The 72089-nt window shown below is 39.8% G+C and overlaps 3 protein-coding genes across 5 annotated transcripts in view; all 3 read left to right on the top strand.

The window, feature by feature from the left end:
• The first annotated feature begins 1490 nt into the window (after positions 1-1490).
• LOC147140842 (unconventional myosin-IXb-like) lies at positions 1491-34623 on the top strand. 3 transcript variants are annotated; one of them, XM_086042813.1, is made up of 42 exons: positions 1491-1902; positions 1995-2037; positions 4096-4828; positions 9293-9387; positions 9449-9511; positions 9602-9701; positions 11570-11670; positions 12569-12692; positions 12805-12894; positions 12971-13087; positions 13712-13846; positions 13936-14048; positions 14146-14287; positions 15333-15522; positions 15601-15676; positions 15864-15956; positions 16109-16148; positions 16234-16344; positions 16427-16507; positions 17459-17569; positions 17639-17761; positions 17833-17982; positions 18165-18307; positions 18393-18734; positions 20511-20592; positions 20728-20925; positions 22141-22247; positions 22331-22413; positions 23463-23647; positions 23835-23942; positions 24032-24202; positions 24277-24318; positions 24427-24538; positions 24768-24841; positions 24936-25128; positions 26218-26346; positions 28703-28808; positions 30017-30148; positions 30232-30355; positions 31909-32003; positions 32085-32209; positions 33803-34623. In XM_086042813.1, the coding sequence occupies exons 3-42, from the start codon at positions 4097-4099 to the stop codon at positions 34003-34005; spliced, it is 5541 nt and encodes a 1846-aa protein (XP_085898939.1). In that variant the 5' UTR covers positions 1491-1902; positions 1995-2037; position 4096; the 3' UTR covers positions 34006-34623. The 3 variants fall into 3 exon arrangements, with proteins under 3 accessions (XP_085898939.1, XP_085898940.1, XP_085898941.1); XM_086042814.1 differs by lacking the exon at positions 1995-2037; XM_086042815.1 differs by lacking the exon at positions 20728-20925 and having other exon boundaries at positions 1492-2037.
• A 2621-nt stretch (positions 34624-37244) lies between these two features.
• On the top strand, positions 37245-57461 carry slc71a1-2 (solute carrier family 71 member 1-2). Its single transcript, XM_086043668.1, has 12 exons — positions 37245-37537; positions 43145-43240; positions 46181-46243; positions 47082-47209; positions 47295-47409; positions 47856-48074; positions 48416-48529; positions 50355-50426; positions 50533-50645; positions 52311-52408; positions 52502-52659; positions 54475-57461. The coding sequence occupies exons 1-12, from the start codon at positions 37454-37456 to the stop codon at positions 54685-54687; spliced, it is 1473 nt and encodes a 490-aa protein (XP_085899794.1). The 5' UTR covers positions 37245-37453; the 3' UTR covers positions 54688-57461.
• Positions 57462-65593: 8132 nt separating this feature from the next.
• Positions 65594-72089, top strand: part of insra (insulin receptor a) — a 65390-nt gene continuing 58894 nt past the window's right edge. The window contains exon 1 of the mRNA XM_086042353.1: positions 65594-66686. Within this exon, the coding sequence (XP_085898479.1) occupies positions 66599-66686 (88 nt within the window). The 5' untranslated portion in view covers positions 65594-66598. The remainder of the gene's footprint in view (positions 66687-72089) is intronic.

Genomic DNA, 72089 nt, shown 5'->3' on the forward strand with positions numbered 1-72089 from the left:
TATATATATATATATATATATATATATATATATATATATATATATATATATATATATATATATATATATATATATATATATATATATATATATATATATATATATATATATATATATATATATATATATATATATATATATATGGCGGCACGGTGGTCGACTGGTTAGCACGTCCGCCTCACAGTTCAGAGGTCGTGGGTTCCATCCCGGCTCTGGCCTCCCTGTGTGGAGTTTGCATGTTCTCCCCGTGCCTGCGTGGGTTTTCTCCGGGCACTCCGGTTTCCTCCCACATTCCAAAAACATGCATGGTAAGTTGATTGGACACTCCAAATTGGCCCTAGGTGTGATTGTGAGTGCGGATGTTTGTCTCTGTGTGCCCTGCGATTGGCTGGCAACCAGTTCAGGGTGTCCCCCGCCTACAGCCCAAAGACAGCTGGGATAGGCTCCAGCACGCCCCGCGACCCTTGTGAGGAGAAGCGGTACAGATAATGGATGGATGGAGATATATATATATATATATATATATATATATATATATATATATATATATATATATATATATATATATATATATATATATATATATATATATATATATATATATATATATATATATATATATATATATATATATATATATATATATATATATATATATATATATATATATATATATACATATATATATATATATATATATATATATGTGCTCACAACACATACTATACATACTATAATTTAAGGCCAATAATGAATGCAGTCGTCAGTAACATTTCAAAATACGACTAAAAGAGTGGCTGTTTCTGTTTCAGGATTGTAGGCCTTTGTATATACAACCAGTGCAGCAGGACAAAAAAATAGCTAAATTAAATTTTTTTTGTTTATTACTTTACCGTTACTGATCAAATTACAGCATACTGTGTGAAAATGATTGTAATTGACTGTGTGACTGAATGTCCGACGATTAGTCCATTGTCCAGCGAGGATAGCATAGCATCTAAAGAGAACCAGTGCTATAAAACATCCATGGGAGGTTTTTGTTTTTTTTGTTTTTTTTTTTAATAAAACTTGGCTCTAGGTGAAAATGGGTGCAGGCGCGGCTCCAGGATTTTTTTCTCTCATGGTGATAAAGGCGGGCTTGACCAAAACATAGGGGTGGTGAGAAAATAATTTATAAACAGATTTTAAATTATCAATTAAAATGTTTGAGTGGCTAAACTGGCGCTACATCTATTTCTTACGGGACTATAGCACCCCCTAGGCCCGGATAACGCCATACCAGAATGGATGGTTTTACGCGGTTTACATCTTTGTTTAAATGGAACAATGTATGCTGGAAATACATACATTGTTATTTGGATTGTCTGTTGTTTGTGCAATAAAACAGTAGAAAGTCATATAATTAGATGTACAAGTTATGAATAAATCACCAGAGTGCGTCCCAGTCATTGTTTTTGTGGGGAAAAAACCCTGTAGTAACAATTACCTGCCTTTGGGGGGTGCCCGTGCCCGCAAGCTCACCTGTAACGCCAAAGTTACATTATCGGGCGCATGTCAGTAGGTGTTAAACTATCTCACGCTTAAAGCTCAAACGAAGAAACCTCTTGCTTTAACGTAACTTTTTAAGGGTACATATTTTAATTCAACTTAGGCGAAACCATCAAATGTTACATCGAGGAGACGAAGGGTGTCGGGGTGAAATTGTAGGAAGTATCTTTTCAGCTTTCCTCTGACAAGCAGCAGGAGAGAAGACGTCACAGAAATCCTTGAAACGTCTTCGACATACTTCCCATTTCGTTTAAAAAGGAACACTATCGCCGCCGAAGTGCTCCCAAGTTGGTTCTTCGCCATTCAAAAGCGGATTCGAGTGATTTCTTCGCCTACCTTCACCGGGAAACGCAGGTGAAGATAGTTGTATTCCCCCCCACCTGACGTCGTGTCATTGGGACTTTTTTTTTTTTAAATAAAAAGTATAACGAAAAACTCCTCAACAGAAGACGTGCTTTCTCAAGATGAAATGAGTGTTTTTTCTTAAAGGTAAGCTCATTTTTTTCATTGGACACTCTTACCTGAGTTAGTGTCGCTGAGTTGATCAGTAGGGTGTGTTTCGTTTGAAGGGAATTGTTGAGATTGGAAAAGATTCATTTCGAAAAGCAGCGTTTGGCACCAGAAAGCCATTTATTTTCTTTTTTTTACAGGAAACATTTCAACACAACTCGAGTCACAAAGTAGTTCAAGTCAGAATAAATACGCCTTACCAGTACTTCTCGCAATTGATGTGACAAATTTACGTTTTTACCCATTTTCTCACTGGTACTGTTCAAGGGGGGGGAAAGTAGTCCAGGTAAAACCTCAGTCGTCTGGATGAAAATGATTTACAATTAAACTATGTTAACATGTCAGACAATAAGGGCTATGGTTTTAAAATTGTCTTGATCGTTGCAACCCTATTTAGCTCTTGGAGAAGTAGTTGCTTTCAGTTTCTCTCACTGGTGCAACCGCAACAAAGAAAAAGTAAACTTTAGAACAGGAACGTAAACACTGGCAGAGATTAATAGAAATATTGTTGCTAACTTGATAAAGATATTTATCTGTTTATTTATTATTGTGAGAACTCTTTAAACTGTTCAATGTCACATAAATGATTATCATTATCATTATTAATAACATATAGCCAAATAACGTCAATACAGGTCATTTGAGCAAATGTGTTATTTCAGAAGTGTGAATCAAGCTGGTAGCCCTTCGCAATAATCTGTACCCAAAGAGTAGTTCTCAGTCTCAAAAAGGTTGGTGACTCCTGCTTCAAAACAAGATACAACAAAGAACAATAAAGGAGACGTCTGCAAGATTTGTTACAGCGATGAAACATCGCAGAGGCATCTAATATTATTTTTTGTGATGTTGTTGTGTTGACCTGAACACCTGTGATGTCATTTTCACTCTACACCAAGTGACAGAATTTTGCTACTTAACTCATATTCCACACACGCAAATGGGATCAAAATGCCGTATGTAGACTAGTGGAGGCTCATAGAGCATATTATTGTAAAGCAAATTTTGGGGTTGACTTTCTCCTTAAGTGTCGGAAATGGCTTGCTCTCTTTGATAAAGCGAGGTTAATGGTTGAACAAACGTTTTTGGGTTTGAGAGATGATTTTGGAGGCGCAAGGATTCCACCTGATGCCACCAATATTCATATTAAAGCCTGTTTGTTATTTTCCGTTTTCATTTTACTTTCTTTTTTTGCTTTATCTGGGTATATGCATATATTTTTGCCTGATATTTTTTTTGTGTAATTTTGTTTTTAATTATATAGTTTTTTTTGCAATTTTTTGTAATTGTGTATTTAATCTAATATCTTTGGCTAATGATTTTGTATTTTTAATGTAAAATTTGTGTTTTATTCCAATATTTGTGTATTTTTCAAATATTTAATGCAAAAATTAATGTGTGCTTTCCATCCAATGCTTTTGTCTTTTTGTTTGTTTGTAATATAACCGTTTGTAATATTTTAATGTTAATATGTAATATTATATTCAAAATTCAATTTTTGTTTTTTTACCTATTTAAAAAAGAAAAGAAAAATTTGTTTCTATTAATATTTTGAACATTGGTTTGGTTCTTATTAATGTGCATAATTTCACTACTTGTATCACTCCTGCAAGTACAGCACTTGATGCATTTACAGTATATTAGCAATATACTGTATTATGATAATATTGGTAAGTGGTAACAGTCATCATTTTCCTCACTGTTACTTCATTATACTAATAGTATACAGTATAGTATTGTCTAAATTGTTAATAGATTTCTGTTGCCTCAATTCACCATTTTCAGATTACCATGACCTTGATGACTGAGAATCTACAAAGAGTGTGTGGAGTATGTGAAGAGCCTTTTTTTTGTTTGTTTTTTTGTAGTTTTTTTGCAAGCACATAAAATTTATTTTTTTTAATTGTCACAGTAAGTTAAAAATAACTTGGGCAGTAATACTATGAGGCTAAAAAGATTTGATCATTAATTCAGTGAGTGATTGTTGCTGCTTACAAATATTCTCATATTGTATTCCACTTGGCTTCTTCCTTGTGTCAGGATGAGTACTTCAGATGGAGAGGCCCATGTTGTGCAAATCTACCAGAGGCTGTCCCAGGATGCGGCTGCACACTGCGCGCTGCGGGTGGGTGCTGGAGACACGGCAGCAGTGGTGGTCTCCAATGCCGTGGTCACTCTGGGGCTGGACGCCGGTCGCCAGTACAGCTTGATGGAGGTGAGGACGAGCAAAGACGAGGAACGGCGGCTGCATGTCGATGAGTTCCCCCTGGAGAGGGTCCTGTTGTGGCCCCTGGACGCCCAGAAGTGGCACCCGCAGAGCCTCGGGTACTACTTCATGCTGGAGGAGGCCGTTAAGCAACCCCCGGAGGTGTACGACGACCTTTGCAGCCTCCCCACCGTGACCGAGGATGCTGTTGTGGAGGCTTTACGCTGGCGTTTCCTCAAGCACAAAATTTACACGTATACCAACAACATCCTGGTCGCGCTTAACCCCAATAAGTTCCTACCAGTGTACTACAACCCAAAGTATGTGAAGTTGTACGAAAACCAGCCACTCGGCAAGCTCAGCCCGCACATCTTTGCCATGGCCGACTTGGCCTACAGGGCCATGCTAAACGGCAAGGTGGACCAGTGCATGGTGATGTCCGGCGAGAGTGGCTCAGGCAAGACTGAGAGCAGCAGCTATCTGGTCCACTGTCTGACGGCGATCAGCCAGCAGACGTACTGCAGCGGCATGGAGCGCGCCATCCTCGGGGCCAGCCCTGTGCTGCAGGTAGGGCATGTGATGCTCTCTTACCCACCTCCAACCCCTCCATTTTAACAATTTGGTTGAGATTAGGAATGGGAAACCTGCAGCCTGATGAGATGACACGCTATGTAAAGTTCACGTAGTGATTATAATGAGCAAAATGATGATAGTGTTTATTTTCACAAGCTCGCTAAAAGAAACACCATGGGATTGTTAATGGGAGACGTGTCAAAACATAAGGTAAACTTGCACAATCAAACAAGCGTCAATGTAATAATGCTCAATATATTGCAATTGCATTTGTAAAATCTAAAAATACAAAAGTATTAGATGACAATAACCAAATATTGAGGGGTTAATAACAGGTAGTAGATGCAAACATACATAGAAAAGTACAAAATATTACTCATATTTAATACCTAATTTGACAAAAATAGATAAAACATTCTATGAGACAAAATTCCACATTTATTAGGATAAAAAAACCTATGTTATGCAAATTTAAGAATTTGAAACTTTAGAAAGTGCAAAAATATTACAGCAAAATACTGGAACATACAAAATATTAGGATAAAAATACTAGATGAATCTTTAGAAATAATAGAAAAATAAAACAAAAATTCCAGAATAATCTTCATACAATAATCTAATTGCCAACTACCAAAGGAAAATAGAAGAAGAGGTAGTCTTGACAACTAATGTGTGACGTATTGCTAGTTTTACCATGCAGATTCCACCTTATTAAGGATTTACTATTTACAGCACCAAATAACCAACCTTATTAATTTGTTTTATTGTTGTTGTATGACTTACTTTTGTACAGCACTTTTACAGCGGTGGTTGTCTTAAAGACCTTTATAAATACAGTTGAGTTAAGTATACTCCGGAGTGAAGTATAGCCCGAAAAATATGATAATTTGTAAAAAAAAATTATAATAAATATTAGATTAATCAATCTGTCTATCTATCAAGACTTTCCAGTAGCATCTTTCATTCCTGATCAAATTTGTCAGTTATCCCAGGATTCCACTTGTCCGCACTACTATTGAGTATACTGTAGGTACAAGACAAACAATACAGAAATATTTGAAATTCCTGATTAATCAGCAACCAATCGCAAGTAGTGATTTTTACACATTTGTTAAGACTCTCTTTTTCAGATCCTCTTTTTTTTATTTTTAGGATGGATTCTTAATCACTTCTGCTCCAAAACAGACAGCAAGCAGTAAAACAACATGTACAGGAAACACTTTATTTTTGTATTTCCTGCATATGACTGTCACAAAAAGCCCTGAGTGATCATAAAGCTTGGAAACCCCAATGTGATGTTTAATCATAAGAGAAACTACCTTCAAATTCTTTAAAGGTTACTAAATTGTAGAAATTTGTGGGGGATTTTTTTTTGCCTTGGAATTTAAAGCAGAACTAAACAATTTACCTACAGTAGGACTTTGTCAAAGTACTGCCTCCTGTTATGATGAACATGTCCAACAAATTAAGTGTCAGTTATGAAACTGGTGTAACTGGGGCAAATATAAATTCACCTTTTTCACATCAAATCATGGTCAGCTGAATCCGACACCATGCTCCGCCCACATTATATGATCTGGAGGGAAAAAAACGATTTGCAATTTATAGTTGCCCATAATCTACAATGCCCGCTTCCAGTTGGGTTTAAGGTGGGCGAATTCTTTCGTCAGTGTCCGTTGATGTACAAGTCCTGGTGTATGCCCCAAAGTTGCTGCTTCAAACCAAAATGGCTGACTTCCTGTTTCAGGCCTAGATCCTTGAGACTTTTGTGTAGTAACCTCAGTAGTCATGTCCACCCAATTTAATTTGCATGGGTGAAACTTGTTGGCAGGGTGGGGGGTGTTACTTTTATTTTTCCAGAAGATGCAACTGAGTCCGTATGTTCAGGGCTCCTAAAGTACATTCATTTCACCTTGAGTCATGTGATAAACAAAGATATTCTGGCCAACTATCAATGAATGAAATGCTGCAATTTGATGTCCCGTTATGAGGATTTTAGTTGGGCTTCCTGTTTAAATACGCATTGGAAGGCAGAGGATGTAGTGGTGTGGCCTTTAGCCAAACCATTCATAGAACACAATTAGGTCACTGGAATACAAGCTGTGTTTGTTTTTTGTGTGTGAATGGATGTTGTTTATGATGGCATGGAATCGTTTTAGTGCATCTGCCCACACCCAGCCCCCCCCCCCCCCCCCCCCCCCCCCCCCCCCGCCCCCCTTAACTGTGAGGATTCCCCTTTGTCCCGATGACTCACGTTAGCTGTGCATTTAGTTGCGTCGGGAGTGAGGCGCTCCACGGTGGGAATGTGCAGGGCGTTGTCTTGGAGAGGTGTAACACCAGAGAGGGAAGGTGAAACATGTCAGAACAGGCTTGGCTAGGTTTACAGCTGAATACGCACACATGCGAACACACACGCACAGGCACACAGACACCTCGTCGCCCTCTTAAATGGCCTATGTCATATTTTGGGGGGAAATCATTTTGCCTTAAATATTTCTCAAGATCCTGGCGACTTATTTTGCAGATCCGATCAATGACGATGATCAATCAACAAATTATGACAATTAGAAAAGGATCACCAATTTTGCATAAAATGCTAAATAACTGTTGACCGATCGATATCGACCGACCGATCAGATCTGTGTAAATTCTAATAGTTTTTTGTTTTTTTCAGCCTGCCAAGGCCTATCCACTCACCTTTTTTGCTCAGTCATAGCCCTGAAGAAAGTAGTTTGCAGTAAAGCCACTTTAAGAAGTAGAGTTGATATTGGGGGAATTTGAAGTGTCTTAAGTTAAACTTTAATATTCTCAGAGATAATGTTTGTCATTGAATTGTTTTACATTAATGGCCTGCAAGTGGGGGTTTTTTCTGTATTTACTGTAATTATGACTTTACTACTACATTAGCATTGGTTCGTGATGAAGTATGGCACGTTCAAATTCGTGTTTCACCGCCAGAACTCCATCATAAACTGAAAACCCCCTCTTATGTGTTCATTAGAGGTGGTTAATTTTAAGTGGGCCTTGGTGGAGGTCTTTGCACCAGTCGGATAAAACTCAGGAACAATATCAATATGTAAATGTGAACTTGATTAGTTTAATGTTTGTATTACAAGACATAACATTAAATAATTCTATACCATTTTACTGATTAGAGAAGTGGTGTCTCTAAACAGTCTCTTGATACAAACAAACCTGTTACCATGGTGACAGCACTCCCCATGTAACAACTTCATCTTGCTCTATCTTTATTCCCGCGTATCCGCAAAAAGATGGAAGCGTCCAAGTGGAACATTCCAGAGATTCTGTGAACAGCAACTGCCAGTTTGTATTGTGAGCGCACTGTGCAGGTGGAGCGAAGAGCCATATTCGTTGGCCTGTTAAGACACGACCCTCAGCCGCACTGCCGTTGGAATGAGGAACAATCTATGCCTTCCTTCGCCGACTCGGGTCACAGATTCAATTTGACTTCCCTGTGCGAGAATGGCCTGTGTTTTTTCTTCCTCGGTGTGGTGGAACACAATTGTTTCCATGACACTGGTTGAAAAAATCGTGTTGTATTGTTTTGTTCTATGGCGAGTCATTAAACTTCACTGCCATTATGCACCCACACACATGGTGACAGCAAAACAAAAAATTGCAATTTGGTGTCAATTGCCAATTCTGTGAGCCTAATTGACGGATCATTTTTCCTAATTCTGCGCTGTGCTGCAAATTCTTTCTGAAAATATCCAAGACTTTGCTGCTGCTCAGTGCCGCCATCTCTGCTTCAAGAGATCCAGCGCATCCGGAAGCACCTTTTCCTTGTGGGTCGTGAAGTCCTTTTGGCTAACGTTAGTGTGTACGCTGTGGAAAGAAAACTACAAATGGCGGCGCATCTGTGGAAGGTTTTTTTTCTTCCTACTGCAAAATCCCATCAACTTTTTATCCTGTACCATCCAAGTCGCGTGATTAAAGTAAAATTGATTCCCGGGACCTGTGGTATTCCCGAATTAATGTCAGCCTCTAGTATACATACAGTAGCTAAAATTTGGTATCAATCTGACAAAATATGCAGGACAAGTTTGGTTTTTGAAGAATCCCTGGAAATTGACAACATATTTGTTCGGACTGCAATAGCGGATTTCCTGTGATTTGGGCGTGGGTTCTTGAGAATTTTTTGTGAGTTTTGTCATAATAGATATGTCTACCAAATTTCATGTTGCTAAACAAAACTGGCTTCGGAAACTGAATTTTCCAAAAATTCCAGGGGCTGCTTCGAAAAGGCTTCGTTTTCAACAAAACAACTTTGAAAAATCCAGGGCTTCGGGGCTGCTTCGAAAAGGCTTCGTTTTCAACAAAACAACTTTGAAAAATCCAGGGCTTCGGGGCTGCTTCCAAATGTACATTTTCACCAGAGTGCAGCATCTAAAATGTCTGCTTCATACCCAAGCGGCAGTCTTCCTCTGTCTCCAATAGGCTTTTGGCAACGCAAAGACTGTAGCAAACAACAACTCCAGTCGCTTCGGGAAGTTCATCCAGCTCAACTACCTGGAGAGCGGCGTCATTCGAGGGTAATTGGTTACTATGAGGTGGGAATCTTCTTGCAATGTGTTAACGCTCGTGTCTCATTAGGGCAGTTATCAAGAAGTACCTACTTGAAAAGTGCCGGCTGGTTCACAGAGATAAGAGGGAGAGGTAAATGTGAAATACACATTTTCAAGTGCCATCATCGTAAACATTTTTCACCAACGCAAAAGCTTTTATTGCTGTTGGGTTTACATGCAGGAACTACCACGTCTTCTATTACCTGCTGGCGGGAGCATCTAAAGATGAACGGGAGGAGTTTTGTCTGTTGGCGCCTCGTGATTATCTCTACCTCAACCAGGTACCTTTGCTCTTTGTCCGTGAAGGTAAGGTCTGAGCGTTGAATGATGTACTTACTAAAGACTTTCCCCATCAGAAGTCATTATTATAGAGAGCAATAGGTTGTATGATCACAACATGATGCTGGTGTGGTTACATCAGGTAAAATGATCATAATAATTTTTAAAAATGTATTTATTTATTTATTTATTTTTTTAACTTCGAACCGAGGTGACTGCTAGAATCTGACCTGACTTCTATTCATGTTTCTTTTGCGATGCCTTCAAAGAGCTTTCTTATCTAAAAGCATTAGACAACCTTGGATCGGCAATGCAATGTTTGGAACAGATAACAAAGGAGTCATTTTACTCAATCTGAAATCCAAAATGAGTGATTACAAACTCTCCTGTTGTATTGTAGGTCAAAATGCCTGATTTAAAGTTTAACACTCTAGAAAAGATATTTAATATATATACGAATGTTCTACAATAAATCAGTGGGACTGTTAACTCTAACTGGTAAGCTCTGCTGTTTTGGTTGGCAACAGTTTCATATCTGTGCGCAAACAATACCATTTGCATAGATGAAGTGGTAGGAAAACAATCGTTAAAATCACTAGGTCTAAGCCCCCGCCCCAATGCTTTAACATGCAGCAGGTTACTTTGACAGTATCAATTAAATTCATTTCAATGTCATATTTAAAGGCAATGTGGGCAGGATGGTGTACGGTATACTGTGTGAGGTTAAGAGGTTCTCGGTTCAAATCTGTGGCATTTGCATGTTCTCCCCTTGCTTGCGTGGGTTTTCTTCAGACCTTCAGGCTCCCTCCCACATTTTGAAATCATGCATGTTAGCTTCATTGAAGACTCAGAATTTTTCCAAATCTGTCAAATGTGACACCCAAGATCAGTACTAGTATATAGGGCTGCAACTCACAATCATTTTAATAATCTATTAATCTGTTGATATTTTTTTTTGATTAATCACTGAATGGGCTTTTCAAACAGCAATTTTATGTCCATCCCTATATCCAATAACAGGCTTTTGTTTCAAATTGACAGTGCAGAAAATTCACAAACAAACATTGATTATGATTCAGTTACTGGTTTGGTCTGTTTTCTGTCAGAAAATACGCTGCTTTTTTCCCCCACCGTTTGCTAAAGTCTTATTCTCATTAAATACTTGGGTTGGGTATTTTATATTTAATTTTATATTTTTTCAAAAAAATAATATTTAACAATATTGGCTCATATAAAATACTTTGTAGTACATTGTAATACATTTTTCAAAAGTACTATAGGAATTGGTTACTTGGTCGTCTGAAAAAATGTGGTATCAAGCATCCCTATTATAGATACAAAGGTCATGGAGGACTATGAAAATTCGAAAATACTGAACTGTTGAGAGACTGAATAGTTGTTGATTGATTTGATCAATTAATTGTCGCACCTCTCACCTCTAGTAGTATACCAGGTCTTCTGAGTGACACGTCAGCCAATGTCACACTTCTACCCAGCAGGAACCGCCTTGTGATGATAAACATACAATTCCTTAGTTACCTGGAACAAGGCATGCAAAATGAACTTGGCTAATGACCAAAATGCTTCACCAAGTCTAACGATATGAGAACTCATCCGGGGTGTTGTCGTTCACACACTTCTGTGCCCATTTGACCTCTGTTGCAAACTAAAATAGCAGCAACTACCGATGCACAAAAATAGAAGAAATAGATTAAGGGTGGAGAGTTCTGCACAGTACCTTACTGTATGTGAAGGCAACATCTTTAACTACGTTTAGCACGCCAGTAGACTGACGTGCATTCACTCCATAATGTTATGTGCGTGCATATTTGATTGCATTGTCATTGTATCCGATCTACTTGTTCCTCAGGAAGACCTCCACCTGGATGATGACGAGAAGCTAGTTCAGGAGTACAAGAGGCTCCATCAAGCCATGGAGATGGTCGGCTTCCTGCCCTCCACTAAGAAACAGTATGTACAGTATGATTTTAAAGGTTAGCGTATTTTAGCAATTACAATAAACTGCCGATATTTGCGGGGGAGATGACCATGTCCAAAAGGCGTGAACTTGATGACGTCTATGCGGAAACAATGCCAAATGCTTACTTATATGCCGGGTGTCATTTTCTCACAAAACTCGAAGAATTAAGCAAGACAAAACAAATGAGAAGGACCAAGCAGATGAGTGTGATTTGCAGTGATCATTTCAATGGTTATGTCTGGTAGATTAAGTGTTTTGGGCAGAGTTTGGAAGGAAATGGCTTACTTGAACAAGAATCCATGGCTGCCCCCACACTGGAGTGATGGCTTCTTTCCGGCTTTGATTGTGGTGCTGCTGTGCAGCTCTGGGGCCTTGCTCTTTTTGTTTGACACAAAAGCATCCCTGGCCTCCCACCATACCGCTCCCATTTTGGAGGTCTGCTACATTAAATAAACGAAACCAAAAAAAAGACAGTTTCTCGCCCCCTCTTCCTCATGAACTCCCCCACCCCTTTCTGCTCCCGTGAACGTTTTATCCTGTACCATCCCAATCCAAAGACTGATGGTAAAGTTGACTTCCATCCCACCCCCCGCGGGTACCAAGAATCCCGAATAATGTCAGCCTCTAGTACGCCGTGACTAATTTCACCCCATCCAGTTTCTGCCGTCTATTATGGTGTCGGTGACAAGTCAGAGCTTGCTGAGCCCTAGTTGGTGAAAAATGTGTCGTGCTTGCAAGCGAGTGCCCGACAGCCTCAGTTTCGATGCTGAATAAAGACGCACTGGCCACTACACATTGTCAAGTGTTTGTAAATCCGACAAATGTTTGAATTCATTAAAACAGTGTGTGTGTGGGTGTGTGTGTGTGTGTGTGTGTGTGTTTGTGCAGCATGTTTTCCACACTCTCAGCCATCTTGCTTTTGGGCAACGTGACCTTCACTCTGTTGGAGAACAATGAAGGTTTGGAGGTGGGGCCAGCTGACATTTTGTCCACCTTGTCAGACCTCCTCAAGGTATGTTGAGAAACGCGGCAATAGTAAGCGTAATGTTTTCCAGCAATGCTGTGTTTGAAATTAATCTGCACCCAAAACTGATGTCAATCAAATCTGATTTTGTTCTTTCCAGGTTAAAAAGGAGCTGCTGGTGAAGACTTTAACTGAAAGGAGACTCTTAACTGGCAATGACACTGTGTTTTCACAATACACGCTACAGGAGGTACACGCTGACTCGTTGGTTATCAGCATTGTGCATTACAGTTTGTAACTGGAATTTAATTTTAATTTTTTTTAAGGCCCTGGCGGCACGAGATTCCATGGCGAAGTCTTTGTATGCCTCTCTGTTTGACTGGATCATCCTTCACATCAACCATGCTATGCTCAACAAGCGCGACATGGAAGAGTCCATTTCTGTAAATCGACTTTTGCCTTTCCAAATAAATCAGTTTTTTTTTTTTTATCATTCTATTGTGTGTTAGATTAAAATATGCTATCTTATGTTACATTATAGTATGTAATGCAACGTTGACGTACGGTGTATTGGTAAATAGTATACTTTGTTACAGTATTTGAGATGTTACATTATGGTGTGCTACATTGTTATATAGTGGCTTACGTTATGGTAAGATGCAGTAGAGTATGTTATTTGACATTATGGTAAATTGACTCTTTCAACACCCCACACAAAAAGATAAATAAACATAAATCCGAGAATAATTACTGTTGAGAGGCTGAAATCAGAACATTTGGACAATTTAAGTTAAACAATGGCTCTAAACAATTACTCGATTAATGAAAAAGTTGGCAATTAATGTAATAATTGATTCATGTCAATCAACACTTCAAATGTTATGTTACTCTATGGTATCATATTTTGTTACTGTATGATATGTTGCAGTTCGTTATGCTTAAATTACATATCTTATGCTACAGTATCTAATGTAGTGCTACAGTATGTTCCGTTGCGTTTGTGCAATGTGATGTTTCTTAATGTTGCGTTATGTTTGATTATTTATTTATTTATTTATTTTTTTTAGTGTTTGTCCATTGGAGTCCTGGATCTGTTTGGCTTGGAAAACCTGCACACAAACAGTTTTGAGCAGCTGTGTATCAACTACAGCAACGAGAAGCTTCAATGTTACATTAACCAGCAAATCTTCACACTTCAGCAAGTAGGAAAAATATTTATTTGATATGTATCGTTCTTTGTCCTGTGTCTGTTTTGTTACTTGAAAATGTGATTATAACAACAATTTTCCAGGAAGATTATGAGGCCGAGGGCATCAGCTGGCAAGCCTTTGAGTACAGTGACAACAGCAAGTGTATTCATCTTATCAGTCAAGGCCTCTTCAGCATGCTGGATGAGGAGAGCAAGTGAGGCCATGCTCAATCAGATTTCATTTGTTTTGGAGAATAATATATGATACAATCCAACCCAATTGATTAAATGTCTTTTTTGTGTTTTTGTTAGCCTCCCTCAAGCGACAGATGAAGCACTACTGGACAAGTTAGCGCTGCAGCTCAAGGATAGCTCGCTCTTTGCAGCCTCCATTGATCGCGAGTCATCATTTGTTATTCAGCACTTTGCGTGCAGTGTTACATATTGCATCAAGGTGAACCCGTTTTTCCCAAGCTGCAGTGTTTAACAGCTTCACTTTTAGATAAGGCAGCTCGGAGTAGGGTTGGTGGGGTTAGGGTTAGTAAATGATTCATTTTATTCCCTTATTGGTGGTTCCACTGTGTTATTATTATGTATTTGTTTGTTGTATATGAATCAGGGATTCATATTCCAATTTTAATACACCGTCAAGTCAAGTCAACATGTTAACTTTGCAACTCTGGGGAAACCCCACTCAGTATATTGTATAGTGTCGTTATTAGGGGAGTGCATCTCACCACACACAAAAAAACACCCAAACGTTAAATAGAGGCAACAGAGAGACAAACAGAGGTGTAGTTTTGTCACACGTCTACAAACATACATGCACTTATCAAGCATAAGTTCCGTTCAAGAGCGATCAGTGTATTTGTGTTTGTATTTGCTAGTTTTTTCACTGCCTTAAATTGGCTAAAATTGCGTAAAAAATACAGACTGAGTAGGGACGGACCATTAGTATTGATTTGTGGGGAAAAAAAAGAATTTGACCATATTTGTCCATACAAGGTTTCCGCCGGACAGCGACAACTTGTAGGACACTATTTACACAACCGATCTCTCAAATTTTTGTTTTAAAAGGGTGTAAACCTTAAAATGCTAACTTTGGCAGTCTGGGAGTACTTCATTCCATTCATGGTAAACACACCTGATATTTTTACCATGAGTACACTGCACATTATATTAAAACAGGAATAAAAAAAACCTTCCCTCCAAAATCACTGTTGAAAGGATGCAGTCTTATTGCAGTGCCAACTTTGCAAGTCGCGGAACCCTCACTCCATTCATTTTCCTCGAGTCTGTTAGTGAATACAGTACTGCGGTATGACACCCTGAAAATGCAACTCTGTGATAGACCTGAATATGTTTTCGAGTGATTTTCACTCCTATTTAGTCAGCTAATTACAATACATATAATGTCCATCGTGTTTCTGTAACTACAAGACTCAACATAATCTCACTGAGACAAATGACTTGAATTATCATTTGTTGTGTTCTTGCAGGGCTTCTTAGAGAAAAACACAGAGCATGTGAAGCCTGAAGTGGTATCTCTTCTCCGTGGCAGCGAGCGGGCATTCCTGCATCACCTGGTGGCGTCCAGTCCTGAGGCGGTGTTCCGTTGGGGCATCCTCCGAGCCATCTTGCGCATCCTGGCAGTATTCAAGAGCTTGGGACAGAAGCATGCAGAGAAGAGTGTGTAGTCTTAGCGGATAATTGTTGGAAAGTGCGGCCGCTGTGTGTCATATGTGTGTTTTGTGTTTTTCACCCCAGTGGCCACTAGACGCACATCCCGAAAATCCCTCAAAGACATGAAACAGAGCAGTAGCCACATGGACAGACTTTCCAGGTACAAGTATTTCAGTGTCCCTACGAACCTATTTTTTTCACAGTTTTGGTGTAGAACTGCACTTTTTGTGGTGAGAGAGAGAGAGAGGGATGTAGTTTTTTTTCCCCCACAATAGACAACTATGTCTGTACCTCACCTGAAGTCACTACAAGTATAAAATATGAGCATTGTTTGTTGATATCTGTAGCAACAGCTATACACTGGACTTCTCCTTCGATCGCTCTGACGAACATCCCCTTGACGTCTTTGAGGACATATTTACCAACTTCGAAAAGAGGAAGTGAGTGGAAAAAATATGAAGCTGCAATCACCTCAATTCACTGATTCTGCTTAAACGTCAAACTCGTCGCTAATATGAATGGCAACACTTAGGTTGAGCCAATCAACATCACTATACGAGAAAATATGTTATTCACGATATATATTCTGCAGGAAAATTAGAGCCGGTCGACAGAAGCAACTTATTCCAAAGGTGAAGTGATCATCTTATTGTCCTTATTTCTTTAATGTGGACGTGAATGTTCTTTTGATGTTTTTTTCTGTCCCCCATCCATCAGAATCTTATGACTTTGCGCTCACTCCAGCGCATTGCGGGTCTTGTGGGGCACAATCACACCCGTAAATCCGCCTGTCAGCCTGCGACTGCAACAATTTGTACTCAGTTTCAGGTCCGTCTGCTCAGTTTTTAGCTACTGCCTAGTCATTAAATCAAACACAAAGATGTATTAACACTACTTGATCTCCTCACAGGCGTCACTCACAAAGCTGATGGACATCGTCGAAAAAGCAGACCCTTTCTTTATTTTCTGCTTGCGTTCCAATGCAGAGAAGGTACACCACCCATTCATTATAAAAAATGTAGTTTTGCTCTCTACATGAAAGAATTTGGGGTCAGAGCACCAGGCAATGCAGATGAATCATCTTGGGGGATTCTGCATGCAGTTTTTGCAAGTGCTTGTGTCCGACTGCAAAAAATATATATTTTAGGGGTCCCTAACACGAACCCCTCTAAAATCACACAATAGCGCCACCTGAAAAGTTCCAAATAAATAAATGCCACTACCACCAGTTTCACAGATCTAAACCAGATCTGGTGAACATGTTTATGATAACAGGACGCACCAAAAAGTCTTTAAGGGGAAGTCAAGTAAAACATTTTCTTTATGTTCTATGCGCCTCTACTAGTCTAAACACGGTATTCTGATTAATATTGTATTTTAGGAATATGAATTATGCAGCAAAATCCACCCATTTTAATACATCTCAGGAGGTGGCCATTTTGGCACTTGCTGTCTACTGAAAATGACATCACAGTTACTAAAAGCTCAACTTGTCACATGACCAAAACCAGAAAACAGGTGACTGTCGTTACCTGAGCCCTTAGGCGCTGTGATGTCATTCTCAGTCAACAGGAAGTTGCCGTCCCCAGAGATGGATAAAAATGGGTGAATTTTTTGAAAAAAATTTACCAAGACAATTTTGGACTTGACTTCTCCTGTAAGGACCCATGACCGAAATTGAACCGGAAGTTGTCCATTCTGAGGAAATTCCAGCTCATACTCCAGCTAGAGAATTTGCCCCAAATGAGCCTCAATCATAAGCAGGTATTCTACACAGATGGGTGATGGGTGAAATTCTGAAACTTGTTTGCCTATGCCACCTAATCTGGAGCAGGGCGTCAAGGTTTGATCATCATTTCAAGGATTCGACATGAACAACGTAGTGCAAGAGCCCATATATGGCTTCTCGCAGCTTTAATATAGTTTTTGTTTGTTTTTGCAGAAAGAATTTCACTTTGACGATGAGCTTGTGCGCCAGCAAATCCGCTACACAGGCCTCTTGCAAATGATTGAAGTGCAAAAGTCTGGCTACCATGCCAAATACACTTTTAAGGTGCTCATTCATTGGTATTATATCTGGTTTGCTGTACATTAGAGAGCTAATGTTTATGTTCAACGACAGGAATTTGTTGAAAAATTCCGAATTTTGCTTCCAAAAGAGGCCACAGAGTCTCCCGACCACATCACTAAGCTGTTCACCAGCATGGGCTTGGATCCGACCGCCTACCAAATAGGAAAAACCAAGGTAAGATGAGATATAATTAAAGGGCAGAACATCATTTGCGCTTACTATTCCTTACTATTATTGTACTGTAGGTGTTCCTTAAAGAAAAAGAGAGGCAGTTGCTGCAGGACACCCTTAACAAGGAAGTGATGCGTCGCATCGTTGTCCTGCAGCGCTGGTTCCGTGCATGTCTGATGAGGATGCACTTCCTGCAGAAGAGAGATGCCTCATTCATTATACAGGTAGGATTCACGCCCTACACGGGTATCACTTCACCTCAACTGAAGTCATTATAAGATATTAGGACACTCCTGACCTATAGGGACTGACTGCACCTGAAATGCACTGTTCTGCATCCTGATCAGCAGTTAAAAATCTCGTAATGATGTAAGAGAAGACTAAAGGTTTCATTGTATCATTCCAGAGGAATTGGCGTGAGTTTCAGGAGAACCGAAGTAAAGCCGCCTCCGTCATCCAGACGGCATGGCGGACTTCACTCAAGAGGTCGGAGAAAGAGCACAAAACAAGCAGTGAAGAGAATTCAACAGGTCGACCCGCCCGACCTAGGTAGGCGCTTTTTTTTATTCTGTATTATCAGAACAAAAAAAGGGATGAATGGGAGTAGCTCACCATGCCTTTTACTACCACACAGCTCATCAAGAAAAGGACTACGTCGGCAGCACAAAGTGGATGTGAGCCCAAACAGAAGTGAGCAGGCTGACACTGTCAATTGTCAGTCCACTGCGAGCAGGGAGAGGCAAGGGTGTCGCGGTTCCCCGCCACCCCTCAACAGGCCCCTGTCCTTGCCTTTGGACCCCAGAGTGGGTGGCAACGACACGACTGGTACCACTGACTCCCCTAAGAGCAGCTCCCTCCAGCGCTACAAAGACACAGGCGACTTTAAGGAGAAGGCCGAGAGGTGGCGAGAGAGAATGAGCGACGAGTCGAGTCCAGAGGTGAACAGGCGGCAAGACAAACAGAAAGATGACTTCCGGTAAGTGTGGACAAGTCGAGTACATAATGTACCCCTTTAAAGTCAGCATAAGAATGGCTCTTTGGAAATACAAATACAAATGGTAGACTTGAAGGGATGTTTTGTTAAAGCGATTTGTTGTTGCTTTTGCACAATATGGACGGGTATGGTTACACCTAACTTGAAGAGACTATAAGGGTTTAAGCAATATTATTAGTTGTCGCATTTGGAAAAGGGATCTAGTTATAGCTTATCCACCCTCTAGAGAATTGTTCCTCAACTGTTGGCAAACAGGGACCCGCATTTTCTTATTGTCACTTAGTTGCATCCCATTTTAATAGACATTAAAACATATTGTTCAAAAACAGCCATTAATAATTTATTAGGGCTGTACGGTATTGGAAAAACATGCAATATGGTGTTGTGTAGGTGTTGATTGAATATTACAATATTTAACATGTAGCAAAAGAAATTACATTATCTAATGAAAGATTTTTTTTTTCATGCGGCAAATACGCAACCTCACTGTATTTTTAGTTTTTGCAATTTTGATATACAGTGGTCCCTCGTTTATTGCGGGGGTTAGGTTCCAAATGTAACCCGCGATAGGTGAAATCCGCAAAGTAGAAAACTTATTTTTTTACAATTATCCTGGTTGTTTTGAGGCTGTAGACGTCACCGTTAACATTTTCTCACATTTCTCTCTTGTTTAAACACGCTCAAAATTCAAACCCTAGTAAGAAAAAGAAGTATACATGATGATGATTATTATTGTATTAATTATTAATTTTGTTAATATTTTAAAACAAAAACAAAGCTAAAACCTTTTTTAACCCTCCTGTTATGTTGTGGATAAAATATACCCGTGTAGAAAATCAAGAAAGGGGGGGGAAAAAAAGGATTTAACTTTGTCTGCTGGCGTTATGTCTTTTTATTTTTTATTTTTTTTATGATTAAACATTAGAGCAGGTTACACTGACCATGAACATTGTTAATAAATCAACAACATACTGTATGAGGTTGGAAATGATCAATTGTCATTCGTGCGTATCTGACGCTTCCTGATTGTCCCTCTGTCCTGAAGCTGGTCCACTTTAAGCACTTTTTTTTCCCTCTCCTTTCCGGAGAGAAAAACAGGTTTGAAGTTTTTTTTTTTTTTCCCAAACAGTTTTATTCCAGTAAAGAGCAAAAATTCTTACCTTGCTGACAGTTTGCAGCTGTCACTTCGGCCTTCATCAGAGCTGCCACACTTCCGTGTGACGTGTCTAAGAAAAAACAGCTGAACGTGGTCGGGAAACCTTCAAAATAAGGCTCCCTGACCCGATCAAAACTGCGCTTCACCTCCCTGCCACCGTTGAAGGATGGTGTCCCGGGTGTGTGGGAGTGTGTGGCAGTTGAGAATCACTGCACTAGAGGGTTATTGTTATTCATCTGAATTCACTTATAAGATTGGATTATCTACAGGAATGTTTTAGAAATGTTTCTGCTGTATCTTATTTGAAGTCACTATAACATTGGATGTTTGGACACCCCAGACCTACATTTGGGGTGGAAATAGACATAAAGAAGGGATGTAGATAGTGTTTGCACATTCCAGACGGGTGTGACCTTGCCTCATCTGTAGTCACTAGAAGGACTGATGACTTATACGGCATGTTTTAAGATTTTTATTTTATTTTTTTTACTGACGTGTTTAGAAGGAACGTTGTTGTAGTTTTTGCACACACTCGACAAGTATGGATGCACTTGACCTAAATTCAGACTTTTTCATTCCAATCATATTCCCGATCTCCACAGGCACAAGGGGAAGTCCATGTCTGCTGATGAACTGTCCAAGATCAGCTCATCTGGCTCCGATAGCTCACCGTCCGCTAGCGAGGTAACGTGACAAACATTTTAGAAACACCGTTTTGCATTTTTATTTATACTTAACACACGAATGGAGGCTCCTCAGATATGAAATCACACAAGTTCTTGGGGACGTGCTTCATGAATCTCCCTGGCCCCCTGTCAGGTCAGGGTGCGCTTGCGCAAAAATCCTAAGCGTAAGCGACGCTTAGCCTACGCCCGGAGCGGCTTGATGAGTAACTTTGCCGGCTCCAAGGAGAGCGAGTACTGGAGCTTTCCACTCCCCCCCGTCAGCCCCAGAGCGTCCATCCTGAAGACCTCTGCCAGTAGCGTGGATATCCGTGCCCTCAAATCTCAGGTCAAGGTACAGAGCAGAGGAGGCTGCTGCGCATTGCACGTCTTGCATGTGCATGTTCCCAAAAAGAGATGTATGGCTGCAATGTTGTGGGACCGATGTTGCTTATAGAAAGAAAAGGGAACGCTTCTCATTCATTGAGTTAGACCTCACCATTTTGATTTGCACATTAAGTTATTGAATTGGGCACATCATTTAGCAAGTAACCGATACATGAACCTACATGGTTCACGCAGGAGGGACTATGCCGAGATTCGACTGTAAGGCAGGAATGCAAACTACTTGGACTGCACCGCAATTCATCTTTTTTTTAAATTATTTTTTATGCGTTTTTTTAAAAACACTTTTTTAAAATCATGTCATCTATTGCTGATTCTCAACGGATTTTAATGGGTATGCTTTGTCGTCCTCAACATTTTAAAACACTATCCAGGTAGGTTTTATGGTTTGTACCAAGGCATGGATTCAAATAGAAGTAAAGATTTTTTTTCATTTATTTATAATTCAAATTATTAATTTCAAATTTTGGTTTACTAATTGCTGCTATTAAAAGTAAAATAGTAATAGTATAAACTGATCATGTGAGCCTTTCAATTCATTTGAATGGGTCATCATTTAAAAAAAAAAATCTATTAATAATTATCTATCCATCTATAATTTAAAATCTAGATCTACAACCGTAGCCAGGCTGTTGCTTCCCATAAATACAATGACAAACTGCATTTAAAAAAATATATATTTTTTATATAATTATATAATTACTTTGCATTTACATGTTTAAAATTATATTTTTTGTTGTAGTTTTATTTTTTATTGTTTTTATTTTTATTTATTTATTTTCTACTTAATTTTAATAATTTACACTTAATTTTAAAAGGTTGATGCAGTACATAAACTGGAGCCAGGAAGTTTCTTACAATCAAAAAATTTAACCAAAGACTAAAAATTAAAAAAGGTAAAATAAAAAAGCCATTTGTTGTGTGTGTGCAAGCATGAGGAAGCCAAAAAAAATGGTTGGTGACCATAACACACGGTGCAGTTTTGCATGACATGCGTTTCAAGGTGAAGGTCTTTAAATGCCATGCAAATGGTGTGGTGGTGGGAGAACTGCAGGAGATGGGCTGGGGTTACGAAAGACTTGGGTGGGTGGGACTTTTCTTTGTTGTTGTTGTTTTTTTTTTTTTTTTTTTTTGAACACCATTGACACTCTTGCCTACGTCATAGATTCCCACGGAGCCGGACGGGTCCAGGTACAGCCTTCCCGCCAGGAGCTCCAATGAGGACTCAGGACTACATCGATCCAACCAGTCACAGCTCACCACCCCTGAGAAGTACAACCCCAACCTCTGCATGATGCACCCAGTTGTGTATAATTTTAAACATGCTGCTGAATTTTTTTTTTTTTTTGCTATAGAATTTGGTTTCTTAGTAGATTCCTGCGCAAGCGAGCGCCTAAGTTACACACCAACAACGACACTCCCTTGCAAGATAAACCTGGTAAGCGTTTATACGCTAAAATTGAGATGGGTTGCTGAAGGCAGGGCAATCAGAAGTGTGGTGTTATAATCTGTCATCTAGTGGTCAGTCACTAAATACACGAATAACAGTGTTGTTGACAAAATATTGTAATTTACTGGATATTAATCAGTTGCTATACACTAGCATCAAATGTTGATATTCCTTTTATTGTACATGTACACTATCAATACATACGCATCAAATAATGATTTTTTGGATAATCCCGAATTGCACTAGCAGCAAATATTAATTCTGTGATAGGTTGTAATGCTACAATATCAGTAGACCAGCATGAACATTTGATGTAGTGATGTCTAATAATGATGCAATATTGATACACAAGCATTAGATATTGATATTTTTTCCTATTACGATTCAGTTTATACACCATCCAATATTGATATTGGGACATATCGTTTTTCTGTTGTGTTGCAGTATTGACACACCAGCAACATATACAGTATCAGTATATGTCATATATGCATCAGTAGTGATGCATCATTAGGGTGCAGGCTCAATTCAGTTATATTAAATATCCATATTTTGATATTTCATAATGATATGGTATCAATACACCCACATTAAATATCTATATTGTGATACAACTTGTTAACTGTTAGGACACTCTATTGATTGACCAGCATCAAATATCTAAATTGTAAAAGGTGACATATTACTGGGGTATAGTATCGATATACCAGCATTACTTGATTCTCGTCAATCAATACATAGGGATAATGACAGCAAACGTCACAATACGGATTTGTTGCTGCTGGTGTATTAATAGTCTATTGTAAAAGATAATGCACAATACTGATATTTGTTGACTGTGTTTACACACTGCATCATAACACGTTAACACGATATACATACACTATATCACAATATTGTATGTTGGTGTATTGGTATTTGCCCTTACAATATATGTCAGTAACAATATTTGATCTTGGTGTATAGATAAAATGGTAACATAAAAATTCAATATTCCTTTACATTTAGGGCAACTTAAATATGTTGTTTCCCCATAGTGACCTTGCCCAGCTACAAGCCTCATCCCTATAGGATGCCCGAACAGAACTCCGGGCGGGTGGCTCGCAACCCTACCATCAAAATTAGCCGGGCCACGCGAGCCCTGCAGTGGAACATCTCACTGGACCGTGAGATCCAAGACACCAAAGAGCTGCGCAACCTAGATGAATTTCTCGGCAACCAAGTGAGACAAAAAAAACACTTTTATTAGATAAAAATTAGAAAATAAAATAAACATAGTGGTCAATCAGTGGTTAACTTTGGAAAGGATTTTTTTTTTTCCAATCAGCTATTGGAATTGAATCCATTATAAGTCGCACAGTCAGTGTGTGTTGTTATGAATTTTCTATGCTTTACCTTTTATCCCTCAGGTGAATGACTTCAGAACACGAATTAAAGAGCTGTCACCAACAGAGAGCATCTTCCTCACGGCCACCATGCAGTTCAGAGACACCATTAAAGGCATGTTCTATTTGCAGGTCAGTGCACGTGTCCATACCCTACTTGTACTGTATACATGAAGAACCTGGATTTTTTCCTAACTTAATGCTCTATTTGCGCTCCACAGAAGCCTCAGATCGGCTACAAAGATCTAATGAAAGGCTACCAAAACAAAGTCAGCTCTCTGGCCGGCTCCAAGAATAAGAACGAGGTGTCGCTTGTGGTCAACTTGTTTCAGTCGATGCTGGACGGCTTCATCAGGGGCGAGATTAAAAGGATGGACCCAGAGCCAGTCAAGGTCACTTTTGCTGCCATATTAGTGAATTTAATTGTATTATGAATATGATAAGAAAACACTGTGTCTTCCTTTAGGCTACAAAGATGACAAAAAAGAGAAGGAAGAAGGACAAATGTGTAAGATGACTGTGTAAATTCTTATAGATTTACTGCAGGAATAAATTTTTTTTTTTAAAAAACGATGTGCATCTAAACTTCCAAACTATTTTGTTTTTGTTATGACAGCCTGATGGTCCACTTGATCACCGCTTCAGTACCTACCAAGTGAACATCATGCAGTCATGCGACCTGTGCGGCTCCTACATCTGGGGAATGGAGAAAGCCTACATGTGCAGCGGTACGTTTACACGTGTCGGAAAAACATGTAGCCATGTGCTTGCCGGCACTTCGGTAGGTACACAATGTCTAATGGAAAATGAAATGTTCTGAACATTTCATACCATGATTGTTATGAGCAAAATGGTGACAGTTATCATTATCGTCACCATTTTGCAAAAAGAAATATGAAATATATATATAAACATTTGATCAGTTATATGGTCGACTAACTCTTGTTTGCCTTGTAGCGTGCAAGTTAATATGTCACAAGAAATGCTTGAACAAAATCATCACTGACTGCTCAACACGCTGCGCCCGCCAGGTAACAAACAGAGGCCTTCAGAAAATGCTCAAAACAAAAAGATGCGTGCGCACACACCAGACACACACAACTAATGTCATATTTGTTGCGTCAGGATGACAGCGTACCTGGTGGACTTCACTTCGGGGTGCACGTTTGCGTCCTGACCAGCAAGGCCAACCCTGTGCCTAAGGTGGTGGAGCTGCTGCTGATGCACGTGGAGATGAACGGCCTCTACACCGAGGGCATCTATCGCAAATCGGGCTCCGCGTGCCGTGCCCGTGAACTCCATCAAATCATGGAGATGGGTAAGCTGCGACTGATCGACGCATGAATACACTAATAGTGTAATAACGTTTAGAAACGAGGCATTACAAATCCCAAATTCCCTCCTGGGTCAAAATGTCAATTAACTCATGGATTTGGTCGCTGTAGGGGCACATGGTTCACTTCAACACACTAACAAGAGCCAAAGCTATAAATGCTCAAAATATTACAGGAAATATTTTTCTTCAATTCTTCTATAGACAACAACGCAAAATATTCAATAGAAATACACATCTGCTGAAAATGCATCCAGATGTTATAGAAAATCCAAAAATATGATAGAAATAGAAAATGTAAAAAAGTAGAAAATATACAGATTTTAGACAAAATTAAAAATGCTGAAAATGAATTTGTGTATTTAAGTTGTTGTATTTCAGCCAATTTCCTGTGTAAACCAGTTACTTTTTCTCTTGTGATTATCATCACAATTTTCCTCAGCAGCTGGGTTTACAACATTCATTCATTATTCAACTGAAGATCTCGAAAAAACTGCTGACGTGTGACACGTGGGGAATCGATGTAAACAAGTGATTCATCACGATGGAGTTCATTGGTTTATTTAGCACACAGTACTATTTTTTTTCAACCCTTTTATTAAAGCAACAGCTTGATAACAGCAAGTTGCAAGTAGTTAAAAATAAGTTCTCCAGTCCCGAGTCCCATCACAGATGTGCGCTGGTAGGACGCTGCCATTTTCAAGTGCGTACACGACAATGCTGCTATGCAATTACCTCAAGACAGAACCAGTGCACACCAAACGCAGTCTGGCTATTCCGATTGAGCTGTTTACATGACATTTGTTACATAAGTTAAGAATATACCACACCTGTGAATAATATATATATATTTAAAATCTAATTAAGCTGTTTATATGGAGCATTTTCATCACGTTTGGTCATTCGGTTTTATTCTAATCTGAATACAAGGCTTCATGTAAACCCCGACTTATAGTTACCCCTCTTTTGTGGCATTCCGAAAAAAGCTAAATATCTTTGTGAAGAATGTACCTTTGGTGCCCCTTGAGATAAAGTCTCAACATTTGCTGATTTGCACTGTTTTTGTGGCGTTAGACCCCGAGGCGGCCAATCTGGAGAACTACCCCATCCACACCATCACAGGCCTTTTGAAACGTTGGCTCCGAGAACTGCCTGACCCACTCATGACGTTTTCTCTCTACAGTGACTTCCTGCATGCTGTGGGTGAGTCCGTATGAATGTACAATGGTACCTTGAGATAAGAGATTGATTCATTCCAAGACCATGCTTGTGATAAAATAGCACTCCCTAATATTGTCATATATTCACTGTAAAGACGGAAAAATAGCACTCCATAATATTGTCATTTATTTACAGTAAAGATGGAATTAAATACAATTTAAAATAATTGTAACACAGCAAGCAAGAAGAGAGATGGCTCAGCTCATGTGAAAGAGTGCCAAAGTGTACACAGTACACTTTTCACAGAAGTCTGGCTGGAACCGCGTTAAAATGAAGTGCAACCAGCTACTGTACAAACAGGTTCATTATTAAGTGTCTTGAGAGAGACTAATAGAAAAGTGAACAGCGACACAGTAAGCACACACATAAAGAACCAGAAATGAATCGGTTACATCAGCTAGGACGAACCATATGTTATACTAAAGTATGTTATAGAATATTGATTGTTTATATTATCAGATATGTTACGTTTGTTTGCACTATTTTGAACCATAAAATGAAGCCTCTTTAGTGTCTTTGCATTGTTAAAGTAATAGCTTATAACATTTGACTTTTATTTTCTGTTGTTTGTAAATGTTACTTTACAGCACAGTGGTACCTCTACTTACGAAATTCATCGATTCTGGGAGAAATTTCTTAAGTAGAAAATTTTGTAAATAGAGCTGCGTTTAACATGTAACTGCCCTAATCCGTTCCAAGCCCCCCAATATTCAGACATAAATGTTTTATAGAGCATAAAAATGCATCAAAACATGTAACAAATACATGTTAAAATTAGATTATTGCACAATAAATGAGAGTTGTGCATAGTTTACTTTTTAATTGCTGTCCTCATAGCTTTTTGCCCTCTTTGGTTCATGTTCTCTCTCAGGAGTGGTTTTTGCCTGGCATTTTGTAAAGAACTGATTTAATAATGTGGCAATTGTCGATACATCACGGTCATATTCTTTAGCGAGATCAACTAAACGCATCCCTTTTTCATACTTTTCTATTATCTCTTTCTTTGTTTGTTTGGACAAAAAAAATGATTCTCTCCTTTTTTTTCTTTTCCTCGTTTCAAATTCTCGTAAAACTATCGGAAAAACCTCATGGCCCGAGGGGCGACTGACGAGGACGCTGCATAGAGATATCTATCACATATATATCTATTAGGGATGGAAATTGCGACTAATTTGCCCGCCGACTAATCTCAAATTTTATTTGCGACTAGTCGACTAGTCTATAAGGAAGAAAACTTGAATTTTAATGCATATTGAATTCAAAGCCCAAGATGCGCTCCGTGTAGGCGGAGAGAAAATGCTGGCAGCAGGGGGATTGAATCTGCAAAGTTGTTTTGAGTAACACTATTTACTTTTTATTTTACTTTAACTTAATCCCACTTAACCCCACGTGAAGCATAAAGTGGACATTTGTGGCGATCGTAGTAATTCAGCCACGGCTCAGATAGATTGATTTTTTTTACGCACGGTTATGACGTGACGTCATCGTTAGTGATGTCTTCATGAAATGAGATAATAAAGCCTCGCCTCATAATTTCCCCCAAATGCTGTATTTATTTTTACCTGCTCTCTAATCACTTGAATGCCCCGACACGCTGGACGACATTTACTTCCGCAAACACAACGTCGGGTGTGACGTCGTCGCTTCCTCTGCGCAGGCGGGCCACTTTGACGATGCATGTGTTCATACAGCAGACAAGACAGAGGTCGCATATTTAATGAAATATGAACGCTTACACAAAAAAAATAGGATTTTTTTAGGGGGGGAGCAATTATCTCTCTCTCTTGTTCTGTGGAACAAGATGCGTGATACTTAATGTCGCGTTTAACCGACTAGAAAAATACAAAACGTTTAATAAATCGTAGACGGTTAAACGACTAGTCGCGCACATCCCTAATATCTATCTACCTGTCTATCTATACACATAGACACATACGGTAGAGCCCTTAGCCAATGGGATGCTAGGAAGATGCTAGGTAATAGCCAATGGCAGAGCAGCTATGAGTATGTTGCGTTCAGGAAACTATGGAGCTGCCAGTAGCAGACCATACTGTATTTTTACCTTTCGTATCCTGAAATTTCTTTCGTAACAAGAGGCAATATTTTCTTGTTTAGGCGTTTCGTAACTTGAAAATTTCGTATGAAGAGACGTTCGTAAGTAGAGGTACCACTGTACATAATGAATATTGTATTTAAGGTTGATTTGAAGACAATCGTGACTCAAATCGAAATCAAGGTATCTGCCTGAAATATTGCAGGACGGTCTTTTCCTGAACTCATTCGCCCCCATCTCTGATGTTCTGGAAGTTCATTGACCCAATCAGTTCTTTGTTTGCAGAGTTTCCAGAGAGAGCTGAGAGAATACGGGCAGTCTACCAAAAGGTGGATGAACTTCCCCTTGCCAATTACAACACGTTGGAGCGGCTCATCTTCCACCTTGTGCGGTAAAAAGACATATTATACATACTGTCATTACAAGCATCATTTTAAACCTTTTTGAAGGCATCTTAAGGACATTGGGCCTCATTCACAAGTAAATCTGCACAAGTTGAGCGTATATGCGAAATCACCGCCAGTTTAATGACATGCGTACCGGGCCTATTTTGATTGCACCACTGTGCGCATGTTGGTGAATCAGAATTCATTTTAAATGATAGTGTGTGCCCGAGGCACCCTAATTTGCATAACCCACGCCCATTTTTCCCACAAAAAGGGCATCTGTTATACGCATCTCAAACAATGCGCAGAGGTTCAAAAAAAAAAGAAACAATTGTGAGAGATGGCCCCTAAGCATCTATAACTTTATCCTATTTTCAGAAGGTTCGTATCATCGGAAATCTTGCTGAACACAGAACCTGACATATAATAATGAGGTCAATTGTTTTTAATGAATTCCAAACTTAAAGTAGAGAATGCTGTACACAAAAGATGCATCGCAAAAACAAATTATGAGCCGATCAAGAAACAAACACTGCACAAGTTGTTGAAATGGAGAGTAGGGAATAAATATAGCACAGAAAAAAGGCATTTGGAGTTGGATGAAATTCTCGACATTAGTGTTGGAAGCGACAGAAAATATTTAACACATGCTGGGCGACGTGTGTGCCTCCGATCTTTTTGACAGTCATTTGTTAACTGTGCATTTGTGAAAATGTTTGAGATTTGTACAGTAGTTTGCATGTCTACGCCTACTTGATCGATATGAAAACTCTGAAGCATTGGATTAGTGAGAGTGGTTCGATGGATTTCCGGGTGCGCAGTCTGCTCTTGAGTGACAGCCTCCAACAGACGGACAGCGTGGGAGATACACTCATACTGTTTTAGTGAAGAGCATACAAGCACTTGAACGGAACAAGGGTGAACGTGAGAAGTGACCTTTTCATGTGAATTTTATTAGTCAAGTCATTGGCAAATTTGATTTATTACTGTTAAACTTATTATTAGTGTTTACAGAAATGACTATAGTTTCAGTAACTTGTACATCTTGAGTAAATGTTGTCATTTTTTCAGAAGCTGATTCATCATTATTTGTGCGTTTGCATGGTATGAGGCTAACCCTAAATTTGGTTGCAGGTCATGCACAAATTCAAGTACAAAGATAGAAATTGGTGCATGAAGCCTATTGTGAGTGTGCTTATGTGTTTGGTTCCAGGGTAGCCAAAGAGGAAGACTACAATAAGATGACGCCAAGCTCCCTCGCCATCGTCTTCGCTCCATGCATCTTGCGCTCCCCCAACTTCGACGACCCCTTCCTCGGCATGAAGGACGTTGGCAAGACAACCACGTGAGTCACACTCAGCACTAGAGATACACTCTACAAGTGCTTGGGTTGCGCATTGCCGTACGTGTTTGCGTGTGTGTGTTCAGGTGCGTGGAAATCCTCATCTCGGAGCAGTTCAGGCGCTACAAGGAGAAGCTGCAGAACATCCAGGAGCTGGAGTACGCTGAGGCTTTGGCTGTCAATCAACTCAAGCTGAAGAGACAAAACACGGTAAGATGTGGGCGGGTTCTGATTCATTCTTTGATCCTCATATTAAACTGGGCAAATGACAACTCCACTCAGTGAAGCGTAGCCCTGAGCCAAGGCCAGGTCTACACCTTCACAGATGGGGATTTGCAGAGGCAAAACATGAAGGCCACACAGAGCCCAAGTAATTATGCTGCAAATATTTTTTTTAATAAATTAAAAAAAAACTAACTACACAAATATGATGCAAAAAATACACAAATATCATGACAAAAACATGAAAAAGAAACATGCAAAATAATATTCAAATATTAGGTAAAAATAACAAATGATGAAAAAAAAATAGAACTATGACAACTCTAAAAATGTGACCAAAATCCAAGGATATTAGGAAAAACTTTTTGAACAAAAATTAGACACGTGTATGCAATATTAAACGTAGATCAACTATATTATAGAAAAATTAAACATAAAAAAAAAATACAAAAAAGAAAAATAGCCGAAAGTACAAAAATATTTGAAAAAAAACTATACTGATGTGACAAGTCCACACATTTGCCAAAGCAATAATGCTTAAAATATTACAAATATATAAAATACCACAGTAACTACATCATACGGTGTGTGCCCAAAGAGCTTTCAGCCGCGTAGTCCCTTTGCAAATTTTATCTATTGAACTGGAAAGTATAGCGGCAGGCAGCCACCAGCGTTGAGTATCTTGGTGGCTGCCTGCCACTCTTTTTTAACTCCTAAAACGTGAAAAAAATTCAACTTTTTATTTTAACATGACTTACTTTAAGTAGGATCCCACTCCACATTGTGGCCTAAGATAGAATCCAGGTCAGTTGTTGTGGTACAAAATAAATCCTCCATATGAGCAGGATCCGGGGCATCCTAAAGCTAAGCTAACTAACTAGCTGTGGAGAAGTTCTCTCTGGGGAAAACACCTTTCATTTTTTCTCCATGCATGATGGCGTGAGAAAGAGAGAGAGGCTAACGGCCAAGGTTTGATACACTGCGGAGATTAGATTCATTGACTGTACTGCTTAACAGTTGGTTTAAAGTTCATTAGCTGGCTAACTAACCACAGTATTCACATACATTCGCGTCCACTTATAGGTGAAGGAACCGACTTACGGGTTAAAAGCTTGACGAAACCGTTTACCACCACATGACGCATGAGCACTCTCCACATAGCTACATCGTACACATTGAGCTCTTCGTTAAAGTAACAGTACACGCAACAGTATAAGAGTTAATTCTGATCAGAATGCAAAAATTGTGATGATACACACATCAAATAATACAACATTAGAAAAATATAATGTATTAGGAGAAAAATACACAGACACAGTCATACACAGACATTACCCTTTTGCCAACAAAAACAGCAGCACAATATCATTTTGTTGTCATCCGTTGAAGACAATTGAATGACTGCCTGATAGACCCCTCAGGAATGAAAGCAAATAAACTCAAAAGGTTAACTGAACTCATTTTAATTTTGTTGCTAACCAAAACAGCAGCACCAGTTGAGTTCCATAACATAATGAATGGCCTTCCTCTTCTCTGTGCAGATTGTGGAGAAACCATCTGAGCTGGAAATTCCTGACCAGACGGATTCGGATGAGCGCACTCTCATTGAAAGAATCAAGTCCATCAAGCAGGAAAAGTGAGAGCCGATGGCTTCATGAGCAATGTTTACTCTGTTTGTGGGTGTTTACAGTAAAGCCTCTGTGTAACACCTCGCTAGGTTGGACCTGGCCTGCAGGTTACCCGAGCTGGAGCAGGAGAACTCCGACAATGAGATCCTGGACTCGTCGTCGTCCATGAGCACGGAGAGTCTGGATGACCGCCTCGGCAGTCTGGACTCGGAAGGTCAGTAATAAGGGGCTAAGGTTGTCCAACCCAGTGATTCTCAACCAGTCTGCCGTGGCACATTAGTTAGTATGCCATGAGTGGTCACCAGTTGTGCCGTGGAAAATTATCCCAATTTTTTCTTTCAAATAGTTTTTCTCTTTCTGGAAAATTACTATTTATCAAATGTACAAATTTTCCCTGAAATTATTCTACTTTTTTACTCAAAATGTAACCTTTTCCCACCCTCCAAAAATTATACAGTAAACCCCTCTCCATCATGGGTTCCAGATTTGTGGTCCCGCTATTTCATGGTTTTTTGGTTTTTTTTTTTTTTTTTAACCCATTAAGGCCTAAAGCGCCTGGCTCAACAGCTCCCCAAAACCGTCGGTCGCCTTTGGAATTACCCTTGAAAACCTGAAGTTTTCCCAGAAATTCAACACTTACAAAATAATTAATATCACAGCCCCTGTAGCAGACAGAAACATAATTCTAAAAGAATTAGAGAGCTTAGACATGTGGCTTTCACACATGCAGAGTTTATTAGTATTTACTAGTAAATAATAATATATTATTATGTTTCAATCAAAGATGTAAAAATAATGTGTCAGTGCAAGTGAAGCACTATTTTAATAAAAAAAAATCGAGTGGTAATTACCATTCTCTATTCTGTTACAAAGAAAAATCTGCGACATCCTCTGCGGTCTCGCGACACCGTCACGTGTATATTCTGATGCATTATATTGGCTAAGAGACTGAGAATTGGATTTAAAAAAAAAGACACAGACGTATCTGCTCTCCCAGCTCTAAAGGTAGAAAGACGCAACAGTGCTCCAGGCTCTAGTGGTAGAAACGCGGTTATGCGCTCCCAGGCTTAATGTGATAAATAACCGTTTTTGGTCTAACTCTCCTGTGTATTGAGTGTGCTGTAATTCCACTTTTGACCACTAGATAGCAGCACGCTTATTTAGTTTGAGACGTGTGGGAAGTACTGTATTTCAGCACAGTCTAGTTTTTGTTGAAAATGATGAATTATTGAATGTTCAATAATTCAATTATTGAATGAGTCCTGCCATTGCTTTTCAAGCTTACAGAAAAAGACGACTTTCAAGCTCAATTTATAATGTCCATCTTTGGGCATGATTATTTATATATTGTGAGGTGATACGTTTGGAAAATTTGGATTTGTTTAGCGTAAACACAGAGGAATCGGTACACTTTTTTTACAATATTTGTGTTATCCATTGCTCTTGCTTTTTCTGTCAATATATGTTTGTATTTTAAAAGTGTGTTTAAAGACTTTAAAAATGTAAGTGTCATAAAAGTTTTAAAAAAAACAAACATGCATATACAATGTTTTAATTGGGTATTTTCTATATCACTGATTTCACTTTTTGAGAGGGTGGTCTGGGACAAAGACCTCACGACAGAGCAGGGTCTACTGTACAACTGTTTTTTTTTTTTTTTTAAATCTCTCATTCATCTGAAAAACTGTTTAGGTTGTTGCGTAGCATTCCATTTGACTGGCGTGTAGTCGCTTCACAATGTTTTGTGCATCCACTTCACATGAACTGTAAGGTAGGGTTGTGTAACATCTTTGACTTGTGATTGCAGCACAGGCAAGCGCGCCGCTGGCAGTCGACACGACGAGCACAGTCATACACGTGCCGGAGGACATCATCAAGCCCGAATGCTTTGCTGCATCCAACTCGCCCACCATGGATGGCAAACAAGCGTTCAGTGGGGGCTTTGACAACGTGGCAATTCCTTACATTGATGAAGAGAGGGAAAAAGAGGAGGACGCGACAGTCAGTTAACACCACCCTTGTTGTGGTGTGCACTTTTGTCTGACAGTGCTGCCATGGAAACATTGATAAACAATACAGCATGTCACCATTATAAATTTTGCTATTAGAGTGGGGAACCTATTGCCCGGTGGCCATATGCAGCACCGTGAACATTTGATGCAATCTGCCATACCATTCTGAAAAGACATAAAACCTCACTGAAACATGTCACCCACAAATTGATAATAAACATTTGCAATGTATTTTTTCATCAAATTTTGCATGGCTGTCGGAGGACATCATCACTTGTTTGAGAGCAACCCTCTATATTGTCATCTTACTGTTTTATCAAGGCACTAAATATGAAACACTTCTGCAAGGATGAGATATGGACTATATGAACAAAAAAAGTTTTACTGTACAAAAATAACAGTTCTAGTATTGTACATAGTATTTCCAGCTGCTGTTTTGTTGTATTACATTGACTGATCTAATTTCCCTATTGTTGCCTTTTAGACTGACATATTTCCTCATGTTTTGATTTTTTTCCTTCCATATATGCATACCTGTATATCTTCTATAGGTAGCGTCTATGGCAAGCTAACTACTTTTGACCTGTTCCTTGAAATAAACTGACCATTTTTTTCATTTGCCTCCTAGAAGAGTAAAAATGTAACTAAACACATAATTTACAAACAAAGAAATCAATATATCAATTAGTGGCTAAAATAAGTTGGCTGTAAATCCTGCAAAAATCGCAGGGGTTGAAAAAGACTCCTAGAAATTCCAGTTACACAGGTTAAAATAAGACCAATGTAAATCACATTTTTAAAAATTGAAAAGTTTAAAGACCGCTGTAATTTTCATAAAAGTTGCAGGTGTTAAAATTATTATAAATCTGAAAGTTGTATGGTTAAAAATAAAACGTAAATCCCATAAAACTTGCGCAGGTAAAAATAAAAATGAAAGAAATCCCATTAAAATTTGCTTATGTCACAAAAAAATGTCTGTAAGTCCAACAAAGGTTGTGCTGGTTAAATAGAAACTGTGATAAATCCTCTTGAAGTTGCTCAGGTAACAAAAAGATTACGGTAAATCCAATAAAATTTATATTAAAACCGTAAATCCCATACAGATTGTAAAAATAAAGCAACAAGAAGTCCCATAAAAGTTGCCCATGTCACAATAAAACTACCGTATTATATCCTATGCAAACTACACAGGTTAATAGATGGCATACAAGATGCGCAGGGAAAAAAAGACTATTATGTGATGAGGAAAACTGAGAAAATAATTAGGAATATATTTTAGAATATCAAATAAAGGCGGCCGGTGGTCGACTGGTTAGCACGTCCGCCTCACAGTTCAGAGGTCGTGGGTTCGATCCCGGCTCCGGCCTCCCTGTGTGGAGTTTGCATGTTCTCCCCGTGCCTGCGTGGGTTTTCTCCGGGCACTCCGGTTTCCTCCCACATTCCAAAAACATGCATGGTAAGTTGATTGGATACTCTAAATTGCCCCTAGGTGTGATTGTGAGTGCGGATGTTTGTCTCTGTGTGCCCTGCGATTGGCTGGCAACCAGTTCAGGGTGTCCCCCGCCTACTGCCCAAAGACAGCTGGGATAGGCTCCAGCACGCCCCGCGACCCTTGTGAGGAGAAGCGGTACAGATAATGGATGGATGGATATCAAATAAAATGCTGTAGGGGTTACAAAGATTTCTTTCTGACGGGGTTATAGCCCCCCTAACACCGGTGTAGTGTAATCCCTGAGTGGTGGGCAGTGGGCACGGTAATCAGTCGGCATGGTTCAGTGGTAGAGTGGTCATTTCCCAACCCGGAGGTTGTGGGTTCGATCCCCGGCCATGGTGATCATGTTGAAGTATCCTTGAGCAAGATGCTGAACCCCCAGTTGCTCCTGATGCTGCGTCATCAGTAGGTAGATGAGGTACAGTGTAAAGCGCTTTGAGTACCCAAGGTAGAAAAGCGCATGTAAGTGACACCCCAGCCCACTCAAAACTACTATACTTGAGATATTAACGAATATACGAATACATATTTATTATTAAATATTTCCACAACTGTTGTGAACATTACAACAAAGGAAAGGCAAAGCTGTTTTGGTGTCATATTACCAGATCTCAAACTGTATTGTGAGAGCAGTATTCCGCACCCCAGCGAAAGCTGTGCTTGTAAACCCGAAAAAGGGTGTGAAGGATATACAAACGGCTTTATATTCGTCAATAGGTTAACCAAAAAACAATATGATAATTACACATTTACAGACATCGCATAATCAGTTAAAAGTGTTAGAGTCGGCATGCCCTGATCTGACCATGGGACCAGCTGGAGAGGATCGGCCCCACAGAGAGGGCCAGCCAGGGAGGATACCAGCCCACATTATGTTTAGATTTTAAAGACAGTATAAATGTGAGGGCCGCACGTTAGACCGTGCCCCTTTTCTGCCCTCGCCCGTCTGAGAGCATTCGCGAGGATGGAAAAGCTGCCGAGATCTGATCATTGTATGATTCCTGAACTTCAGAGATGGAAAAGAAAACAGACGAGAAAATTAAATCGACTTGTGTGAGTATTTATTTACATTGGATACCTTCTTGAAAGGTAAAAGGAACACGCATTGACTAAGTAGTTGAATTGCTGATTGGGCTTATGCCCTCGAGAAGTGCACGACTGCATTTGCCAATTAAAATCTATATGGGATCATTATATAATTGGCTGTTCATTATATAATCATAATTCATTAGAAAACGTAATGAATAATGAACACCCATTAATTTGAAGTAACAACTTCAATGCTTCATGTTAATATTTTCAATTTTGTTTAATGTAACATTTAGCGTGCCACAGTAAAAGGGGTCTGGCGATGTCAGTGGGCAGGAAGACTGGCAAATTGACGTGTACACGATAATACAGTAAGATAAGACTGCTGTAAATCCCCTTGAACTTTCGCAGGGTAAACTAAGAGATTGTGGTGAGCCACAAGGAAACTACCTTAAAGGCCTTAATCTCCTCTTCGCATCTCCACGTTACCGTAAATCTTTCTGTTTACCTTTAGGTGAACAAACATGAATCTTAATTCATTTCGAGGGAAAATAAACATACTTACCATATATGGCCATTTCCGCTGCGTCACTGGGCCAAAAGAACCCGCCATGAACTGGCCCAACTGAACCGACTGATTTCTGCTCGGCCAATCGGAAGCCGGCTCGCCGTACTGACCAATGGTCGGCCTCGACTGAATAGGCCAGGGGGCGGGGCCATGTTTGGTTCCGGAAGAGGGCTCGAAGCGAGGTGGTGTCGCTATGGTGGAGATGAGGAATCATCTCGTTAGTTAGCTCGCTGCTATCTGTCTTGCACTCGGTGTAATGAGCTTAGCCATCGACATCAGCGGATCATTCGACTTGTTTTGTTATTGAGGCGCCACCACGATGACCCGCTAACTATCGAGGATGGACATGAGCGAACAATGACGGGGGAGAAAAAGAAGAAGAAGCGGCTCAACCGCAGCATTCTTCTGGCCAAGAAAATTATCATAAAAGATGGAGGAAGTGTGAGTGAAATATATATATATATAAATAAATATATATATATATATATATATATATTCGGGAAATTGACGTCGCTTGCAAAAAAACGGTTTAGCTTGTATTTGTTTAAATAACGTCTGTGGGTGTAACCACGTTTGAATGAGGAATTTGTGTGAAGGGGGTTAATGTTAACCGTTAGCACGGCTAGGCGGCTAATGGCTAGCTCGGGGGCCTAGCGATGTATGTTGGCCGTTGGTTTAACACGTCAACTCGGCTACGGTTGGGGATTTCCCCACTTTTTAACTGATGCAACCCTTCCGCGGCCTCACGCTATCTCTCTGTGCTTGATTTTCGGAAGCGAGCAACCCCCCATTTGTTACTATTTAGCTTGACCAAATTTGCCCACCAGCGAGAGCGATGGGGGACGCTATAGAATACATGTATCTATACTAGGTAGCTGACGTCAAGTTCCGCGACACGTCGTAACCGACTTCTATCTACACTTTGAATATTTTGTGAAACTTGTAATCTGACAACCACTTAATAAAAGATCAAAGAGCCGTCGCGTTTATGGCACAGCAAGCGCACCGTCCCTACCAGTTCGCTTAGTAAGCATCGGCTGTCAAAACCCATGCGATCGTCCATTTTGGATGGCCACGCCTCCTTTTCCTTGGGGACACGTATGGTGGTCACTTGAACTCTTTTACGCGACTACGTGTTTTTATTGCATTTAGACCGCCTGTTGCGATGGAGAAATACAAAGAAACTTTTGAGCGGGCTGGCGAGTGTGTAGTAGGCCGACAAGTTGCGTTTGATCGGCGATTTGGACCCACATAAACTTAAAGAGGCTGGATTGCTGACCGACAAAGCACTGCCCATCGTGACGTACATTGATCTTATCCACCCAAGCCCATTCTGTGAATTGAAAGACTTACAGAATTATAAAAGTACTTGGGGTTTAAATTGGACGGGGATCTTAAATTGGACCAGTAAAATGGTGCTGTTGTTAGGTCCAGCGCCTTTGGTCTTAGACAGCTGGCAAAGGTAAAGCCCCTCCTTTCTCATCAGCACAGTAATCCATGCCTTTGTTACATCTAGGCTAGATTACTGTCTATAATGCACTTTATTTTGGAGTTGGCCAGTCCTCGCTCAAGCGTCTCCAATTGGTCCAAAATCCTGCTGCTCGCCTCCTAAATGGAGCTCGAAAGACGGAGCACACAACACCAATTCTGGCCTCCCTTCCCTGGCACCCGGTGCATTTTAGGGTTAATTTTAGAATGCTTCTATTTGTTTGCGAATCTTTAAATGGCCTTGCCCTGGCGTAGCTCTCTGAGCTCCTCCACTGCTATACACCTTCCCGGTGCCTCAGGTCTGCGGACCAGGCGCTGCTTGAGGTGCTGAGGACCAAGCGGTGCCTCAGAGGGGATCAGGCTTTTTCTGTTGCTAGTGTTTCCCTTTGGAAGGACGTTCCAGTAAATGTTAGGCACACCTAAAACCCGTTAGAAGACACATTTCTATTCTTTGTCTTTTGATCTGACGATCTGTAAGACTGACGGTTTTCGGTTGTTTTCCCGTGTCTAACGTATGTAATAATTTGTGTTATAATGTATTGCTTTCACTTGTATATTATTGCTATTTTGTTATTGTCATGTAAAGTGCTTTGTTACAGCCGTAGCTGTTACGAAATGCGCTATATAAATAAAGTTGCGTTGTATTGTTTGAAGCAATTGTAATCGGCTCAATAAGTCTGAAAGGAAGACACGCAATTTGTCCGTCTGATCGTTCATCGATCGTTCATAATCACACGGGAGAGCACATGGACTAGTCGACATGGGCAACATCACTTTAGCAACTTGTTAATCATGTTAAGTTGCTTCCCAGAAGCCAGTTGACAGGCATCAGAATAGGGGTGGGCGATGTGACCCAAAAAAATGTCGATATTTAAAAAAAGAAAACTCGATAACGATAATTTGACGATATTCTACAAAAAATATTTTAAATCTGCACTTGCTTCACAGACCAATTGTGGATAGACAGCATTTGTGAGCAACATCTCTTTTAAATTGCTAATAAAGCTTCTGCAAAACATAATAATATTCTACGACAATATTTAACAAAAAAAACAAAAGATTATATATAGACTTACATTGATTTTTGGGAATATTTATGTCATTTAAATGTCTGTGCTGTTATTGACATTTTGAGCTGCAGTAGGTATTGGTGTACCACTGCCAACTACTAGAGGAATCAGAATGAGAAAAAGGTGTTACTACAGCAATCAGAATGAGAAAAAGGTGTTAACTACAGCAATCAGATTGAGAAAAAAAAATGTTTTTCATATGTAGTCTATATGTAGACTTGTGACTTTATTCATGTTTGGGTGTATGCTGGCGTCACACTAAGAAACCGTCGTAGTTTGTGCAACATGCCTCGGGAATACAGGCTAGTTATCAATGATGCGGACTAAAAGCGCGTAAGCTGAATGTTAACCGATCATCCACGACGTCACGTTTGCCTTGCTCGCTTAAGTGCTGAGTGTGTGTGTGCGTGAGTGGGTGCGTGCATTTATATTTGTTTGTTCAACTCGGCGACTGTTTTCTGTGTGTGCGTGTTTAACCTTTTGTTTAGCGTGCTTGCGCGGTCGCCATGTTTTCCTCGTAATCCATATGACTCGTGGTGCAACAGAATTGCTCTTCACGGTGACCGTTTTGGCACATCTAACAATGTTATTCCCACCGACGTCAAGTCTTGTCAACTCCAAACCATTTACAGACTACGGACGACGTGAACTCGCGCCTCGCTATAAATCCCCGCTCGACACTCCTCCATGAAATGAGGAAACAGCTCCGCTGTAGTGCGGACTGAGTCACGTGACCGGGTCCTGCCCGCTGATTCTGCGAATGATTATCACTTTCTCCTCCTCTGCCGTCAATGCACACTGATTTTTCAGCAATTCCTCATACTTTGCGGCCGTCGGCTGGGTCGCTTTTCGAGGCAGTATTAATACCGGATAATGTAAAATTACACATCGTGTAGGCAAGATTGACGATGATCGATAACAATATATATCGCCCACCTATACATCAGAACTTACAACAACTTTTTGAGCGACCAGCTCTAACTTCTGCAGCACTACATCTCGTAGAGAAAAGAAAGGAGTGGTACCTTTTCATCATGCAGTTCGAGTAACGCTGTCACCTATGTCGCTCTTGTTTGATTTGATTATTACTTTTTTGTAATAGTTACAACTTCCTTGCAGTTCGAGAGTGGAAAGCGAGCACTTTGTGTTGTCTTATTGACAACCCGGACACTTAACCGCCCCCAAACGGAACATACATGAGCAGTGACGCCCTGACAGTTTCAATCTTCGCAAAATGGTTAATAAAAATACAAATGTTGCTGAAGTGATGTTGCCCCAGGCTCCAGCATGGCCGCGACCCTTGTGAGGAAAAGCGGTTTGGATAATGGATGGATGGATGGATGAAAACAATGCGATCGGACAAACAAACAGCAGTTATGCGCGTCTTCCTTTTCGTACTTACTGAGCGTGGAGCCGATTACAATATTGCTTCATACACGTTAATGCTTCTTTTTGACCTCACTTCTTTTTACATCTATACATACCTGCACTTGTAATCATTGACTTCGGTGCAGTGTAATGTACGAAGTTTAATTAAGATGAAAACAACACGATCGTGACCGTGTCAAGTTGCTTCCCAGAAGCCAGTTGACATGGACGTTGAGCACCAGATTAACTTGTGCCCTCGCCGGATAATTTATTTAGACCTGCAAGTACAAATTCTGTGCCAGCGGAAGAGCCTTCCCTCTGAAGGCGCTGCTGCATTTTTTTTTCCTCAAGTTCAAATACCGCTTTCTACTTTTATATTTGTAGTTTTTACTATGTTTACAATTTCTTGCAACCACTCAGGTGTTGTAAACGAGACGTTTTGTTTCAAGTGTTTATTGAAGAATCGAACAACAATGCAGTTGAACAATTTTGATGTAGCCCGTGACGACAGACTGCAGACAGGAAACCCAAAATGACTGCGCTGACATTGCCCTAATGGCACATCTGGAATCGGGAGCCAGTTAATATTGAAACCAGTTGAACCGTAACACTGGAAGGTTGTAGGAGCAAAGGTGCTTCGTTCACAGAGACTCTCGGAGCGGGGCGACTACCAAAATGAGCACACACACGATACGTGCTCGACATTAAATCTCTTTTCTGGTTGGATCATTTTGAAATCCGCCTACCCAGTTTAAAAACTAGTATAGACGGTATGGTTTTGTTTTGTTTCCGGGCCGGTCTCATCAACTACTAGCAGGGCAACTAGCAAGACCAATACGAACACACGGTAGGTTGGCTCTGTTTATTGCAGCCAGCCACAGTCGTCTTCGTCTTTCACTTTTTTTCTGGACGTGAAATCCCCGATTGGTGATCACTTTCGGGAGTGTGTAGAATCATTTTCCCACTTTCCCCTCTCAATTTGCAAAGCCAACAACACCACACGTAGTAGGCATGGCAAACGTCCTTCCTCCTTCGCTGAATAATGACAAATGAAGCGGTAGCGGAGCAAGACATCCAAAATGTACGCGGGACAGTGCATTCTGGGTATTCCTGAGAAGTTGAAACGGTCTCTAGATGACGTAGGGTAATTGATAGTGTCTATATAATGTGATTTAAATGTTCAAGGCAAGACAAGGCAGCTTTACCTGAAGGATAGATATTAAGCGGTTAGGCCTTTTTTTGCATCTCCTTCAACGGATTGCCGACGGACTCAATAACTAAGTGTAATTTGCCATTCGTCGAGCCTTGTACGCGTGTCATTGTTAGCTTCAATAGTCAGGCAGAAAAAGTTTATTTAGACTCCCGAAGATCATTACAAACCAAGGATTTGACGCCCACCCAAAAGAAAAGCTATCAATCACCAGGAGCTAAGCTGTTGCTATGGTTGCGTGCCACAAAAATATCACCGTCGGTTAGCAGTCCGAAGAGAGCATCACATAAATATGGATGTACATGTACATGGATATACATTTAACATTTATTGTATACAATGTATGGCTAATTATCATTTAATCAAATTTAAAAAATGATCATTAGTTATTTAAACACATTTTTGATTACAATGTATTCATTTTTATTTTATTCAATTTTAACACACAGAATGTATTGATTCATTGTAAATACTGAATCAAGTATTAGTAAAATAAACAATTTTACATACGCACTGATTATGAATAATACACAAAAAAAATAAGCATTTCTTTTATTATATTAAAAAATTATTTTACGTAGCATTAACTCATTCACTGGCAGACATTTTCAGATCCTCTTTTACCCAAACGTTTGAAAAAAATTGGAAGAAAAAAAAAGTTCCTGGGGTTGAATTGATTGCACTGTGAAAAGACAAATTTGTCTTTGGCAGGGAATTAGTTAACAAATGTGTTTTTATTTACCTTTTTTTTTTTTTTTTTTAAATCCTTCTGGTATTTAGAGATCAAAGTCGCCCTCAAGGCAAACCCCCACCTGAACCCATGCACACACACGCACAAGCTAAATGGCATGAAATGTGACTAAATTGAGTGAAATACTTATTTTCCCCCTGTCTTTCCATGTGTCCGTGCAGCCTCAGGGAATCGGCGAGCCCAGCGTCTACCACGCCGTGGTGGTCATCTTCCTGGAATTTTTCGCATGGGGTCTGCTCACTACCCCGATGCTCACGGTAAGCCCCACCACTGACGTCACTGGACGGCCGCGTGCACATGTCGTTTTGTGTGAATGCCTGCCACTAATTGAAAAATGGAAAAGACCTCATCCTGCTGTATTGTGAAGGCCATTGCTTTATTGAAATAGCTTATCTGATAGACATGGTGTGATTGGTTTTGATTGTAGCCCCCTGACCCCATCATTTGCATATACAGTAGAAGTGATGGTGGGTCAGGTATTTGAAGCAAGCAGGTGCTTTTTAAAATGGCGTCACAAAAATGTCCTGTATCGACTGCTTGCCAAAATTGACTTGGGTGTAAACTAAAGATTCTCAACAGCACGATCGCCTATTCAAGGTATCCATGGTAGCTAGTAGGGCAATGCGTGAACTGGTGGTGACTCAAGTTGCGAAATGGCCGTTAAAAACGAACGCCAAATGAGTATTTCCAGGTTTGATCACACACACGCACGTGCACGTTTCGCGTCTCTGTGTGATGTTATGTATGTAGGAGAAGCCCTTGCGCCGTGTGACTACCTGCGAATATTTAGCCGGATATCGAGCGTTTAGTCAAACCGTTAAGCGGTCAATAAAGCCCAGGTAGACAGTTTATCAACGCCTTTGTATTTTTTTGACTTCATTGCTTGCCTCATGTCATCACAGCGGCAGACGAAGGTGGTTTGGCCATTTTTTAACACCGATGTTTATAAAAAAGAAAAAGTGCACGGAGCTCACCAACTCTGTGTTAAAGGCAAGTATACATACGCTTAAGGTGTCTGTCTACTGATATGTGAGAAACACCTTAAGTGGCACGCCTCCTCCTGCGTGAGGAAGATGGCCTCAAGCATTGACGCTCCACTCCTCATTGAAAAGCATGACGCGCGAAGTGTCTTAATTATATAATTGTATGGAACTTTTTTTGCTTACGTAGCCGACAGCCATGGCAAGCACCTCGTAGCTAGTTTAATATAGACAACCTGTGCTCAGTAGAAAAGTATTGTAACAAATAATAAATGTAATAAAGGCCTCCTAAGCGCATTCATACACAAACTGCTACGTACGGAAGTGAGGAACTGCCATTGTGGAGTAAACATTTTTGCCTGAGTCATGTTGCTTGAACATACTGCAAAGTCGTTCAAACGTATTACGTATTACATTACGGAAACGGTAATGTCATTCGAACATATTGGTAAAACGTAGGCTAAATACTAAAATCATAGCATGTGCTTAAATGGCCACAATTGCGCATGCGGAAGTCCCCCTGTGGTGTTATGAGGGAAAAAATTCCATTTTTTTACCATTTAGCCTATGCTTTGTGACTGTGTATTTTTCTTGTGAGGAAAACCTGCAATTGTTGACAGTTAGGTACCGTATTTTCTGGACTATAAGTTGTGGGGTTTTTTTCATAGTTTGGCCGGGGGTGCGACTTATGTCTGAAATTATTAACACATTATTACCGGTATATCATTTCAACCTGTTATTTTCACACTGAACTGAGAGGGCGCTCTAGACTAAGCGTCCGGATGGCTTCTTTAGTGCAGTGGTCCCCAACCTTTTTTCTGCCACGGACGTGTTCATATAAGTCTATACCACTCGCGGCCCTGCCCTGTAACTTTTCACCGTCAGCGGGTGGTGGGGGGGTTGTTGGGAGTGGTGCCCAATATGTCTATTTGTTTTACTCATTTGCTAGCTCGTGCATTTAATATTAGCGTTACGTGACGGAGATGCTAGCTTGAGCATTTAATATTAGCGTTACGCGACTGAGACAACTTGGCTTCCCCTGTGTAATGTAACGTAAGCATACCGTTCAGCCTGTTGTTGCCTCTATTCTATTTTTATTTTAAAATGTTGGTCAGTCTGTTCATGATGTTGGATTTTATCAAAGGAATTTCCCCCCAACATTATACTCCAGTGTCCTCCTTTATTATGCATTTTATGGCTGGTGTGACTTGTGCTCCAGAGCGACTTATAGTCCGGAAAATACGGTAATTAATTAATTCCTTGCCAGGTATAAGAGAAGTCAGCAATTGAGGGAATGCAGTCAAACGAGATCTTCTGACGAGCATGGCAGGAGCTGTCTCACTTGTTGTAAATGTCACCCCGTGACTACAAACATGCAGTAGATGACAGTTACTTTGAGTGTATTCCATGCAAGTGGAGGGGAAATTGTACAGTGTAAACATAAAACAAGAGTCCGCAAGGTTTTTCTGAATAACACGGCAGGTGCTGTAATATTTGTACCAAACTTGACCCGTCTTGTGATTACGGTACATGCATATAATTTCTGTTAGTTTAACTTAGCTTAGTTGTTCAGGTTGGTCCTTTCATTGTCCCATGTCTGCTTCCAACAAGAGCTATATTTTGTTGCTGGGTTTTGGCACTTAGTGAGCCAATCAATTGGCGTGTAAGGGCAAGTGAGCCGTTTTTTGTCATTAGCATCCATCAGCAACAACAATCTTGTTTATTACATTTTCATGCATTTTCATTTCATTGATTTAATTTACTTTAACGCCTGAAGCAATGGTTGTCATCCTCATTTATTTTTGTTTAGTTATATTTATTGAAATTATATTTGTATTTTTTACCATGTCATTATTTTCATGTTTTTTGTTTTGAACTTATTTTACTTTTTCTTATTTGTATTTTATTCATTTTTACTTCATTTCACTTTTTGTTATTGTATTTTCCTTTTTTTTTATTGCTTTAAACCCGTTGTACTTGCACAGGCCTTGAGATTGACTTGTGCACCTAAAAGTCAGATGATAGTACAACAGCGATGAAGCAAACTATGTGCACACGTAACAACGTGTGGACTCTGAACTGTGCCACCATTGATTTGAACTCCGCTTTCCCCTCCACCTTTCCTCTTTGCTTCCTTCATATGTACCATTATTGTATTTGTGTCACACTACAATCTCCAGTTGCTTTACACCGTGTTAACTCTGTATTGTTTTGTAGGTATTGCACCAGACATTCCCCCACCACACATTCCTGATGAATGGCCTCATCCATGGCGTCAAGGTAGGAAACATGCACACAAAATAGCTCAAGTTTGTGTGAAAATTTCATATCACTACACTATAGTGAGCACAATAATCACCATTTTGCTTAAGGAAATGTATCAGGTATTTGCTACATTAGGGACACGAAGTCTAAAATACAAAAAATACTTAAATATTAGAAGAAAAGACAAAAATATAAATCCCCAAAGAATAGATGGAAACAAATATTTGGGGGGGGGGAAATAGCACAAGCAAATTCACAAATACTTGAAAAATACTGTATGGCTGTGTTTAAAAAAATGGCAAAAATATTGGTTGAAAAGTACACAAATATAAGACAAAATAAATACCCAAAGTATGAGCCAAACAATTTGGAAAATAATACACAAATATGAAACAAAAATATCAGAAAATAATATGAAAATAACTGACAAAAAATAGTAGTTGAACAATACAAACATATTAGTTACAAAAATACACAACTATTAGACGAAGAATATAATTTTCTGCAAAACTGTTTGGAAAAAATAAAACGAATATTTAAAAAATACATAGATGTAAGAAAAATGTATTTTTTTAAAAAAATGTTCAAATACATACAAATACAAATCTGACAAAACAATAGTAGTTGAAAAATACAAAGATGTTAGTAATTGTCACAAATATTCGATCGATAGTTGGACACTATTCATCTCGTTAGAGAAATTAATTAGAAGAAAATCAAGCCCATTAGACAAAAGATTTAATTTGTGAACTTTACAAATGTAATAAAATATACAAAAATCCATTGTCTCATCTCCACTTTAGTTTTTCATCCTTCGTCATCTCTTTATTATTCCATCTTTCCTCATTCATAGGGCCTGCTATCATTTCTCAGCGCTCCGCTCATCGGAGCCTTGTCGGACGTTTGGGGCCGCAAGTCCTTCCTGCTGCTCACCGTCTTCTTCACGTGCGCGCCCATCCCGCTGATGAAGATTAGCCCATGGTGAGTGAGTGAATGAGGATGTCAGGCGGCGCCGCACATACGTACGCCAATCTCGCTTTGACGCGGCCTTTCCCTCCTTCTCCAGGTGGTACTTTGCTGTCATCTCCATGTCAGGGGTCTTTGCAGTCACATTCTCTGTCATCTTTGCCTACGTGGCCGACATCACGCAGGAGCACGAGAGGAGCACGGCATACGGCTTGGTGAGGAAATCCAATGAGATCCTATTAGAACATTCTCCATTTGCAAAGTTGCAAAAGCCAGTTAACACCGAGTCCTCTGAAGGCGAAACAGAAACCTGCCAAACTGTTTGATTAAAATCTTGCTCAAAGTGTGTATGAGCAAATGTATGGAAAAATATTGTTCATTCACAATCGTGAAGTGGAACGAAATTCATACGATATTTTAAACGTTTTATTTTTTATTTTTTTTTATTTTTTTTAATAAAAGCGGAAAACGTCCCAATGCAAAGGTATCTGCTAGGTGTCGGCTAAGCTATTCAATATGTTATAAGTGGAATAAAAATCTAATAAATAGTTTTGAAACCGAGGGGCAAAACAAACAGGTTTCCACCCCCGCAATAAAGACTGCGGCTCTCAAACAATTCACTCCAACCTTTTTTTTTTTGCCACACCCTCTTCCTCGTCAGGTGTCGGCCACGTTTGCGGCCAGCCTGGTCACCAGCCCGGCCATCGGCGCCTACCTGTCAGTGGCCTACGGCGACACCCTGGTGGTGATCCTGGCCACGGCCATCGCACTGCTGGACATCTGCTTCATCCTGGTGGCCGTGCCCGAGTCACTTCCAGAGAAGATGAGGCCGGCATCATGGGGCGCGCCCATCTCTTGGGAACAGGCCGATCCCTTTGCGGTGAGTCAGCCCCACCGACTTGGCCTAGAATTTTTAATACACACACAAAATAAGATTGACGTATGTGTTTGTAAAGTAAATGCATGGCATATTTTCACTATATTCACTATAAGCTTTTTACATTACATGCCGCATTCTTAGCCTATTTGACTCATGTCATCCATTGTTGATATTGAGTATTTGTACGTATGATAAGATGACCAATCTCATATGGATGCATTGATGAATTATGGCTTAGTCCCAAGTGTTGGTCAGTGCTAGCTGCTAAGCCGACTAATTAGGCTTGTATGGTTAAGCACTGTCTTTATTGTTTATTCTTTATTGATGTTATCGCCTTGCAGTCTCTGCGCAAAGTGGGCCAGGACTCGACTGTGCTTCTCATCTGCATCACAGTGTTTCTCTCCTACCTCCCTGAGGCGGGCCAGTACTCCAGCTTCTTCCTCTATCTCAGACAGGTAACGGTTTGACAGCATCCAATTGACATCATCATTGGAGGTGATTCTTGAGCATCGCTTGTGAATGCAAATTAGAGATAGACCGATATGCTTTTTTCAGGGCCGATACCGATTATTAGTAGTCAAGGAGGCCGATAACTGATATTAAATAAATAAAATTTACTCGTAACTTTGTTGGAACATCTTTAATTAAGCATGTTTATTGAACAGTGTTTCAGGTTTGCATAATGGTGATTTTTAAAAAAAAAAAATTTTGGACAGTATACATCTGTTATAAAATTCTAACAAAAACTTCAGGGAGCACCCAGGATTGTCAACATATCTTAAAAAGGATAAAGAAAACTTAAACAATAGCTCCATTTAGTTTTCTACAGTAAATGAAAATTTCAAAATGACAGAAATGTTAAACTTTCACATATCTTTGTTTTGATTTCCACAGTTTTAAATTGATTTATCATCGGCCAACAGAGTTTTAAAAAAGGCCGATGCCCATATTCATCAAAAGGCCAAATATTGGTGCCGATAATCGGTCTAACCCTAATGCAAATACAGTACAACATATCAGATGACGCTTTTTGCCTTTCAGTTGTTCCAAATATCCATTTTTTCCCCACATTCGAAATAGAAATAGTTTGAGGTCACACTGTTGCTATCATGGAGCCTCCCTTTACTGTAAAGGCAAGGTTTTAAGTCCCGTTTTAACATTCTTAATAATCATACATACGATTTATTCAGTACAGTGGGAATAAGGGCCAATTTCATTTAGTTGTTACATTATTTAACACATCACATTCATCAATCTTAGAAATGGCATTATAGCCTAAATAATATGCAAGCACAGGCTTGACGTGGCATCTCAAAGTGTCCGTACAAGCACTTTACACAAAATGTATGATCGTAATTTCGAGAGGATTATGCACACTTAGAATATATCCTACGCTCCCCCCCACAAAATCGCCCTTCAAATGCAGTTGTTTCCTTGTACCCGTGTATTGTACGGTCGCCTGATTTGCTTGTATCCACGCTCAAAAATTGTATTATTGCATAGTACAGTGTTGTCTGCATAGTAATTTGATTTCTTCGTATTCTTTTTCTTTCTTTCTGTCATTCTTTCTTCCTATCTTTATCTTTCTTTTTCATTTTTTCTTCAGTGGCATCTCTTTTCTTCACATTCCTTTCCTCTCTTCGGGCATAGTAAAAACGTATAAACATTGGCAAAAATTCTTGAAAATCCTACTGTTGATGCTCAGTAAACAGTACACAATATGTACAGTAAGTAAACAAGTTATTTAAACAGACATATTGCTCCATCTTGTGATTGTATCGATGGTTGTTGAACGGTCCCAACAACCCTGATTGTGTAAAGCCTAATTTTGCTTTTATCTATATATAATCTATTTATCATCTGCTTGGAAAAATGTATTTGACATTTCTGTGTTTTATTCAATATTATGTTAAAAGAAAAAGCTAGAATCAGTTAACCAGCAGCCTTTTGTTGACTTTGGAGGTTCCATCGAGCTCATCCGAGTCACTTAGTTTATGTAGTGTCGGATAAACTGGTCAATCCAGTCTAAAATGCTTGTCATGAGTGCCTTGCGTGTCCTCTTTAAACTCATTCAGTACCTGACTTTTTCAGACCGTCTGTGAAATAACATATAAAATATGTAATTGGGATAGAATAAGTTAAGTGTGACGAACGGTAGTGTTTGTTGCCTAACTATTTGAATCAAATAGTTGACGCTTCTATTCTATTGTTGTTGTTGCTGAAGTCAAAAAGCATATTGACACAAAGCCTTCTAACCTCTTTTATCCAAACACTCATCAGGTCATCCGCTTCTCGTCGGAGACAGTGGCCGCCTTCATCGCAGTAGTGGGGATCCTATCCATATTAGCTCAGGTGCTGCCGTAATTTGTATTATTATTATTTTGTTGTTATTGTTAATGTGACTCAAGTTAGAAGTGTGCTCATGGCTTCCCTGTGTGTGTGTGTGTGAGACATATAGACGGTAGTGCTGGGCATCCTGATGCGATCCATCGGGAACAAGAATACCATCCTGCTGGGTCTCGGCTTCCAGATCCTCCAGCTGGCCTGGTACGGCTTTGGCTCGCAGCCCTGGTCAGTAAATGCCAACAGCACCCCCTGCAATTTTTTTCAGGTTTTCAAAGATATTCGAGGGGTTCAGATCCAAGAATAGTGGCAAACAGCTGGCCGCCATCTAATAGTTCCCCACCCTTTATTGAGACAAGGCACTTATTTTACATCGGAAAGATCTCATGGCACACCACTAAGCAAAAAATGGAGGAGAAGCTGCTGTAAAACAGGCCAAAATCTGTATGTCAGGGAGTGAAGCAGTGCAAGAAACAAGGTGTGATTCAACCAAATGTTAGTGTATATTACAGTCTGGAGTTGAGTTGATTTAAATTTGTCTTCCATGGTTTAGTGTTCTAATGAGCACGGATAAGCCTCTTTTGCGTTCTGGAGCCTGATTACTGCATGCTCTACAGCCTGCTGACTTCTGTTTTCGCTCTCAGCATGTTGTGATGCGGTGGCACCTGACTGAAATTTAAAGCAGTGTGTAAAGTTCTACTACTATTTTTCTTGTGTGGTCAAGAATCCGTCACTGTTTAGCGGGCAATTCCAAATTTGAATCGCAGTTGTACGTTGTGGCAATGCTGTATTCATTTCTGGTTTATAGCAGGTCCCAACCGGCCACAGCTTAGCAATAAAAATGCACTATAAGTTTCACATTTTGAATAACAAAGCTTAACCATAATTATGATTTTATATATGGCCATGGATGAAATAGAAAGCATGTGGTAAATATTTTCAAGTGAATTAGAGCAAGTCCCGCCCCTCGATATACTCCCAATTTTTGTTTTTATTCTCACCCATTTCCTCATTTTGAAGTAACCTGCGTATTTTCGACCTATACTCCTATCTTTTTATGGAGCATAAAAAGTGGTACAGTACAAAATACGGTATTGTATGGGGAGCCTCAGAACCTGATACAGGCTCATACAGTTCAAGTCCCAGGGTGTCCATATATCAAATCACCAACGCACGGGTGAATGGCTACCTGTCATTTTTTGCGATGGTCCGGACGAAGTTGGGTATGGAAGCATCGCTTAGTGTGCTGCGGCCTGTAGCCTCTGGCTTGAATTATGAGAGAATTTCATGTGGCACAATAAATGATCTAATAGACGCTGTGCCCCGATTAGTTAATGGGTATATCCATTAAGCCTAAAGTGCCTGGCTAATAAACATGTTCCTAAAGCCTAAGGTCAACTTTGGAATCACCCTCTGAAACATGAAGTTTCAACACCTCCAAAATAATTATCTCAGCCTTTGTAGCAGATAGAACCATAAATCCAAAGGAATTTGAGATCTTGGAACCATAAATCCCAAAGAATTTGAGAGCTTAAACAAGTGGCTTTCACACAGGCCCAAGTTTATTATAATTTACCGTTTCAGTCAAAAAAAAATGCCGTTGTTGTTGTAGTTCTGCCGTCTACCACCAGGGGGAGGCATTGTCTAAATCAGCAGATGCGATTATTTCATTAAACCCGAGAGCAGGCATTTCTCTACCATTTAAGGTTCTCTATCAGTGGCCATGGTAAATGTATGTTCATAGGTGCTGCTATTTTGAGTGGCAACAGGTTTCAACTGGTCTCTGCAGTTAACAATAGCTCTGTGAATTTGATGTAGCTGCGACTGGCCTGGGAGCACCCAATAAAAGTTTCTGATTAGCAGATGTTATGGTATAATCCTCCTGTGTTGCAGGATGATGTGGGCGGCTGGCGCCGTAGCAGCCATGTCCAGCATCACGTTCCCCGCCATCAGCGCCATTGTGTCCCGGAATGCCGACCCCGACCAACAAGGTGAGCAAGCTCTCCTTTTGTCCGCAAGTCATTATTCGCAGGACGCAGCAAGCGCTGAGCCAGCCCCTGCGCGTTTCCCTTTTTGTCCCGCAGGCGTGGTCCAGGGTATGATTACGGGGATCCGGGGCCTGTGCAACGGCCTCGGTCCTGCACTCTACGGCTTTGTCTTTTACCTTTTCCATGTGGAGCTGACGGACACAGATGCCTCAGAGAAAGGTGGCAAGCCCAATATGGCTAACCCCACGGATGAGGTGAGCACTAGCAGGGAAAACAAATCACACTCTTTGAAGGACTCACGGAAATGGACGCAACGTGACTTTCTTTTGTGAATCAAAACGTTACGGTATGTTGGAAACTCAAATGCCTTGCTTGTTAGTGCCATCCAGCTATTTAGTATACATGCGTTCAAACTTGGTAGCGGCCAGGCAAAATCTCTGATGCCACGAGTCCATCCGTCCATGAAAGACCCCAGGAAATTGCCAAAATGACCCCAAAAATTAATACTTCAAACCGAAACAGACAGACAGACATTTTTTGTTTTTGGGCATGGCGTATTTTTCAACGAAACAATAAATGAATCATTTGAAAGATGGCTTATTTATCTACTACAATTCCAGATGTAAACTTACCAAATACCGTATTTTTCGGTTTAGACGTTTTTTTTTTTTGGGCTGGTGCTGCGTCTTATAGTCCGGTTGGACTTTGTTATATCAGTTTTAATTTTGTTGTAATTTCTAAGTGAAACTGGCTTCTGTGGCTGAATTTTCTCAAGTTTCCTAGAGAATGTTAACAAATGCTAAGCTACAAAATGTCCGCTTCTCGATCAAAATGGCTGACTTCCTGTCTAATGTCGGGCGTGGGATTCTGAGAACCTTTGGTTGGTCTACTCATAATAGACACCAACCAAACATGTTGCAGAGATGGGCACTTTACCCTATTCATCGTCCCTCCATCCTTATTCATATAAATAATCGTCCTCTGACCCAGTCCGTCCTCGTCCTTTTAAAGCGCTTCCATCCTTACATTCATAGGTCCCACAAAAAAAAAAGCATCCGTGCATGACGCCGTGGAGAGATGCAAACGGCAGAGGTTTCATAATTACAAAAAAAAAATAAAGCTCATTATCTGAGTAATTTCCTTTTCACATCCGCTTACCGGTTGGTAGTATAGTGAGTGGATTGCATTGTTTACGACTGTTTAACCAAAATAGAATTTAGTTGCCAACACAAGTACCGTTTGTCACCAGACTACGGAGCCCGACAGGGGACATCACGAGAATATTTAACGAGAATACTATTGCGTTTTATTGCAAAACGTTTGCTTTATAACACAATAGGTCTTCAGTTTTTGTGTTATTTTGCAATAAAAATAATTATTGCAAAAATAACGAAGTGTTATTTTAGGAGGAAAATGAAAGACGTCCACTTCCCGGTCATAGATTTAAGTGTACGGCGGCGCTTGCATGAGAATGAATGATGGCTTGGAGAGATTTTTATAGTCTAGAGATGTTCCAGACAAGGACATACTTTGCATGCAAAGGGATAAAGTATGTACTAAATGTTAACAGTTAACAAAATCGCAATCAACCTTTTCCCTCGTCAGTGAAATGGGCGTACTGTGGCGTAATCCATGTGTTGAACCACTAGAGGGCAGACTATGCCTGTGAGTACAATGTTACGGCAAATGAGCGCACATGAAAAAGAATAACAAGGACTCTACAGTGTTGCGCAGGCAGCCGGCTCTGTGGTATCGCAGAAGAGAACAGTGGTCTTTCTTTTTAAAAGAACCCCACACAACGCGTCGGTCGTTACTTGACCCGGTTAGAGACGATTACAGGGATGGATGAAAACCCAATTCTGTCCTTGCTTAGTCTGATGTCCTGGATGGACCATTACGTCCCTCAGACGGACTGCCCCTCTCTTGCAATTTGCATGCATGGTAACAGCTTGCTAAACAAGCGCCAAGGCGCCACATTGCCACCTAGCGTATTGGAGGTGTACGTGCAATTAGTCGTCCACCCGATGGCTTACGTTCCTGTGGTCTCCTCGTCCAAACCTTCCTTTCAGAGCGCCATCATCCCGGGCCCTCCCTTCCTATTTGGCGCCTGCTCAGTGCTGCTCTCCCTGCTGGTGGCGCTGTTTATCCCTGAGCACACGGGGCCCGGCGCCCGCCCCGGCGCCTACAAGAAGCACAGCAACGGGGCTCAAAGCCACTCGCACAGCCCGCAGGGCAGCGGGGCCGAGGGGAAGGAACCTCTGCTGGACGACAGCAGCGTATAACCATGGACCACTTTTTGAACTTGTGTGTGAGTGTGAGTGGCGTTGGGGTTTCAATCTGTTACTAACTCGTCACATGCTGCCAGTCAGGAGGAAATACCTAGCAGGGACCCAGGAAAGCAGACCACTGTAGAGACCACTCGGATCAGCTCAAAGCTCTCGTCTTCGTCTTCGTTTTCACTGTTTACTAGGGTAGCGAGCGGGTGCAACATTTCTGGGAAACTTCCATGGGAAGTTAAGCTGGGGAATTTGGGAAATAATAATCATAAATGTAAATATTTCATTTTTTTTTTCATCTAAAAATGAATACAAATAAAGACCAGGATGATTTGGATATATTATTTAAAATATTTTATCGAACAATCAGGTCTGAAGGACAAGAACATTAATGTTGACTTAAATATTAGTCACCCATCCACCAAATCCATTCAGGAATGAACTTAATTCCCCATTTGAAATGCTAATCAAAAAGCATCTTCACTCAAGCTTTCCTCTGCATTTTTGCTCAACTCTTTCACGCAGGGGCGGAGCTACGTGGTGGCCAGACCCACATCTAGGCAAATACTTTGACATCTGTGACTTTTTTGCCCTTTTCACATGGCTGCAGTGTTCTTGGACCCATTCATACTCAGCCTTTACAACTGATCTAAATGCAAATTGGCGAAGAATTGAGCTTCAGTAAAGAACGTGCAATGCTTAGTCAATGTCAACCAAAACCATTACTTTAACACTTGAGCAAGCAAACATGGCCGAGAAGTCCTTGTTTATCACACCATCCACAGTCAAATCAAAAATCTGCTCTTAGTCAGGATGAAGCTCAAATATATTTTCCTCAATTAAGTTTCCTAATAAGAGAATTTTGTCATTTTCCCACAAATTCCCTCTTAATTCCCATGGATTATTCCCATTTTTGAAAGTTTCTGGAATTTTGCAACCCTACTGTTGCTTGTTCATTCTCTTTACACACTGTACACTTAGTTGTTTTGCCCACTTTTTAATTCAACAAATGTTGCCTTCAAGTGACTTAAGATATTTCTAGATTAAATACAGTATGTATATGGGTATTACGTAACCTGTATGACGACCACGGTCTGACAAGGCGCTGTAATCTGATCATATTGCTCCCATCGGAGCCCCAAAAAAAGCTTTCTTTCCCCCCCACTTTTTCTGCCTTGTCTCCATTCTTCCCCCCTGCCCCAACTTCCCACCTTCTCAATTTTATTTTCCCCATTTTCTGCATTGCCTTTTCGATTGCCCCACTTCCTGCCTTTTGTATTTATTTTCACACGCTTTTTGTCTTGTGTGTCAGTTTTGCATCACTTTTTGCCTCCTCCTCACTTCCTGACATAGTTGCGTTTTCCGCAACCGACCTGGTGACCGAAATTCCCTCCCACTTTATTTTTCTGTTTGTTTGTATTCCAATTCCTGTCATGTCTCAATTTTAGCCACAGCTCATGCCTTTACCCCCCAACTCCTTGCCTTGTGTTTCGATTTTGGCCAACTTCCTGCCTGGTTTCTCAAATTTTTACATAATTTCCTGCATTTATCATCAAAATCTCCCTCCACCATGTTTTATAACCCCCCCCCCCCCCCCCCCCCAATTTCTGCTTTTCTTCCTCACTTCCTTATCTCCCAGCTCCAACCTCGCGTTTCCATTTTCAACCACTTCCTCCCTTGTGTCTCCATCACAGGTTATATTTTTAACACCACAAGATTCAAAACATACAATTACACGAGGTGTTGCCATAGCATATACAGTACTGTCTGTAAGCTCCCCCAAAAATGGAGCCCCGATATATTTTAGGGTTGGGAACCCTCACTCTCGAGGACGAGTTTCAGTCAAGCGCGATGTCACTCAAAAATATATTCAAATTTTGATTTGACATAAGCTTCAGTTGCTTCCTAAGCTACCAGATATCATGTTTTACGGCTGCATTTCCTCTTAAGCTCCATTAACCTCTGTTGTTTTTGTGTCATTGTAAACGTTTCAAGTGCATTTCAGTCATTCGCCAACCATGTTAACATTTGTGCCATTGCTTTTTGTTTTGTTTTTGTTCTTATTTTGTCTTAATCTTTTTTTTTTTTTTTTTTTTTTTTTTGCTGCCGATTTAAGACGGAAGTTATTTTTTTATCTATATAAATATGTATAGCCTTTTAAAACATTTTGGGTTTTTTTAGGAATGGTATAAAAATGGGACGTCCATCTCCTTTCACATGACAAGCATTTCACTTTGGTTAGTTTGTGTTTTAAATAAACATCGTCATCATGGAACGTTTCAAAACAAACTATGTAGCACGGTTGGACAACCTGCAGCGCATGGGCCACTTGACAGGCCCCAGCCAGTGTTTGATGCAGTCCAACATTCTTTTTTTTTTTATGTTATATCGAAGAAGGGATGTTATACGCATTTTTTTTTATTCATCATATACTGGACCAAAATGTACATTCGGAGCTACACAGTGTAAACTGTTCAGTCTGAGCAGGCTGTATAAAGTGACCTAAAATTATGACAGATCTTGGAAGCCTCCCTCCCCCTGTTTTTTTTTTTTTTTTTTTTTTTTTTTTTTTTTTTAATTTTCTCTGTATGGGTGGTTCTGATTGCACATTAGAACATACAACGAAACTGAAAGTGAAAATCCACCCGCCCTCCCCCTTCTTTCTCTGTGTGCCTAAAATCAGCCAAGAAAACGAGTAATGGCGACATTTACGTCGAGGTGGTTATGATGTAAATAAAAAGTAATGAAGCTATTTATTAAAGGTTTATTGTACAATTCAAGTGCTTCCATTTGTGTTTGTGCGGTGTTCAAAGGAAGCATGCATTTGATGAGTACATTTTTGTTTCTGTCATGCTTTTTCAAAAATAACTAAAAGCAATACATTAGCTGTCAGCCAATTGATACAGGCAAGTTAAAACTATAACGTATTTAACTGTGTGCACACAAATGGAAAAAATAATATAATCATAAGGTATGATGTGTAAAATATTACCATGAAAATTTGATTTTAAGTCATAATGGAGAATTCCAAAATGAAACCGCTCAAGTTACAAAAGGGACAGTTTTTTTGTAGTTTAAAAAATATATACCGGTATGCGTATGCAATTGATTTAGAATATACATATTTAAATTTAATTTTTGAATTAAGGCTACCAAAAGCAATTTTATTCATGTACAGTATATATTTGAATGACTGTGCACTGGTTACATTTTTTATAGCAATAAATTGAAAAAATAAAAAATACTAGTATTTGTTTACTCCACAAAAAAAAAAAAATTTGAATTCAAAACCAAGTCTTACTTTTTCATTATTAAATTAAACCTGTCAGAAAATAAATCAGATCCAGTAGGTGGTGCTGTGTAAGTTGATCGTGCCTCAAGTCTTCATGGAAACAAAAGCAACCAACTTTTTTTTTTCTTCTAAAATATGCCTATGAATAAGTGACTACTTAAATACTTGTCAGAATGTAGTGTACTGTCCAGTAAACCTAAGCATGTCCAACGTGGCGCTATTGAATACACAGTGCTGCCGTGCGTTACTGTAACGTGCTGATGCGAGCAAAGTGTGTGAGAGGAGCAGCAGCTGTCGGGAGGTGTTAACATGTGAGATAATCCGAGTAATATTCATAATAAGACTCTTTAGCGTTAAGCCACGGCCGAGCTTCGACCCATCAGTCTGACAAGCGTTTTCAAACCATTCATTTTCCTGCCATGACGCTTGTTGCCAGGGAAGATAAACAAAAAAACGAAGGAGGAACTAAGAATAATGCATTAGAGTTATATAGAGCTTTTCTGGACACTCAAAGATGCTTCACTGTGGATGTTATTAGGCAAGGTGTGTGAAGTGTCTTTGTGCCTTAGGACTCACTACTCAAACAAAGCCACCTCTGATCAGAAATGGACACTTTATCCTATTTTGCCGGTCCGCCCGCTGTCCACGATCTGGGCACCCTTCCATCATTGTAGCTCCGTCCTTGAAAAAATAATCGTCCTTCGACCTCATCCGTCCTCGTCCTTTTAAAGCGCTTCTGTCCTTACATTTCGTCAGTCCGTCCCACAAAAAAAAAAAAAAAAAAAAAAGAAAGCGTCCGTGCATGACCCGTGGGAGAGATGCTAACGGAAGAGATTTCATAATTCAAAAACATTTAAAGTATCGTTTCGTGAGTGTACTGAATTACGAGCTATGGTAAGACACTGCCATTTTGAAATGCGTATACGACGTCACTGCGCATTTATGTCAAGACAGAGCATGCGCAGATTAGACGCAGCCTGGCCGTTCCGCTTGAACTGTTTACATGATTGATCGCTTGGCAAAAAGAATATACCACCCCTGTGAATTCAAATGAAATTCCATTTTCAGTTTTAATTCGATTGGGGCGTTTATATGGAAGATTTTCTTTCCGATTGGTCATTCGGGTCCTTTCTAAGCGGAATACATGGCTCTATGTAAACCCGGCTTGTAATTTTCAGTCGACAGAAGTGACAAAATGGCCGCCCCCTTGATGTGGACAAAAAAATGTGTGGATCTTGCTGCAGCTTAACTCATATTCCACAAACGCAATGTTAATCAGAATGCCATGTTTAGATTAGTGAAGGTGCAGAGAATATATTATTGGAAATATTTTTGGGGGTTGACCTCCCCTTTTTAATAATTTAAAATACTGTATATATTATGAGTTTGAGCCTATATTTATTATTTATTATTATTTTAATAAACTCCTACAAATAAATGCTGGGTGTTCTGTAGTTTGGGATGAACCACTATTTGAGGAAATAAGGCACTTTCTTTTTACAATACCTCTAAAATAAATGCTTCCTTCAAATAAATGCGTCTGCAACTGAGTTTCAGATACCATTTGAAAAAGAAATCCTTTCTTTAGCAAACAAAGGCATCCTCTTCAGTGAATGCCTCCTTCAAATAGTTATGATGTTGCTGATGTTGAGCCAATACTGTATTTGAGGAAATGTGATGCTTTTGCAAATGAAGGCCTCTCAAACACCTCTGCAGTTTAAGTTTGAGCCACTATTTGAAGAACCGTGGTAGTTACATTAGTAAAGGCATTTTTTTTCAAATAGATGGCTGTTACTCTCTGCAGCCGTAGATGCCTCATCTTACTCTGTAGTTGAGTATTAAACCACTATTGAAGAAAATCATGTGGGTGTAGTAGGTGCCTCTTCCAAATAAATGCCTCCTACTCTGCAACTGTTGAACCACTATTTCAGTAAACATAAACAAGTAAAGGTCTCTCATAAGGACACTTCTGTAGTGGAATTTGAATCTGCAGTGAGTTTGACCAAATCCATTATTTTAACACACATACATAACCCAAAAGCAAAGCGTCATTATGCTAGATTTCTTGGAATGAGGCGCGTCGGGCCTCACACACTTAAGTGAACTTTGGCGGTCGCTTCACGGTTCAAAGGCGGGGGGGGGGGGGGGATGGGGTTCACGTATTGTGATGCAGACTTGCTGTCATAGCACATTTACCGCACAGGCCTCAACGAGGCCGCGAGCGTCCCACGGCGGCTAAAAATGTGCGCCTCACCAAAAGCATCCATCACGAGCCTTGTATTTTTCCAACGGTCGCCCGGTGGCAGCAGGAAGGAATCTAGGCCTCGCGAAGCGGGAAGGGGAAACAGGGTCCGGAGCGTTGCTCGCTGGCATCGAGGAAGAGCCCGAGATGAATCACGCGTGAACTTTATTGTTCTTGAAATTTGACGGGAGGCCGCGAAGACGACGTTCCCATGATCTGTACGCACGCCGCACATGACTTCCGAGCACATGTCGCTGCATGGACGATGAACCCGCAGAGATGCGGCCCCGGCACTTGTTTTGTCCTCCAAGGACAAAACCCCTGCAAACACACATGCTCCGCAAATGTTGACCTCACTCATACCGCTTTTGTTTTTTAATATTCATCTTCAGCTTAGAGGTGACAAAAGCGAACAAGACATTTTCTTATGATGAACCAGAACCTAATGGTACAGCTTATGTACCTTAAGAAATAATAAGAGTATACAGATAAAAGGAACGGTATAAAAAAAGTATTTAAAAACAGCAAAAAGACAAAGAATTACAAATAATTAAAAAATAAACAAAATACTAAAATAACCTGAACAATCAAACCACAGATTCGATTTGTGAAAAAAAAGAAAACAATTTGACCATATTATTAGATACGTATTAGGGCTGTCAAAAGTTAAAGCGTTTACTGTTGAGATTAATTTCAATGTTATAAAGTGTTAAAAACAATTAACTCAGTTAACTCAGTTTTATTTACTTCCTAAGGCAGCTGACCTCTGCTCACTTTGCAAAGAAACTTGGAGGAGAGTCACTGTCGCAAAGATGCACTTTTACGCAGTTTCACTAAAGTTGCTCAAAGGCTCATTGGAGAAATCCAAAACAATTTGCACACTTTGCTAAGCCGAATTCAAATACCATATTAGTTAGGGCTGGAACGATACACTTTTATCCCAATCCGATACAGATCCCGATACTTAGGTTGTGATCCGATACGTATTTTGATACGTAAATATTGTAAAAAAAATATGTAAAAAAACAAAACTGAGGACATGTCTCGGTTTCCAAAGTTTTAACTTAAGAGCCATTTGACATTTGTCCAAGTGTCATGATTGAGAAGTGCATAAACTGTTCCAGTAACTGTTCCTGATACACAGGAGTGCAATATATAAAATTCAATTCACAAAGCTCAACTTTAAGCACCTCAGATGTTCCAAAAGTATGTTATAGAATGTGCAAAGCAAAACATAAGGTATCGGAAGTATCGATACTTCATCAATGTATCGATACTTGGTATAAGCATAAAACGTATCACGATACATCACGATACGATATTTTTCCCAGCCCTAATATCAGTTGTACGTCTTTGGTGTATCGTTCAACAGTTGTATTTTACAGTAAAGTAATTGTAATTGTAAAGCTATCAGAACAGTCTTTGAATCCAAACATACTCTGATTAAAATTTGCTAACCCAAGCCCTTGTATGGAATATGTATTAAAATTGCAAATTTGTATTTAATTTTTCTACTGCCTGATCCGATGTCATCTTTTCCCTCCGAAACACCTCTGAGAATACTTTGTGCCGAGCCAGACTAAATTCGAACCGGACTCTGTGAAGATTCTCACAGGACAATCAAATGAGCATTGTCGGAAAGCGGAAAGCGACACCCGCCGCCCCGTGATCCCAGATGGGAACATGGAAAACGACATCTCAGCTCTTCTCACTTGGCTGTTTTTGTTATGTTTGCCACCATCACCTCGACCTGCTAATTCGCCAGCTATAGTGAACGACTTTGGAAAACACGTGTCGGTTTCAGGTCAGGTGAGCTCGTGCGGTATGAGAGAACACAGAGTACCCGTGTGAATTTGCTTCTGGGGGGCTCAGATTAGCCTCTTTATTGCTTTGGAACTATTGACGTGTTTTTGTGGCTCGCATGCAAACAAATGACTCATGGGCACACACCAGCCCGATCCGAGCACCTTTGTTTTTGCTTCAAAGAGGATGAGGGTGTGAGGGGTGTTAGGCTTAAGACAAATGTTGAGTTGGTACCCTTCTGCTCAAGAAAGAAAAACCCATAGTGCTGACTAATAACTTGAATCTATAAATATAATATAATATATAATATATAATAAAATATTTAATGAACATGAACCAATGAAAATCAGACATTGCTTTTGAAATGTGCTTCAACAGAATATTTAAAAAAACAAATGACACAGGCTTGGACAAAAATTATGGTTTACCCTTAATTTTTTTTTTTTTTTAATGAGTTTTTAACTTCCAGAACTCAGCATTGCCTATGTGCCTATGACTATGATCTGATCCGCCTATCCGCCTATGACGGATGCCCATTTAGTAAGCGATAAACGATAGATGGGTAATTAAAAAAAATAGTCCGAAGCCCATTTTTTTCCTGTCTATCTTTTCGTCTATTTTCGAAGCCTTTTAATCCACCAGGATTGTACCTTTGGCAACAACGTGACATGGGAATATGATTAAAGTAAGCAAAACGTTAAAGTAAAACTTTTAAGAGTTAAAGCAGCAGCTTTATATTTTATGTACACACACACATACATATTAGGAGAGTAACGGTTCACAAAAGTCACGGTTCACTACGTACCTCTGTATGGAGGTCACGGTTCGGTGCGGGTTTGGTACAGCAACTATCTTTTACTGTCTGTCTACATATGTTGCTCCACCATTTGTGTTCAAAAATCCACTTTGAAAACCTAGCCTATTGGTGCTAACTGTTACCATTTCAATAGTGTGTTTCATTGTTTGGTAGCATTACGCTAAGAAGACTAAGGTAGGGCAATGTTTTAAAAGGTGTACCGTAATTATTATGTTTTATGTTTAGTTTCAGCCGAATGACAGCTCGTTGAGTGACTCGTATCTCAAGATAGCACTGTACTGTAATTGTAAATTCAGAGTTAGGAATCTTTACAGGAACTCTGTCGCTGTAGTCTGCATCATCAGGCTATGCGTGTTTGCATCCATCTTGATTTGTTATGACCATTTTTTGGTGTCACTTGGATACGGCGGTGTTAATAGCGATCTCTCATCCGCTTCCACAGTCAACAATGCCTACTTCCTTCTTGAGCTCCTTTATCGCCACACGCTAATAAAACAGCTTTTCTTAGACTTGCGTGTGGGAGAACAAAAGTTTAGAAAAAAAAGTTTGGGAACTGCTTTACAGGAAGCGTCAGCCTCCGACGTTTACGTGTCCTCAGTGGGAATTCCACACGCACGACATGTGAGGAAAACGGGCACCAGGAAGACAAACAATGAGCAGACGTGCGTGTCCACAAAACTCACACCTGACGTCAAGCTCCCGAGACTTCAGCTCAGTGAGCATGGGGGGGACAAACGTTTGTTCTCAAGGGGTCCACAATTGTTTTTTAAAACTGGACAGTTGGGGCCAGGTCATTGGTTGAGAGAAAAGTTCAACTGTGAATGTAATGTAAGACGTTAAAAAAAAAATTGAGAATAGTCATTCATTCATTATCCATACCGCTTATCCTCACAAGGGTCGCGGGCGTGCTGGAGCCTATCCCAGCTGTCTTCGGGCAGTAGGCGGGGGACACCCGGAATTGGTTGCCAGCCAATCGCAGGGCACACAGAGACAAACATCCGCACTCACAATCACACCTAGGGGCAATTTAGAGAGTCCAATCAACTTACCATGCATGTTTTTGGAATGTGGGAGGAAACCGGACTACCCGGAGGAAACCCACGCAGGCATGGGGAGAACATGCAAACTCCACACAGGGAGGAGGCCGGAGCCGGGATCGAACCCACGACCTCTGAACTGTGAGGCGGACGTGCTAACCAGTCGACTACCGTGCCGCCCAAATGAGAGAATATTGAATAATTTATTTTATTTTTAAAAATGTATGCTTAATGTAACCGAATTGTTTAATTGATTATAAAAAAAATGTTCACTCATTTTTATTTAAAATTAAAAATGTATTTTATTTAAAACAATCTGCATGGAAATTTGTTTATTTTAATAAAATAATTCATTTTTTAAAATTATATAAAAACAAAGTTTTTCATTATCATGTTATTTATTATTTATTTATAATCACAAAATAAAAAAATCAGGAACTGAAAAATAAATTATACACCTAAATATATAATTTTTAATTTTATTAATAAATTGTATTCCTTTTTAATTTTATTATATGTGTATTGCCCTGGGCGGCACGGTGGTCGACTGGTTAGCACGTCCGCCTCACAGTTCAGAGGTCGTGGCTTCGATCGCGGCTCCGGCCTCCCTGTGTGGAGTTTGCATGTTCTCCCCGTGCCTGCGTGGGTTTTCCCCGGGTACTCCGGTTTCCTCCCACATTCCAAAAACATGCATGGTAAGTTGGTTGGATTCTCTAGGTGTGATTGTGAGTGCGGATGTTTGTCTCTGTGTGCCCTGCGATTGGCTGGCAACCAATTCAGGGTGTCCCCTATTGCCCGAAGACAGCTGGGATAGGCTCCAGCACGCCCCGCGACCCTTGTGAGGATAAGCGGTATCGATAATGGATGGATGGATGGTGTATTGCCCTGCGATCCCGCCCTCTCTCCCAAAGTCGCCGTGACCCCATTGAGGACAAAAAGGGTGTATGGCCGGATTTATGAATGTTTTGGATCCTGTCCTGGGATTTGGTCTGATGATGGATGTGTTGAGCTGCAGATCCTCAAAGAGAACATTCCAGAACTCTGACTGCTGTCTTGCAGTTTAAATTGAGCGTTCACATCGATTATTGCATTTTCATCATTTCATATTCATATAATTGGTGTACAACTCACACTTACACCACTCGTAGCGCAACGCCACACTCATTGAGTCCGGATGAAGCTATACGGTCGCCATGTGTCAGCAATCAACATTTTTGCCTACTTCAGTGTGTAAAATAATGCTAAAATATGATTAGCACACTTTTGTCTAATCCCGGGTACACATATTACACTAAGTGCAAAATTATATTAAGATAACAAATACATTTGATACATTTACGAATTCCAAGAATACCTTCAGAATGCCAGTAGGTGACACTATAACACCACCTTCTGCCCAGTGGTTCTTAATTTTATTATAATTACAATTATGATAATAGTAACAACAACATTTTTAGCATAATCATGATAACAGCAATGTAATAACAGTAACTATAATTCATAATAATCATGTTAATAATAATATATAAGATCTAACAGTAACAACAGTAGTAGTATTAGTTTTAAAAAATGCTGAATGAATGTTTATGAATATGAGACGTCGACTTTGAAATGTGCTTAGTGATGAGTTGGAGTGTCTTAAGTATTTACTGACTGAGTGTCTGTTGTAATCCAATAAATTCCAGTCCGTGTTTCCCCGGGAACCCTTCTGCCTCCCTTGGCAGCGTTTGTTTACTGCCTGGGAGAAGAAGAAGGAAAAAAAAGAGACAGCCAACACACACACACACACAGCTTGGGAGACAAACCATCTACCTCTCTCTGTCCGTGCAATAACAACGAAGGGGGTTTGAAAAGCTCCACAACAGAAGGGAACAAGTGCGACTTCGCTCCAGTTGTGGCGTGTCTGCCATTTTACACGAGCAGCGCGAGTCGCGACTGGATGGTGTGACGTTCACGTGAAAAGCAAACAAACGTGGAGCTCACTTGCTGTGGCGTGGAGCTGCAGAAAATCTCGGAAATCTCAGCGCTGGTGATTGTCTCGGAGTTCGGAGTAGAAACGACGACAACTTTTTGCCATGCTCTGGCCCACACTTGATGCGCATTCGGGGGACGAGTTGATATTTTCCCAAACTCACGCGAATGTAACGCCACGCGTGCCACCAGCGACCTGGACTCACTGCGGCTAAACGGCACGGAATGACACAAAATGCATGTTTCCCATGTAAATAGTTCACGTTTATGTGGACGTAACGGCCCATTTTTGTAGGTGAAGTGTGGCGTTGAGTTTCTGCCACGCAAACTTTGACGTGTGTGGCCTGGCTGGCTGGCTGGGCTTGACTACTTTTGACAGCTAGCTCGTTAGCTCCAGGTGGCTAACGTTAGCTACCAGGTAAAGTAGTATTTAGGCTCACTCGGTCGGGAAAGTTGAAGCCACAGACCCGCGGAGGAGCCAGACGTAGCTGGTTGGCTTAGCTTTCGCTTTAGCCACAGTAGCTTGAGTGAACACGTTGGACTCGTTTCTCCGCCCATCTTCCGGGATGTCGTTGATTCATTTTTGTTTACTTGCTGGCTCACGGCGCAAAAGCAAAACAATTTCCTGAAGAAGAATTACAGCACCTAACAACCCCCCCCCCACACACACACACACGCCCTCCTTGTGCCCCCCTCCCTCACCACAAGAAGGATTTACTCGAGGAGTTTTTGGACGGCTCGCAGCAGACTGGCGGATGGTGTTCGAACCCGAGTCAGTTATGTGGCTCCGGACTTTGGCTCTTGTTTTGGCCGCAGCTTGCTTCGTAACCACCACCGCAGAGAGTAAGTAAGCTTTTCATTTCTATAGCAGACCGCCTCCCCCCATTATATAATTCATTTGAAAGTAAACATAAGATTCCTGGGGTGCGCAACGTATGGCCCGAGGGCTCACATTCACTCACTTTTAAACAACTGAGCCTTTACATAATCAACAGTCGGGAATCATTGTTGAATTCAATTAGGGTTTTTTTTTGTTTGTCTTTTCATTTCGGGCCCAAAATTGATTACGTAGAACATATGCATTCATTTTGTAAAAATCCATTTACCTTATTGAATAATGGGTTAATTCATTGGTTTTCAAACTTTTTACACCAAATACAAACATAAGAAAACAACTTGCGCTCCAAGTACCACCATAATGCCCAACATTTCAACATTTAAATAAAGTAGCATAGTAGGACCAAGATTTCATTAAAAAATTGAGATTTCATGTTTTTATAAGTCACTGTGACGTTATACACAGTTTGAACATTAACACTGCACTTGGACAGAGGAAAATAAATCAAACTAAACATAAAATTGAAATAATGATTCTATTAACTAAGAATGTTTCGATCAGGTTTTATAACACCGATACCGATCATGCATGAGTGAGATTGGCCGAGACCGATTCCGATCACATGAAATATTTGTATATTTTTCCATTTATTTATGGTGACTGCTGCAATATTATCTGGAAAAAAAACAGCCATATTATTGCTATAATTTTGACAAAAATCTATATATATTTTCAAAAGCATGAAGAAATACAAAACCGTTGCTGGCACAATACAACAATTATTCAGTCACAAAGATAACTGAAAAAGCTTTTCGTAACACAGTTTTTAACAGTTCAAAATAATCAGCAGTCTCAAAAGACATGATTATGCAAAAAGTCAAATAAATAACATGCCACCTAAACATTGCATGGTTCTGAATATAATCAAAGTATAAAAAATAGTCACATGCAGGCTTCACTTGAATAAACAATGAGTTCCTAAATTGAAAGGACTCAGGAACTTTGTCTTGTGCATAGACAAACTATCTCGTGCATTTGTCAACGAGAAAAAAGTCACTGTTAATCTTTTAATCTCCCTGTGGCAATAATGCCACACTTATACTGCGCTGTGTCCGCATTGACTTGCGGTGAGCCTCGTAAACTCACCATAGTCTCCCAATTGCTTGTTCTTCAAATGTCGGATTAAGTTGGTTGTGTTGGAATTTTTGGCCATGCTCCCCACGCGAGGTACATGTTCATGGCATATACAGTATTACAAGACGCAAACTCCACACACACAGCAGACAATGCTATGTTCACACCAACTGCGGTGGTCGGGAAATTCGATCAAAGCCTTTTATTGCCGATCAAAACATCCGATCACCCGCAGCTCATGCTTGGCATCCCTCCCGTCTGCTCGCAGCGGAGGCGCGGCGGCGTTAGGGAGTCAATCTAGCTCGCACGGTTGCGTGCAGGGTGGCGCGAGTGATGTTTTTGGACGGAGGGACGTCGTTGCGTATTAAACAAATCAACTTTTTTGCCATTTCTTCTCGCGCCAGCCAAGCATGAGCTCCGGGTGATCGGATGTTTTGATCGTCAATAAAAGGCTTTGATCGAATATTCCGATCACGTAATATTTCACGAAAATCGGCGATCGGAGCATCCCTACTATTAACACGCATTGTGTATAAAAGTTACATTTAAAAAATCGAAATCAAAGAGCAAAAACAGGACCTAAATATTAAAGGCAAATGTATTGTACTATAAAGTTAAATACAACTGAACTGTATAGACAGTGATTATTTTGCGGACCTTGAGAGATAGCCCATGTATCACTCATGGCACTTGTTCCACACTTTGAGAATCACTAGGTTTATTGATTTAATGTCAAGCTGGCAATTTACTGAGCGCCAAATGCTTGCGAACATAGAGAATTGAGTTTTTTTGTCAGTTTTTCACGAGAAAACTGTTTGCGACGAGTCAAAACTGTCTGCGATCACCTCTGCAACCTATTACGAACCCTGATGAAAACCCCAAATTTGCAACGTTCGCAGACGGCCAGCTGTACTTAAATGGTGACAACACAATGAAGGGACGTGGCAGCTACAAAATACCCAAAGGAGAACAGCAACCCAATCACAGAAAGGTTTATTTACATATTGAATATTCATGAAAACTCAGACGGTTTCATGTGGGAGGCAATTTCGACCAAAACGAATACCTTGAGAAAGGGTATACTTGGGCATTTCCAAAACAAATTATCTTGCAAACTAGATAAAAGGACACTAAAGATTTAAATAAAAAAAATCAATTGCTACCTATGTCCTATAGCTGTACTGGAGTATGGAGTTTACAAAAAACAACAACAACAAATGTTAAAGATAAGAGAATGTCATGTGAAGCGCAATTTGAACATTTAATTTAGTAATTCTTCACATATCACTAGTGGTTCTCGTGCCACACTTTGAAAATCATTGGGTTATTTGATTTATTATAAATAACTAGTAAAGTACAATCATCAATCATACAAACTTTCCTGTATTTATTAACTGATTACTGAATTATAAATACTGACCTAAACTTGGGAATGAATCACCATGTATTAAAATGGACTGTGATGGATAATTCTGGTATTTAGTCATTTTTTTAGTCATCAATTTGAATTTATTTATGTAATTAACCCTTTCATGCAAAGTGGTCACTACAGTGGACAGCTATTTAAAAGTTACTTTCGACTATATTAATTAAACAAAAAATATATATTTATATTTTACATCATAACATTAAATCATAATTAATGCATGAAAAGGGTTAAAAATATTTTTAAAAATTTAGATTAATTAATATAGGCGAAAGCAACTTTTAAACAGCTGTCCACTGAGGTGACCACTATGCATGAAAGGGTTAAATAATCCTTTAATTGATTTATTAAATATTTTTAAAAACGAGCAAAGTAAACAATTTGATGCATGTTTATCATTAGTAAATTGGTTAAATTATTGTAATTTAATTATAAAAACTGACAAAAATGAGAATGAATATTTTTTTCACAGCAGCTATTCTACATCCTACTAAATAATAGTTTAATTGCTTTTTTTGTGAATATTACAAGACAAATATTAGTATAATACACAAGTTGACATGCACTTAAAATGTTTGCATTTATTATACTAAATAGTTGGTCAATGAATTATAATTGAATTAATTTTAAGTACTGACATATAAATGAGAATAAATAACTTTCTTAGAATTCAACTCGTTAATATCATTAAGTATTTTATTATTAATAAATAAACTATTTCCCATATACATTCAGCCATTTTTAACATTTTATTTTGTTCAATAACTGGTTAATTAGTTAAATTATACAGACATAAAACAATGACAATTTATTTTTTAGATATTTTACACACATTACACATTTTTTAGATATTTTACACACAGATACATAAAAAAAAAAAAAAAAAACTAGCGTATGACCTGGTGTATCTGTTTGTTTAAAGATGAAAAGTTTGCTTGTTTAAGGAAATGCTGGAGTGGGGAAAGTAACGCATGTGGGACCACAATAGCATTTCATCGAGTACAATGCTAGGTTTTTGTTGTATAAAAAATGAGACCTATTTATAAACCCTTTAAAAACAATTCGACCATTAATGTAACCTACAACTTGTACAACCCAATTGAAAACAAAAGAAGTCTTTTCGAGAAGGGAAGTAAAAATCAACAACAAAGATAACGTGCACACCACCCTATAATTGCGGATGTGGTTGTGTTAAAAATTAATCCTTCACATTCAGACTCATCTTAACTGGGAGTTGGTACACAGCTTCCACTGTTTAAAGTGCAATTCATTAACCCCAAATCGAGTTCAGATGTTTTAGTGGGCTTTTCTGGACATTTTTGTGATTGCATCTTACAACACAAACTGCTTTCATAGCATCACAGGGACCGCGTTGTTCAAAAGTATGAATCGGGCGAAGTGTACAAAAGAATTTTCGAGGCATTCGAACACAGTCAAGACAGTCATCATCAAGAGAAGAAAACATGGCACGACAGTGACATTAGCAACGGGATGCCTCTCCAGAATCAATGAAAAGATCACAAGAAAACTGGTCAGGTGAGCCGCCAACAGGCCGGCAACCACATTGAAGAGCTGCAGGAATTTTGCACACGTGACAATAATCGCTCGTCTTGTTCATATGTCATAATAAAAAAACAAAGTTTAAATTTGAGGTTGTGCATATTTATGCAACTAGGTTATTTACTCCTTGAAAGTTTGTCTTCAGTTTTTTTTTTTAATTGAGTTGCACAGGTTGTAGGTCACATGAAAAATTGGAAACCATTTTGAAATAGTTTGTCTTGGTCTCATTATTTTACATCACAAAAACCTGGCATTTGAGCAGGGGTGTGTAGACTTTTTATACGCGCTGTATTTAGACATGTACGGTTTGCAGTAATTCAAAAGGAAAAGAAAGAAATGCAGTCATATTGATGAAAGTCAATGCTCCAGTGAGAGACAGCAGTGCACTGCTCGAACAGTATTGCCAATAGACGTTTGACTACAAGCGCTGTTGTTTTGGCCACGACGACATATTGGCGATGTTGTAAGTCACGGGCGCCTCTTGCACGTAAAAAGGCACAAAGGTCGGCCACTTATCGTCTGTTTGTGTCCGTAAACAAATTGTTGTCGCCATCGCCCCTCCCGGCTGGCTAAGAAGTCTGAGAATGCCAGAGGATAATCTGCTCTTGCTTACTGGCCAATTTAAACATTTTGTTTTGTGTTTCTAGCTCTCTTGGTTAAGGAACGTGACATTATAAGCTCCTGATAACATTTTTGCGTTTGTTCTTTTTAAATGAACCAATGTAGTTTTCCACCTTGGACGTAATGCAGTAGTTCCCAACTTTGGGAAAGTATCCAACTTCACATAATTGGTCACCAAATTATTACCGGTGTTTAATTCAAATAATGCGTCTTTGTTTATCTATCTGTGCCAGTGACGTATAGTGACAAACAGAAAAATGAAATGCCCGCCCACCGGATTGACAATTAACCTCTTGTCATCGATACAACTGAATAAGTCATATACTGTATCCCAAGCACTTAAATATAAATTGAAACAAATGTCATTTACCATTAAAAATGAATGTCTTGCAGTTTCGATGTAAATGCACCCAAAACGCAAGGATGCCGGCATCTGTTGCCGCTCTGCTACATGTAAAAATACCAATTGCAGTTTTCCTATTAGCCATTTTATTGCGTTTTAGACTCAGTGACACATCAAAAAAATTTTTTAAATACATGCCACTGACGTTCAAAAGAGTGACCCAAACAATTTCATGTTTTCCATGAAAACACACCATCGTATAAATGGGCTGTCATTACAAAGTTTGGAATGTATATAATTTATGAAGAATATAAACAAATTTGT

The sequence above is a fragment of the Filicampus tigris genome, chromosome 10 (genome assembly GCF_054856515.1).
Source record: "Filicampus tigris isolate MCC_2025a chromosome 10, RoL_Ftig_1.0, whole genome shotgun sequence".
Lineage (NCBI taxonomy): Eukaryota > Metazoa > Chordata > Actinopteri > Syngnathiformes > Syngnathidae > Filicampus > Filicampus tigris.

Coding starts and splice junctions, on each gene's coding strand:
- LOC147140842 (XM_086042813.1), top strand. CDS start 4,097: ATGAGTACTTCAGATGGAGAGGCCCATGTTGTGCAAATCTACCAGAGG. Junction 15,957..16,108: donor ACCAACTTCGAAAAGAGGAA/GTGAGTGGAAAA, acceptor TATATTCTGCAG/GAAAATTAGAGCCGGTCGAC. Junction 24,539..24,767: donor GAAAGCCTACATGTGCAGCG/GTACGTTTACAC, acceptor TTTGCCTTGTAG/CGTGCAAGTTAATATGTCAC.
- slc71a1-2 (XM_086043668.1), top strand. CDS start 37,454: ATGACGGGGGAGAAAAAGAAGAAGAAGCGGCTCAACCGCAGCATTCTT. Junction 50,427..50,532: donor TCCTATCCATATTAGCTCAG/GTGCTGCCGTAA, acceptor TGAGACATATAG/ACGGTAGTGCTGGGCATCCT. Junction 52,409..52,501: donor TGCCGACCCCGACCAACAAG/GTGAGCAAGCTC, acceptor TTTGTCCCGCAG/GCGTGGTCCAGGGTATGATT.